The sequence below is a fragment of the Lolium perenne genome, chromosome 2, assembly GCF_019359855.2.
Source record: "Lolium perenne isolate Kyuss_39 chromosome 2, Kyuss_2.0, whole genome shotgun sequence".
In the NCBI taxonomy this organism is placed as follows: domain Eukaryota; kingdom Viridiplantae; phylum Streptophyta; class Magnoliopsida; order Poales; family Poaceae; genus Lolium; species Lolium perenne.
In genome coordinates, this window is record NC_067245.2 from 314,766,857 (window position 1) to 314,838,945 (window position 72,089).

The window sequence follows — 72,089 nt, forward strand, 5'->3', positions numbered from 1 at the left end:
ATTGGAGAAATAGAAAATTAAAAGAAAAAGAAAAGAAAATTACAAAGTATGAATCTGTTCTAAATACTACAATGTGAATATCAACTAATCTTGAACTTGATGATCTTCATCTTCACTTGATTATCATCTTGATTCCCTGCACACAACAAAGCAAAGCAACAATTATGCCAAGTGGCATTACCACTTGGCAGGTTAGAAAGAAAATGGCAACAGAGAGGATATGCTCACAGCTCTGCCGAGCTGATCTACTCACAGTCAAGTACCAAGCCAGGTACCAAGCACTTGGTACACACACGCCCAAATCAAGCCACTGTGCAAAGGCGCATGCTCAACGACACACAGGCCAGTGAGTCACCACAAGCTGCAGGCCTTGTTGTCGACCAGAGAGGAAGGAGAAGGCCACATAAAAGCCTCCACAGTAAACCCTAAGCCATATCCATCGACAGGCTACACTGGGTAAGTCCACCAGAAACCAAGAACTCTAGAACAGGAAGAACAACACTGCTGTTCAACCTGCTCACACCATCACAACATCAATTCAAGCACCACAGGCTTGCAAGGAGGAGCAGGGCAAGCATAAGCTCAACACTGAAGAAATCCTCTACACCAACAAACAATCTAGGAGCTGGAGTGAGGTATAAACCAAATCAACCTGAGCAAAACCAAGTTTTGCTCATAAATAAGCATACAATGCATCACAGGAGCACAGAAGGGTAGAATACCCTGTTTGTGTCATCATTTGGCTGCAAAGCTATTTGGTGCAAGCAAATTTGGGCATAGACCACTAGGCAACCATCCTATGGGAACAGCAGTTATGCAAATCAATGCATAACTGAAGAAATCCAGCAAAAGATGAAGTCACAGCTAGCCTAGCCACACACTTAGCACCTACAGCTACTTATGCCATCAGACTATAGACAAATTCTTGTCTATATACATTGTCAACATCAAAGGGTCACTGGAAGTCCAATATTGGATCAAGCCAGTGAACAGTTATCCCAATCCAGCAAGCAATCATAAATCATAGTAAGTCACAGAGAGGGGAGCAACCATGACAGCATCACAAGTGCTGCCAGGGCCACCTCAACCCTGAGCCAGCACAAGAACCACACATCATTATCCATTTAAGATTCAGTAGAGGGCTAGGGTACACAACTGAGTGTTGACATCCATCTAGCCCTAGCACATTTAATAGGATGATCACAACTGCAAAGCAGCTCACATCACTTATCCACTTCAGTAAAATTCAGGCAATACAGATAAGTGAACAAAACAAATAAATCAAAGCACCAGGGCTTTGCTGATGATCTAATGGATCATTGTAAGCAACAGCTACTGCTTAAGTAAGCACCAGCACACACCAGGACCACCCTGTGTGATACATACACATCACAGGTTAAATAGAAGTGAAGCACTGAACCAACACAGAAGCTTGCTAGAGCATGCCAGGGCATGCTAAGGCATCACTGGCATCAACACATGAATCATATAAGTAAACAGCCACAGCTAAGCAATAATTGAATCACAGATAATGATATAAACCATTTTTATGATTGTATCCAGAAGCATATCATCAAGGAATTGATGTATATGGATCATAATTAAGCAAGGCTGAGCCTACCATGAGCCAACAATCTCTAATCACCAACCAAGCAGCACTGGTACTTGCTAAATAGCAAGAATCACTCACAGCAGTGAGCCAGGGAAGCATACATGAACACATATGAGTGACTGGTAAGCATAATAACATGAACGGAAGCACAGAGCAAGAATCTAGCAAGAATGGCAAACACTGGCATGGCCAGGGCAACAATAGCCTAGGCCAGTAGAGGCAGTAGCATGAACAGCATGAGCAAAGACAAAGAAGAACAAGAAGACAAAGAAGAGGGTTGGCACAACGGCTAGCACAGCAAACCAAGCGGCGTAGCAGCAGCACAGCAGCACGAGCAGAACAGCAGCAGCATCACGGCATGGCCGCACCTCTACGAGGCACGGCAAGCCAGTGACCAAGCTAGACGGAGAAGAGGAAGGGAAGGAGTAGAACAGGCAAAGGAGAGAGAGCAGGAGGTGGCGCACATACCCGGGGCAAGCAGACGAGCAGATGCGGCCATGGCGGCCACGGCGGCGCGCGCCGAGTGCTCGGTAGCACCTGGCCAGGCCAGGCCATGCGCCGACAAGCGCCGCAGCGCCCCACACCACCGTGGCGAGGCCCACGGCGGCGCCACCGCGCCTGGAGCCCAGTGAACGGCGGGATCGAGCGATCCCGTAACCCTAGCACCAGAAGGGGTCGAGGCCGAGAGCAGCAGGTCGCCCGCGTCAGATCGACGCGGATGAAGATGACCGCCGTCGTGAGGCGCGTCGATTGCGCATCATGGCGGGGGCCAGTTCCGGCGGAGCTCGCCGGAATCAAGCGGCGACGGCGGTGGCGACGCGAGTCGCCAGAGCGGCTAGGGTTAGGGTTCAGTCGCGCGCGAGAAGGAGAGAGAGGAGTGGGGCTGGTCGAGCCGGACCGGGCCGGTCGGTTCGACCTAACCCACTGGGTTGCACCGACAGGTGGGCCCAGGGGCATTTTTGCCATTTCACAATTCAATTAAAATGCATAAACTTTGGAAAGGCACAATAAATACTTAATAGCTCTAAAAAAATAATTGAAAATATGAAAATAGATCAGCATAAAATTCTCTATCATAATAAAATACAAAGGGGAATTTTTGAAGACAATTAAGAATAAGTCTTCATTTGATGATTTAAATAATCATTTAAATCACACATATAATTTTCAAGAATAAAAATAAGTCCATTAATGCATTTGGACTTTAAAAACACCTTGACAACATTTCAAGGTTGTATATTACTTTAAATCAAGTATCCCCAAATTATTCTTAGTAATAACCTTCTACATGAAATAATAACGACATCGGAAGGGGGGAACAAACCCTAAAACTGGAATCATGCATAATTGCTTCTTTAACCATTGCCCTTATCGGACAATGATGCTATTTTTCAGAGACAGAGGACAAGGGTCAGTCCACACCATCCAACTGCAAAACTTTGCAGTGTTCAGGCACGTTCATCACTTGCTCATGTCATTTGAGTATTTCTATCAAATTACTTGCAAGGTATTATGGTTATCACTATTGCATAAAAATCAAAACCACTACTTTCATAACTATGAATATGACTATGTGGTGGGCAATGGAACCATGGATTGTGTTGATATAGTGGAGGTTCCATTGCACGGGTTTATATCCATCTAGGATTAAACAACAAATGTCGCCAGTGATTCTTGTGCCGTAATACCCGTGTTAACCATAAGATCCGGAGTGGGACGGAGTAGTCAAAAGTGTTTCCACCTCTTGTTCATCAACGGATGCGCTTTACCGTAGTACACTTGTAATCCAAGGGGGCAAGCTGGTGAGGCTGGGGAGTCCTAAGTCCCCACGGCATAGTCCGTAGTACACTTGTCGCCCGAAGGAGCAAGATGGTGAGGCTGGGGAGTCCTAAGTCCCCACGGTATTGCGGTCTATGATGGGTTGCAGCTACCGGCGAAGGAGTTTGGTTCGATCCTAGACTGTCGTCGTGGTCGGGGTCCACCCTGAAATATATGAGAATAATGGGACCGGCGAGGACCCAGGGTCGGGGCATGCAACAAAGGGTGGGTGTTCGAGGTAGCGGAGGAACATGATTGGCTAGACCTTATACCGGGCCTCACACCGAAGGAAGTGTGGACGGGAAAGCTGCCCGGTTGGCACCAAGGTTAAGATCTCTTATGGGTAAAGCAACACCCCTCTGCAGAGTGTAAAGAACTGTGACCTATCACTCCCTGTTCCGGGAAAAGGAACTGCGAACGCGGCCGGAAAGGAGCTCCATGAAGTTCTAGTAAACCGGTGAAGGCTGACGGACATAGCTCTTTGGAATAAAAGCAATCTCTTGAAGAAATGTTTATCAAAACTTGCATTGGTATTAGACTTTCTGGTCTAATATCGTAGCTAGTGCATTAAACACCTCTTATCTATAATGAACTTGTTGAGTACGCTCGTACTCATACCACTCTTAAATCCCATGCTTAGATTGTCTGAATCATCTGGAGGAGGACTACGACAACAATGAAGGAGCCGAGATCATCGGCTATGAAGAACCAGACCTCTCGGGAGGTATAGAAGGCGTAGACTACCTCATCGTCTATGGATCTGGGGAGGCTTCCGGAGGAGATCAAGCCTAGAGATATCCAGTAGTAGTAGTAACCGAGCAGCCCAAACTCTTAGTATTTAGCTGCTCGAGGAAATAAATGTATAACTTAATGAGACTCTTATATTGTAAGCTATGTTGGGTTCGCCTCGAACCCAGGAGTATTCCTCTTAGGACCCAAGAGGAGCTCCGAGATGACATGTGTATGATAGTTGTAATAATAAATGAATGAGTTATGGACCTGCTATGTTCTGTTGTACTACTCTGAGGGATGTAATATTTGCGGAATGGTACTTCGTGAATGTTATATCAATGACTAGCATACTACAACATGCAGTGGTATGCAGGGTCACCACATCACCCTCTGCGAATCCTTCCTCGGCGTCCAGCCTAACTGGGCGTTGTGGAAGCGCATTTTCTTTTGTCGCCGCAATGGCTCTCCCAATGTCGCCTATAACATAGGCAGCGTTGTTATCTGCGTTCGCCTCGATGTCGATTACTTCGATGTCAAATTCCCTGACTCAGTTCAAGGGTGGCGCAAGAAGTGGATGTACATCCATGAGGAGAACCATGGATGTGCTGAAGACAACATCCCTCCTTTTGACGGTGCCGAAAAAATCTATCGCCGCCGCTCCTGGGATGCAGAGGCTACCGAGGAAGAAAAAACGGCGATGGAGGCGCTGATGACTCGTATCCATGAACTGCAAAACACCCGCGGCAAAGAGCTGTCGGGTATCCATATCACGGCATATTTCCTTAGAATCAGAGTGCAGCCTCTACAGGCTCGCAAAAATCCCCTCTGGAGGTATGCTGGCGACAATGATGTGGATCGGTTGTCGGTGGATTTGACGGTCAAGGACTTAGAAAAACTTGTCCGGAAAATCTCCTCTCTAACCTCGAAAGATCCTGTCCCTTCTTCTTGTCGCGTAAAACCATATAGCGCCACCAATGCGCTTCCCAAGGTAACCTTTATCGGCTGGCTCATTTTTGTTTGCCATCCTTTACATAATTCTTTTGCTGACGCTTCCCTTTATTTTTGTATAGAACCATCCAGATCTTGTCTCGCTTCCTCCCCTTCCTGAAGGTGGAGAAGTCGAAGAACGAGCTGTTGTCACGGATGACAACCAAGATGCCCCTCCTTTTGAGAATGAACCCGCAGGTTCTCGAAAGTCTGCGGGATCTTCTGAAAAAGAGGCTGCCTCTGAGGCTACTACATCGGCACAGTCTCCTCCTCCTGCTGTTTCTCCAAAGAACAAAAGGAAAAGGGCTGATGTCGAAGATTCCGGCACCTCCAAAGCCGAAGAAGCTGCTCCTTCACATCAGAAGGCAGCTTTCGATCCGTACCTTGAAGCCCTCGTCAGTTCGTAAGTCACCTTTTGCTTTTTACTGTTTTGCTACGTGAAGATTATTGTCTAACTTGCTTCTTATACAGCCGCCATTTAATCATAGTGGCGACGAGGAAGAAATGCCAGCTTTTGATGCGACTGCTCGAATGAGTACGTCGCATACTCTAGTTGTTTCTGAAGTTCAAGTTGAAGGAGAAGAATCTTTGCCTCCTCAACAAAACACCGACGAACCTGCTCCTCCTGCGAGCCCCCTTGTCCCTTCACCAAAAAGGGCGAGGGTTGAAACAATCACAGAGCCTACCCTGCAATTGGGTAGCTCCTCGGCTCCTCTTCTGGATGATGTAAGTTCTTGTACGCTTTCTGATGCTGTCGATATTCTCACTGTTTGCTTCTTTGTGCTATCGCATTTTTGTCTCCTACCGACACTTTCTTTCTTTGTCTTTCTTTAACAGCCTTTAATTAAGGAGTTCATCCGCTTCGGTGCCCAATTCGTTGGGTACCGCGAGTATGCTAGCAAAACTGAAGGTACTGACTTCCTGCTTCTCTTTGCCCATGACTTCTTGCTCCTTTCTTGTCATAATTTTTAATTACTTTTGACTATTTTGGCAGAAAAACTTGCGGAGGCCAACAAACGCGCCGACACGCTTGCTCAGAAAATAGAGCAAAGTGAGGAGGCTCGTAAGAAGGCCGAATCTGATGCTAGTAAGGCTAAGGCAGAGGCTGACAAGGCCAAAGCAGAAGCTGCTGGTGTCGAAGAGCTTCAGAAGAGGCTTCATGACGCCGAGACTGCCTTGAGCGAGCATAAAACCGCACAAGCTGCTCGTGAAGAGGCGATTCTCAAGCGCTTGGATTCACAAAACCGTCGCTTTGTCAGTAAGTACTCGACCTATTTTGCATTCCTTGGACTTGCTCTTATTTACTTCTTTGCTGACCAACATAATTTTTCCTCGACAGGGAAAACAAACCAAGAATTTGAACTTGAAGATCCTGACAATGATCCCCTTCTCGACGCACTTTCCTTCCTTGAGTTTCACGGTACAGATGCCCGTGAAGGTATTGAGCAAGCCCAGGAAGGATTGTCGCGGCTCTACCCTTACTTCTTCCCGAAGAAAAAGGAACCTGCGACTTTCCTTGCTCTTGCCAATGACTTTAATCCGCCAGAAGATCTTGGACTGAAGCTGGGCCAAGAAAACATGAAGGTTGCTGTTGAAAGCACTGTCGCCCTGGTTGCTGACAGTCAACAAAGCATCGACTGGACCAAGGTTGGCAACACGCAGGAGATGGAAACTACGAAGTGGCGATCGCTGATCAAGGCTGCGAAGCCCAACACAAAGAAGATCCTTGCTTATCTTGGATTCAAGCCCACTCCTGCTCCTAGCTCGTCGAAGCCGGAGGTCTAGTAGAATGCCCTTATCCTTTTTTGTTTTTATTTCTACTGCTTCTTTTGATGTTGTCATCGTAGTAACTTTGGCGACAACCGTCGTAGTAATTCTTTTGAAAAACTCCCTCTGTAATATCTGTGTAAATGTCCTGAAGATCAATAGAATTCTATCTTGCGTGATCATTGATATTGAAATTTTCTTTTCCAGTTGATATTTGATAACTACTCCGCAAATCCTCATCATGCCGATACTTCTCCTGCTTCTTCCTTCTCGAAGAGAACACTTGTCGATGATAACCTTATCGAAGGTTCTTCGAGTAAACACTTGTCGCAAGATTTGCAAGAACTTCGCCAACAACTTCAATCCATGAAAAAGAAAACTCTTGCGATGATGGAGCAGTCTCGTAAAGCATCCGAAAGAGAAAAGATTGCCCTTAAACAAGCTAAAGAAGCCATAGCTGCCAAAGACGCTGCTATTTCGGAAGCTGAAAAAGCAACTGCTCGAGAAAATAATATGCTTGAGCTAATGACTGAAGCTAGTGTGGATATGTTAGGTATGTTTTTCAACCTAACACTGTCTCTGCTTTTTGCTGTACCCCCCTTTTTTTATTTTCTTGCTCTGTCGCTCAATAGGTTCTGTTCTCGACACTGCTGCTGAAGATGAAAGGGTGAATGTGAGAACGAACCTCCTTGTTAATCTTTCTCTTAACCATGGCTGCTTGTTCTGGGCCACTCCTGAACGAACCCAACAAATTGTCAGGTTCCAAGATCGCGCCTGTCAGGTTCGCGAATTTCTTAACTTCTGCACGAGGACCTTGACCCTTGTTTACAAGACTCTTTTCCCTCGAGATGAAGCTCCCGAAACTCTTCTTGGATTGATGGAGAAATTTCGAGATGCCCCTCGTATTCATAACTTTGTGCGAGCTCAATAGACTGCTGGAGCAAGATTCGCCATGATCATGATACATATTTGCCATCCCAAGTTGGACCTGACGAAGATTGTCGCTGACTGCTTGGCCAAAAAATCGCGACGAAAAAATCACATTGACGAAATCAATGATATGGTGACTCCTGTAGCCGAGGCGATGATGGATGAACTTCTTCGGATGGATTCTGAATTCTTCGTCAAGGGGACCTATGCTGAGCACAAGACAACCAAAGGTTTATCTATAGATAGTATATTAGGCCTTGACTGAGTTGTACTATATTGCGAAAAGTTATGTCTATATTTTTTGTCGAATTCTTTGTATTGATGAAGTTGTCTATATTGTAAAGTGCAATCTATATTGCGAAGCCCCCGAGCCTTTGGCTGGAGCTTATACTATTTTGTTATCTTGAAGAATTTATTTTTTGCGAGAATATATATATTTTGCTGTCGCGGGTTATGAGCCCCGAGCCTGTCGAAGAAAAAAGATGTATCTCATCACTATCTTTTATTATATTGCAGCACTGCGAGCCCGCCTCATTAAAAACCTTTCCAGCCCCACTCGGTGCCCTGAAAAGGAAAAGAGTGCGTCTGAAAACTCGCGAGCGTTTCAGTACATTGTATTTTTACAAAGGAGGACTATATTTCGACTCTAAGCGTAGAACAGCCTGAGCTGCGCCACGTTCCAGGGGTTTTTCTCGGGAACCCCCGTCTTCTTGTCCTTGATCCTGTATGCTCCTCCTTCAATTACTTACGTGACGACGTAAGGGCCCAGCCATGGTGACTCGAGCTTTTCAGTACTTTGCTGATTGAGCCGTAAGACCAAATCTCCGACCTAGAAAGATCTTGGCCGCAATCGTCGACTGTGGTAATTTTTCAGGTCCTGCTGGTATTTGGTGACCCGTGATAGTACTTCATCTCGAGCTTCATCGAGTGCATCTACGTCGTCCTCCAAAGCTTTTCTTGAAGTTTCCTCATCATACTCTGTCACTCTTGGGGAGTCATGCTCTATTTCAATTGGAAGTACTGCCTCAGCTCCGTGGACGAGGAAGAACGGAGTTTCTTGTGTCGCCGTATTTGGTGTTGTTCGGATACTCCACAAAACACTTGGCAATTCTTCTGGCCAGGTATGTCGAGCCTTTTCAAGCGGTCCTAGCAGGCGTTTTTTGATACCGTTGCAGATGATACCATTGGCTTTCTCGACTTGGCCGTTGGTTTGCGGGTGCCCAACTGACGCGAAGTGCAATTTGATGCCTACTTCTGCGCAGTATGCTTTGAACTCCTTGGACGTAAAGTTACTACCATTGTCTGTGACAATGCTGTGAGGTACTCCAAACCGAAAAACGATGCACTTCACAAATTTTATTGCTGACGCTACATCTGGTGAATTTATCGGCTTCGCTTCTATCCACTTGGTGAATTTATCAACAGCAACCAACATATAGTCATATACTCATATCTACCTGGCGAAGCTTTGTGCAACTTTCCCACCATATCGAGTCCCCATTGGGCAAAGGGCCAAGACAATGGTATTGGCATCAGCTCTGCTGCCGGAGAGTGTGGTTTTGCGGCGAACCTCTGGCACGCGTCGCATGTTCGCACTATCTCTTTTGCATCCTCGATTGTTGTCAACCAGTAGAATCCAGCCCGAAAAACCTTGGCGGCGATCGCTCGACTGCTCGCGTGATGACCACATATTCCCTCGTGTACGTCTTTTAAGATTATCCTTCCTTCTTCGGGTGTAACGCACCTTTGCAGGACGCCCGAAATACTTCGCTTGTACAACTCCCCTTTGACCACCGTGAAGGCTTTGGACCGTCGAATAACTCGCCTTGCTTCAACTGGATCGTCGGGTAGTTCGTTTCTCAGGATATATGATATGTACATTTGCATCCATGGAACTTCTACCATCATCACCAGCTCCTGGTCCTCTTCTTCATCTGGAGTTTCTTTGAGAGGCGCCGACGTTTTCTCCTCCTTCGTCTTTTTCTGCGCCTTCTTTGTCTTTGTGGATCTTTCAGCTATTTCCTCCCAAAACACGCCTGGCGGGATTGGAAGGCACTGCGACCCGATGTTTGCGAGAACGTCGGCTTCATCATTGCTCAGCCTACTGATGTGATTTACTTCGCATCCATCAAACAGCTTCTCAAGCTCGTTGTACACTTCCTTGTATGCCATCATGCTATCATTGACTGCGTCACATTGGTTCATAACCTGCTGAACTACCAATTGTGAGTCGCCAAAGATTTTTAGTCGAGTTGCACCGCAAGCTTTCGCCATCTTCATATTCTGCTTCATTGTTAGATGCGTTTGGGAACGTCATCCGTAGGACATATTTCAATTTGTCGCCTTCAGGTGATATGAGTATCACCCCTGCACCCGCTCCTTCTACTCTCTTGGATCCATCGAAGTTCATGGTCCAAGTTCTCGACAAATCCGGGGGTCCTGTATTTTGCAGCTCCATCCACTCTGCAATAAAATCTGGCAGAACTTGCGACTTGATTGCCTTTCTTTTTTCGTACGTGATGTCCCGAGGGGAAAGTTCTATTTCCCAAAGGGAGACACGCCCTGTAGCTTCTGGATTGTTCAATATGTTTGATAGAGGTGCTTCATTGACCACTATTATCGGGTGTGCCGAAAAATAATGGCGCAATTTTCTTGCTGTTGTGATCACTCCATATGCTAACTTCTAGTACTGCGGGTACCGCTGTTTGGAAGGCGATAAAACTTCACTGATGAAATATACCGGCCTTTGCACTCCATGGAGTTTTCCTTCTTCTTCTCTTTCAACAACTAGTACCGTGCTAACCACCTGAGGTGTGGCTGCGATGTATAACAGGAGAGGTTCCTTCTCTTTCGGGGCCACCAAGATTGGTGGTGTCGAAATTGTGCGCTTCAAATCCTCGAAGGCTCTATCGGCCTCTTCGTTCCACTGGAATTTCTCTCCTTGCTTGATTAAAGCGTAGAACGGTAGCGCTTTTTCTCCCAACCTGGCGACGAATCTACTTAAAGCTGCGACTCGCCCAGTTAGCTGATGTATTTCCTTCAACTTTGTTGGCTTCCTCATTGTTACGATAGCTTGGATTTTTTCGGGATTTGCTTCAATCCCTCTTGCTGAGACTAAAAACCCAAGAAGTTCTCCTGCAGGAACGCCAAAGGAACACTTCGTTGGGTTCAACTTGAGGCAGAATTTGTCGAGGTTGTCGAAGGTTTCCTTCAGATCCTCGATTAGCGTTGTCCCTTTCTTTGATGTTATGACGACATCATCGATGTACACTTGTACGTTTTTCCCAATCTATGTTGCCAAACACTTCTGCATCATCCTCTGGTATGTTGCTCCCGCGTTCTTCAAACCAAAAGGCATTGTTCTGTAGCAAAACACTCCGTAAGGTGTGATGAACGCTGTTTTGACCTCATCTTCTTCTTTCAATCTGATCTGGTTATAACCAGAATATGCATCCAGGAAGGAAAGACGTTCACATCCTGCCGTGGAGTCGATAATTTGATCGATCCTCGGGAGGGGAAAGTGATCCTTTGGACAATGTTTATTGAGACACGTAAAATCGACGCACATGCGAAGGACTTTAGTGTTTTTCTTCGGCACCAACACTGGATTTGCTACCCATGTGGCCTCTGTATGTAGCTACTTGATAAAACCAGCTTCTCTTAGTCGATCAATTTCTGACAGCATAGCTTTGCGATTTGGCTCCGAAAAACGCCGCAAAGGTTGTTTGATTGGTCTCGCTAGTGGATCCAAGTTTAGGTGGTGCTCGGCAAGTTCCCTGGGTACTCCTGGCATGTCAGCTGGACACCATGCGAAGATTTTACAGTTCTCACGGAGGAACTCGACGAGCGCGCTTTCCTATGCGAGGTCCATGTCCTTTGCAATGAACGTCGTCTTTTCGGGTCTGTCGGGTGAATCTGCACCTCCTTAGAATTTTTCTCAGTGTTGAAAGTTGATTCTTTGTTTGGCCTTCCTACATCTGGCAGCACATCATAGTCAGTCGTGAGTCTTGACGCCATGTATTCTGCTTGCATCCCGAAAGTTTCTGACAGTCGATGAAAATCCTTATCACACTTATCGGCTAACGCGAAGCTTCCTTTGACTGTGATTGCTCCCTTAGGCCCAGGCATCCTCCATAGCAGGTACGTGTAATGTGGTACCACCATAAACCTAGCATATGCTGGTCGTCCCAACAAAGCGTGGTATTGTGATGGGAAATCCACGACTTCGAATTTCAGCCTCCCTATTCTGTAATTTTCTCGGGTCCCAAATTGAACGTCGAGATTAATCTTCCCTAGCGGATAACTTGGCTTCTCCGGTGTGATACCGTGGAATCGTGTGTCCGTTGGTTTTAAGTTTGCTAGGGATATGTTCATCTTTCTTAATGTATCTGCATACATAAGGTTTAAGCTGCTGCCGCCATCTATGAACACTCGAGATACGTCGAATCCTGCAATTACTGCTGGTAAGATAAGTGATGATTGCCCTGGTCGAGGAACTTGCTGTGGATGATCCGCTATTGTGAAGCCAATATCTTGCCCTGACCAATTAAGATACTCGACTGTTGGTGGAGGCATTTTTTCTGCCATGAACACCTGTCGCGAGATTACTTTCTGAGCTCTATTGGATGGCCTGCCTTTCTGAATCATCGAGACCGCTCCATTCGAATTGGGATCAACATAAGGCGGTGGTGCAGGTGCTGCCGCAATTCTGAGCTGATGTCGATTATCGTCCGTAATTGCAGGAGGAGGTGGCAAGTGAATCTCACTCCTGGGTCCTTGAGGATTTCTGGGCGCTGTCTGAGCATTGGCATGCCCTGCCCACCTTAACATTGCCTGGAAATTTCGGCAATCCTTTTGCAAGTGTCCCGACTGTCTTTTTCCGTTGTTGTCAAGATAAAAATGCATCTGACATGGCCCGTTCATCATCTCCTCGGGAGACACGAAAGGCCTCTGAAACCTCGACCCAGTATTTTGCCTGTTGTTTCAAGAGTCATCTCTATTGTCGCTTTGCTGCTCATTGCTCCTCTGGTAATCATCTCTATTGTTTCCTCCCGCGTTTGCTCGGAAGCCAGCCGAAATTTGCCCAGATGCATCATAGCCCGAGTACTACCGAGGAAATCGTCGCCTATTTTGATAATTTCGGCCGTGGTCCTCCTCTGGTGATCTATGTCGTTTGTTGTGAACGGCATCTTCTCCATCTGCCCATCTATTTGCTATCTCCATCAATGCGGATACCGTCTTTGGGTTGGTTCTCCCCAAATCCTCAACAAAATCTCCTCGCCTGATTCCTGCGACAAACACATCTATCGCTCTCTTGTCAGATATATTCTCTGCCGAGTTTTTGATGATATTCCACCTTTGGATGTATTTTCTCATTGATTCGTCTGGCTTCTGTCGACACGCCCTCAATTCCTCTAGTGATGCGGGTTTTTTACAGGTGGACCGGAAATTCTTGACGAATATGTTCTCAAAGCTGTCCCAGCTGTCGATAGATCCTGGAGGAAGCTTCTTGATCCAAGATCGCGCGGCTCCACTTAAATGCACCTGAATGCTTTGCATGGCTGTTGCTCTGGTCCCTCCTGTGAGCTTCACCGTTTCGAGGTAATCAACTAGCCAATCCTATGGATCTTGCAGGCCGTCGAATTTCTTGAAGTTATCAGGCAACTTAAATCCCGAAGGGACTCGTGAAGCATGGCAAACCGCACATATCCTCGTCGTTTAATTCTGGGGAATGCCGATGTTCCCTTCTACTTTGTCGTGCTCTGTCCACCCGTGCTTGTGCTGCTGTATCTCTTGCTCCACTTGGTCCTTCGGGAGCTGCTATTGCTGCTGCCGCAGGACGTGGACTATTTTTGCCTTGCCGTTCCTTCGGGGGGTGTTGATGCAAACGCCGTTCCCATGGCTCCAACTCCTGCCATTGCCATGTTGTACAGTGCCTCCCTTGCATCTCCTGGAGGTGGCCTGGATGCAAGGATAAAAGCTTGTGTCGCCATATACCCAGCTTCTGGTATCTTGGGGATGATGTTCCCTGTCGTGTCTATCGACATAAAAGACATGTCGAGGTTTTGAACCAAGTGCTCTCTTTCTCCTTCAGGTATATGTTGCAACCTTGATCTTGCTCTGTTCCGAGCTTCCCTGTGGCTATCTCCCGAAGTTCCAGATTGTCGACTCAGCTCTACCCTTCGTCTGCTTGATGCAGAGGCTGCCTCCTTTCTTCTATTTAAAGCAGCTGTCTGTTTTTCCAATTCCCTTGCAACTCGTGCGAGCCTATATTGATATGCTTGCAACTCTGCTGGCGTGGCTGTTGTGGCATCCATAGCTCTTGCGGCTCTATCCCATGCTGCTTGCGGGAGTTGAACTCTATCGCGAGGCTCAGGTCCAACATATTTGTTGCCTAGACCTCGCCGCAAATCAGAGGGATCGACGTATGGATTTCCCAAATCATCGAAAGCCTCAGATGTTTCCTCTTGATCGCGGCTTGGCTCTCCAATGACATAAATCTGATGGTATTTTGTATTCAGATCTGCGCTGGGTTTGGTGACACCATCATAAAGATTGGTGAAGACCTTGCCCACTGTGATGGATTTGTCGATGAAGTTGAAGCTGTCGACACTGCTCGAGTCATCGCTTATATAGGAGTCCGCGGATGACTCGAAGGACATGTCGCTGAAGATCTTGGCGAGCTTTTTGCTTGCCCTGGTGCTGATGAAGCGTGGCGATGAAGTCTCCTCTTCGCCTGACTTGATTGACGATGTTGAGCTTGAAAAATCGGAATCGACCGCCGATAATCCCGACGAGATCGGAATTTCGAGACGATACGCTCCCTCTTTCTCGACGCGAAAGTGGAATCTTCCGAACGTCATCTCCATAGGCTCCTCCAGATACGCATATGCATCCAAACGGGAGGGCGGGTGAGGAACAAAATCGACAGGACCAGTTGCGATCTGTTTACCTCGATCCATCGCGTTGCTTGCAGTTGATGAAGTCGACGATCTTGAACGTGCCATCGAGATCAGATCCTTGACGCCTCTAATCCCCACAGACGGCGCCAATTGACAAGGGATTAACTTGTCAATGCCTACGAGTTGTAGACTAGGGTTTAGTTGGAAGTAGAGGGCAAGTAGATCTCGAAGGTTTCAGCCGAAAAGTACTCGACGATTATGAAAACTAGGGTTTGAGAAACAATGACTCGATGCTCTCTTTGTCCCTCGACTCCCCCTTATATAGGAGGTGGAGTCGAGGGATTCATATTGTACAAGTTACAGAGTCCGGGAGGGTTTCCAACCCATCCCGCAAGATTACAAACATCATCTCCTAATACAACTCTAGCTTTCCTTAATATCAACATGGGCTTCCGATTCTTCTTATTCTTCGGGTCGTGGGCCTTCAGTAAACCCCGGGTACTATCTTTGGCAGGCCCATTGGGGATGCCTATGTCAGTCACCAACGCTCCGTCGATGAGTTCTAACCGCCCCCCAAAGCGAAAACTGTCGCTCCTCCCAAAGGTACCTCATAAGAATCTTCCTATCAGACCTTACGATCTTACCAACGAGGAGACCGACGGGATCGCAAAGGAACATTATGAGGCGCAGAAGAGAAAGAAGAAACTCGAGCCCCCCCCCCCCCCCCCCAGTATACACCGACAAGCAGATAAAATATGCAAATTACTTTCTAACCCTGCCATCGCAATATGACTTGCACCATAAACCTGATGACTATGAACGCACAATGCAGAAGGCGAAATGGAGCAAATAAACTAGCAGTGCAAGTGGGAGAAAATCAAAGAAAAGTGCAAGCGAGAAAACAACAGACGTTCCCCAGCTCGGAGAACTGGCCAAACAATCAATCCCATCACTCAAGGTGTTATCCGGACAAGTCCCCCCTGGTGCAGTAGCAAAATATGGAAGTAGCAAAGAAGTGGGTGGTTGAATGGGGTATGAGTGTTGAAGATGTTATGGCTTCCCAAGACGAGTCGTTTCCCAAGGCTATTGTAGTACCAAAGCCTATATTTGTCATTGGGGAAGCTCTTGTCAGCAATGAGAGGTTGCAAGAACTGCCAACACATATGCATTACTTGCATGCATGGTACCTGACTGCCGCAAAGAATGGGAAAATAATGATCGTGCTCCGTGTCCTAGAGGAGTACTACGCCGGCCGATAGGAAGAGATCCATGTCGGGTTTGACGAACTCTTGCAGATGTACAATTTGGAAGCCCTCGACAAATCTCTCATGAGTTGATATTGTCCGTAAGTTGTTCAATTCGTTGTCTACATATAAGTTGTTCAGTTCATTGCATGTAATTATCCTCACTATATATATCCTTTTGTACTCTATTATGAAGATTGAAGATCCTGGTCTGTAAAAGAAAGGGCATCCTAAATGTCGTGTTCATTGACCTAGATAAAGTACATATATGTACGCTAACTATTATTCCCAAGGAGACGGAGGGAAACCTTCTAAGGTTTCTAAAGGATCAAAATTACTGTGACCATATATTGTTTCCTTACAACTTCAAGTGACGATCTAACTCAATTGTATCCATTCACTCACAAGTTTAACTGATGAGTTACTGACATATTTATATACATGTACAACTTCCACCGGATTCTTCTAGACATTCAAATTGATAATGGAAGAGTTGATGTCTATGACCCATTAACGAAAAATTTGGAAGACTTCCAAAGCATGCAAGACATGATCCAAAGGTAATTTCAATCATTCTCTTGCGCTATGTCGGTGCCTTTCGATGATTTTCTGAGATATCAAGTAATGAATAACTTAGCAATTCATTTTCCTTGCCGGGCAGAGTTTGGAAGCGGTTCAAGTCCGAGACTGCCGGTATCTCTCATGAGAAGTTGACATTTTGGAGTGCTCCGTTAAGTAGTACAAGATAGGGTCCTGCATCTCTTTACTACTATTTTAAATATAATTATGATGCATGCTATATTAGAATTTGGTTAAATTCTATTCTCTTAAAGTACGACCAGCAGCCACCGGGGAACAGCTATGTGGATACTTTGTTTGTGAGTTTATTCGCACGTTTACCTCTGAGCACAAAGATTTAAGATACAACGTAAGCAATACATTCACAACATTATTTTATTACCATCATTTTTATTATCATGATTGATATTCATATTGATCTCCTTTACTTATATAGTTCGACGCCATGCGAGGAGGTCCACACCAGAGGAACGCACAACTGCTGTTGCAGATGAGCTAGCAGGTTTTTAGGGAGGAAGCTATAGAGGAGAAAGGAAGATTTAGTGTAGCTAGGGACTATTACTGATGTCGGTTGCGTGTAATCGAATAGACGAGCTCTAGTCCCGGTAATGTTGGGATCTCCATGTAATTTTCTATATATATATATGCTCGATCGATATTGTAAGACAAGTTATCTTATATATTTATATGTACGAACCTATACGCGTAGAAATATACGAAAACTATGTTGAAATGAACTCCTAACACAACTCCTGCCGCGGCACATAAAGTGTCCAAATTCCTGCCGCGGCAGCCCTAACCCTAAACCCTAACACAACAAAACGAACTCCTGCCGCGACACAGAAAGTGTCCTAATTTCTGCCGCTGCAGAGACTATTTAGTCGCGGTCCGTGTTACGAGTCGGGACTACAGCTGTTGGCTCCAGCCCGCTCCGCGGCCACTACGTGGAGGAACATTGGTCCCGGCTGGTAGCAAGACCGGGACTAAAGGTTGCACCTCTAGTCCCGCTTATTTGGTCGCGGTTGGGGAATCGAGATTAAAGACCCTTACGGACCGGGACTGAATGTCCTGTCTCCACTAGTGTCTTAAAACGGGTAGCCGCTTTTCCCGGTAGTGCAAGCAGTGATGCATAATCAACATTAGTCATTGTGTAATTGTGTTATGTGAAGTACTCGACTCATGGAGAACTTGGGAACACGAAAAGAATGTAGCCGACATTCCCTGTTAAAATAATGAAAAGGAAAAAAATGTAGCCGCCATGGCTGAATTAAACGTTTCCAAGAAAAGAATGTGAAAGCAGTACCGAATACGTTCAATTTCTGCACACAGCAAACTCATGTGACAGCTCCAATCAGCTGATCGGTTCCACGTAGGAAATGCTACATGTTATTACAGGTCCAGCTCGCTCCTCGCAGACAAATGTGTATATAGATAATTACTCATCTCTTAATTACACACATTTATAGATAGAGATAATTAGTTATTTTAATACGATATAGTACATATATATCACGCATGAATGAATCGGCATGGAATCTAGGCAAGAATCTGGTTGAGTGGCTTGGTGGGCGCGGCCTCCTGCTGCAGCTGCTGCTTGAGCTGATCGGCCTTGGCCTGCTTCTTGCGCTTGGCGAGCTCGAGGTCGCGCGCCATCTTGCGGCGGTACATCTCGGTGAAGGTGATGGGCTCCTCCAGGATGGTGTCCTCCCCCTCCCTCACCGCCAGCGGCCACACCTTGGCGTCGGGCGCCGGGTTCTGGAACGTGGCGATGGACAGCCTGCTGCTCTCCCCGTTCACCACCGCCTGGTGGTCCGCGTTCTTAAACCTCCCGTTGCTCAAGTACTACACCACCACGACGAAACAGTTATTTTCAGTGTCGAATCAATTGGTGATCGATGATAGTAGCAAGAAAGAAGAGAGTACTGACGTGGCCGTGGTCGCCGAGGTTGACGACGAATGCGCCGGCGATGGGCTGTACGGTGATCCAGGTGTTGCCGCCGTCGCGGGTGGCCTGGAGTCCGCCGACCAGGTCCTGGAGGAGCAGGGTGATGGTGCCGGGGTCGGTGTGGCGCTTGAGGCCGAGGGTGAGGTCGGGCTGGGGGCACTTGGGGTAGAAGTTGACCACCACCTTCTGGTCCATGTCCACGCACGCCTTGGACAGGGCCTCCGTCTCCAGGCCCATGGCCTCCGAGAGCACCCCCAGCAGCTTGCAGGACAGCGCCATGAGCCGCTCGCTGTACTGCTCCACCACCGCGCGCCACCCCGCCGGCTTGTCCGGCCACCGCCCGTAGTCCCGCGCCTTGACCGGGTACGAGAAGTAGGTCACGATCTCCCGCCAGTCCTGGACCGTCTCGCCCTGCACGCGCGCACGGACGCAGCAGTTAGCTTCTAACTGATCTCTTTCTTCGTGGCATGCATCTGCATGGTGTACCTACCTGGAGGTGGCTGGAGACGATGAATCCGCCCTTCTTGCCGCCGGACATGTCGTAGCGGAGCTTGTCCTCGGCGGGGAGCGCGAAGAAGTCGCGCGAGAGCCTGGCCATCTCGGCAATGAGCGCGGCGTCGACGCCGTGGTCGACGACCTGGAAGATGCCCCACCCCTCGCACGCCGCCGCCACGCGGTCCCGGATCTCGGTCCTCCGCGCGTCGTCGATGCCGTGGAGCGAGATGACGGGCACCTCGTCGCTGAAGCGGTCGTGCGCCACCTTGGGCCGCTCGTCCTCGTCCCGCACGAAGGACGGCCGCAGCGTGGCCTCCCCCGTCGGCAGGAAGGGCGCTCTCTCCACCACCGGCGCCATCCTCCGATCCGATCGACCCGTGAAGTGCAGGGTGTGTCGTCGGTGCGTTGGAGTCGTTTGTCTGGTTCGTCCGAGTGCTGAGCCGTGGATTGTTGTGGTCTGTGGGACGTTGGATGCACGCGGCCGGTATATATATTGGAGGGGCTCGGAAGTTTGAGCGGAAGACGCGACGTGTAGCTAGCTCGCGCGCGCAGCTAACTCGCACCGGCCATGATATGCGTGGTTGTGGTCTTTGCGTGCGCATCTACTTGCTGCCAAAGGGAGTCGCCCTCCGCTACTCTGGTTAGTTGCGCAACTACCCGGCCGCATCCATGAGGGCTACGTGGTTCCACTCACCTCATCTCCAAAGTACAGCTGGGCATGGGCAGCCTGGCCCGGCCCGGAAATCCCGGGCCACGCTGGGTCGGGCTTGCATGTCGGGCCGGGTTCGGGCCTGATTTTGGATCCCAAACGTCAGGCCGGGCTCGGGCTTGCAGAAAACGTGATTCTAGCTTAGTTCGGGTCGGGGCAGGCTTTTCTCTATTCGGACCGGGTTTGGGCCCGATACGTAAGCCCGAAGGTTAGGCCGGGCTCGGGCCTGGGAATTTAGATTCGGACTTTTTCGGGCCCGGCCCGAGGAATACTCAGGTGTACTTCAAAGGAGCCGTTGTATCGCGGCGCTAAAACAGTTTTTTAGAGCAACTCTAACAGAGTCCGTAAATCTGTTATCACCAGATTTTGGCCAAATCAGGAGGTGGGCCGTAAGAGAGATGGGCTTGGAAGATTACACGTAGAAGATCTCTGAAGCGGCCTTGCACGAGGGGTTTGGGCTGGATTGCCCGTGTATCTTTAATTATGGTAGATTGTATCTTAGATTAAAAGTTAGAGTTTGTATCGTGCACGGTGTGGATTATTTCCACGTTAGAAAGTCCCCTGGACTATAAATATGTATCTAGGGTTTATGGAATAAACAACAAACGTTCAACCAAACAAATCAATCTCGGCGCATCGCCAACTCCTTCGTCTCGAGGGTTTCTATCGGTAAGCGACATGCTGCCTAGATCGCATCTTGCGATCTAGGCAGCACAAGCTCCACGTTGTTCATGCGTTGCTCGTACTAAAGCCTTGTTGATGGCGAGCAACGTAGTTATCATAGATATGTTAGGGTTAGCATAGTTCTTCGCGTAACATGCTATCGTAGTGCAACCCTTGCATGTCTAGCCGCCCTCACACCTATCTTAGGTGTGGGGGCGGCACCCCGCTTGATCGTTATTTAGTAGATCTGATCCGTTACGATTGCTCCTTGTTCTACAAGGATTAGTTTAATATCTGCAATAGTTAGGCCTTACAAAGGGGGGAGGATCCAGCGGCACGTAGGGTGTCGTTCGCTAGTCCTAAACAGGATGTTCCGGGGATCAACTTCGTGTTGGTTTTTAGGCCTTGTTTAGGATCGGCTTACGATCACCGTGCGTGGCCGCGAGGCCCAACCTGGAGTAGGATGATCCGATTATGCGGTGAAAACCCTAAATCGTCGTAGATCTAATTAGCTTTATCTTGATCAAGCAGGACCACCATATATTCGTGCACCCCGTACGAATCATGGGTGGATCGGCTCCTTGAGCCGATTCACAGGATAACCTGAGAGCCGATCGAGGCTCGTATTTAATGTTTACGTGTATGCCATGCAGGAAACTAAGCGAGGCATCTCCATCACCTTCCTGACCAGGTATAGGTCAGGTGGCACGCCCTTGCATCAGCATCGGACGTGTGACCAGAAGGCTTTGCGGGCCGTCGCTCGGAGGGACCTCGGCCAGCCGCAGCCCTAGGTTGTTCCCGGCTCTACGGTGTTGCCCGTCGCTGCCCGCCGGTGGGTTTCTGACGACAACACATTCTGGCACGCCCGGTGGGACAAGCTTCTACATCAACCACATCGCCATCTACATCCGAGATGGCGGACGGCACGCCAGTCACCTACGAGGAGCTGCCCGACGAGCTCAAGAAGAGGTATGACGAGATCAAAGTCACCCTCGAAGCCGACCTCATCGGCTCTTTTCAGAGAACCCGTTCACATGGCATCAGATGGAAGGGGTTCTCACCGCAAGGTGCACTCGATGGGATAGACCTCTCTGCCCCGTCGGAGGAACGCACCAGGTCCCTGCGGCAGGAGATCAACTACTTGGTGGCTCACTCGCTACACCGCCACTCTGAGAACCTGGTCAACACGTTGGAGCGTGTCGCTCTTCGCGTGATCCAGGAGATCATGAGGCACCAGTACTCGCCGTCAGGACCAGCTCTCGGGACGCATCAAGGAGAGTTGCCACTCCAGTCCCGTCCACCGCTGCCATATGCGTTGGCAGCACCAGAAGTGCCGGCTACACCGGCATTCGTCGTCTACAAGATCGGTGGTGACCCTAGTGACTACCAGTTCTTGCCCGAGGCGCCTAAGGAGATCCCTCACGGGTACACGTGCACGTATGTGCCAGATTGTGGCAACTGGGCACTCACAAACCAGGCCACAACATCAGGGACTTCTGGGAAAACAGGAGGGACGTCAGCGACAGAGCTTGAGAAGCAGACGTGGCTAACTAAGTACGCCACCCCGACGAACCCCCAGAGCTCAGCTCCCGTAGTTGGCTCGGGAGCTGGAAAAGCAAACATGGCTGGCTAAGTACGCCACCCCGGCGAATCTTCAGAATTCAACTCCCGCAGCCAAAGACAATGGATCGATCGCACCATATCGAGAGACCACCCGGCATGGTGCCGAAAAGGAGGGCAATCGGCTATTCCAAGCCGTACCCCGACGACTACGAGATGATCCCGCTACCACCCAAATATCGGCTCCCTGATTTCTCCAAATTCAGTGGATCAGATGGTTCCAGCTCCATCGAGCACGTCGGCCGATATTTGGCGCAACTAGGACCGGCTTCAGTGTCGGATCAACTACGCGTGAGGCTCTTCTCACAGTCCCTCACGGGATCGGCTTTCGGATGGTATACCTCTTTGCCACCAGACTCCATCCGGACTTGGAAGCAGTTGGAAGAGCAGTTCCATATGCAGTACCATTCAGAGGCTTCCGAGTCTGGCATTGCCGATCTAGCACAATTGCGTCGAAGCGCTGAGAACCGTGATGAGAATACATCCGGCGCTTCGGGAATCTTAGGAACCGATGTTATTCGGTTCGTATAATCGAAAAAGAAGCGATCGAGTTGGCGTAGCAGGCCTTGCAACACAGCTCAAGGACATGGCCTCCCAAGCAGATTATCCCTCACTGGCGCACATGGTTCAGAAACTATCGGCATATGAACAGCGCCACCCGGACCTGTACCAAGACAAGTTCAAGCGTGCAGTAGTCCTGGTCGATGCAGAGGAAGACGGAGTTCATGCGGGAGACCAAGAGGTAGCAGTGGCCAAGACTGAGCAAATCTTCGACCTCCTGCTCAAGGAGAAACAGTTGACGATTCCTGAAGGTCTCAAATTCCCCACGGTGCAAGAGCTGAACGGAAAGCCATACTGCAAATGGCACAACTCGCTATCCCATGCCACCAACGACTGCAGGGTATGGCGTCAGCACATCCAAGCGGCGATAGAAAAAGGGCGTCTAATTTTCAACCAGTACGCCATGAAGGTCGACACCCAGCCCTTTCCCGCCGTTAACATGGTGGAGTGCACTTACCCTGAAGGTTGCCTGCCAGGATCCTCGTTCAGCATCAACATGGTAGGACCTGGGCACCACTCTGGCAAAGATGGAGACGAGGGCAGCTGCTCTCGTAGCAAGGACACAGAGGAGGCCGCTCCACGCGATCGGCTCCATCATGATGGCAAGCGCTATGTCACAGGGGGAGAGGTGAAGAACATAAGATATCAGCGACCCCTCTCTGATCACCTCCTCAACAAGTATGTAAGTCAGTATGACCAACGCCGACGGTCCAGCTATGATGATGAAGGAGATCGTCTGGCTAGAGAAGCCAGAAGATATCGTCGGCATGATCATGAGGAGGAGGAGCACGAGCGCCGTGCCATAGAAAAATCAAGGGAGCAAGATGACAACGCCAGGCATTGGGACTGCCCCTTCTTCAGACACTGCTGGGATTCAGGAATGAGCCGATTGCCCACAATCGGCAATTGCCCAGAATGCAACCAGAAGAAGAAGGAGGCAGCCAACGTGTCTGTGTTCAAGCGCTTAGGGCCTCTCCCGCCACGCAGCAAACGCGCCGAGTCCCTCGTTTGGGCAGATCTCGAGGATTCCGAAGACGAGGGCAAGAAGAAGAAGAAGACAGTACCACCGTCCAAGGTGGTGCTCGACGGCCTCAGCCGTTCACAAAAGCGCAGGATTCAGCGATTGCGCGGCCTGGAGGAAGCCGAAAGGTTATACCTGCATACTTTAAGGAAGGCACGACCTGATCTGGCTGCAAAGGTTCAGCGAACCCTGGATGAAGAGGGTCGTCCACGGAAAATGGAGTGGCGCCCCAAGCAAAGGAAAGCCGATGATGAAACATCGGCTGGCACAAACATGGTGCTCGTCCTTCCGACGGAGCTTAGTGCTCCACGATTCTACGATGCACTCAAGGTGGACGATGCAGGCGCATCAAGTCGAGAGGTTGGGCTGGTTTTATCCAGCCTGACCGAGTAGCAAGATTAAACCAATGAGCAAACGGGGTGAGGCTGATCCTTGTGACCGGCCCCAAAAATTATGAAGGAACCATTACGTAACCTTCACTAACGCTCCACTGGAGATGGAGGCCGAGTCCAGCACTCGGCCAAAATTATCTTCACCACGTGTTCTGCTTGTGTTCAGCATTGATCCACGGGGCAGCGGCCACGTCGGTAGATGAAAGTCAGCACGAATCCTTACGGAGCTGACGTGCAAGTGCAGTGCCCTGGCTAACCATAGAAGCCGATATCTGCAGTCATTTGGCAGATTCGGCTCGGGGGGCATACAGTCAGATGAACATGTGCAGATAAGCGTGTGTAAACATGCGTGCAGTGAAACATTGGGGGCCGATTAAGAAAAATCGGCCAAATAAAAAAAATTGCGCAAGAAGCGAAGCCGATGCGCAGCCATCGACTCTAGTACAGTTACACAAGACCAAGACCTACCGGCTATATGCTCAAAGTTTACATTAACACCGACGTTCGCAGAAGAAAGCTGATCAGCGACCCGTGCATCCTCGCCGGTATTCTCGCCTTGATTAAGGCTCGGGGCGATTAACTTGGTAGATGCTTCCGATTTGGGAGCCGATTGGAGTCACATCGACTGGCCCTGCATTATGATCTTCTCTGAAGTAGTAAGGTGTTGCGGAGGAGGACTACTGAAGCTATGGAGAGGAATCGGGAAAAGAGGCCGTTGGCTTTTACAGGTTTTGGACCGTCCTGAAAGGGACTGGATTCTCAAAATAGCCGATGAGTAGTCATCGGCTAAGGGATTGCGGAAAATTATGGTCAAATCGCAGTCTGAAATTGGGAAGTGCTTGACCAACGGGCTAATCGGCATGTGAGTCCGGCTTCACGGGCGTCCAAAAGAGAAGAAATCCGATACGTTGCTATCGGTCTTGGCATAACAAAGGAAGGAATGAAATTGGAGTAATTGAAGGATGAATTGAAAGAACAATTTCATTAATTCAAAGGAGCGGCTTTACAAGAAAGAGCCGATGGCTCTCAAAAGAGGGATCCGGTGCCTAGTGCAATCGCTACTACTAGTCCTATTCTACTAGTCGTCGCTGTCCTCGTCATCACCGCCGTCGATGTCGTCGGCGCTGCTCCCAGGAAGCTCCTCGTCGCTGCTGCCCCAGCCTTTGGTCGGAGCTTCATCTTCCTCGTCATCATCATCATCCTCGCTGTCCGCCCAAGAGCAGAAGCGTTTCGTCGGCGGGTACCCAGCGGAAGAGGAAGATTCATCTTCCTCCTCCTCTTCTCCTTCTTCGTCGTCATCTTCGTCTTCGCTGTCCGCCCACATGCGGGAGCGCTTCTTCGGCAGGAGCTTGGCGGAGGGGGATGCCTTGGCCTTCGCTACTTCTCCTTTTTTCTTCTCATTGTCGGAGGAGAGGGGGTTCACCTCGGAGTGAAGGTCGTCCTCGTTCTTCCTCTTCGGCGAGGATTGGAGGGGGAGGCCTGAGAGGGAAGAGGAAGAGGAAGACATTGCTACAGGAGGAGGGGGTTTTTTTGGTGCCGATAGCTAGAACAGAGGAAGGTGATGAAGAGGGCTAATCGATCGGCACAGTTAAATAATGGGAAGCCTGGTGGAAATTTAATGCCATTACAGTTTCCGAGGAGATGACGCCAGAGCTATCGAATTTTGCAGAGAAGCTGAGAAGACAGGGCATAATGATAACGGATACTGCAACGGCTCTGCTCTGCCACGACATGACCCTTCAGAGGAAAAACACAGTGGTTTTGGAATTATCATTGCCAAAACCAGGGGGGCATGTGTTATCACCAGATTTTGGCCAAATCAGGAGGTGGGCCGTAAGAGAGATGGGCTTGGAAGATTACACGTAGAAGATCTCTGAAGCGGCCTTGCACGAGGGGTTTGGGCTGGATTGCCCGTGTATCTTTAATTATGGTAGATTGTATCTTAGATTAAAAGTTAGAGTTTGTATCGTGCACGGTGGGGATTATTCCCACGTTAGAAAGTCCCCTGGACTATAAATATGTATCTAGGGTTTATGGAATAAACAACAAACGTTCAACCAAACAAATCAATCTCGGTGCATCGCCAACTCCTTCGTCTCGAGGGTTTCTATCGGTAAGCGACATGCTGCCTAGATCGCATCTTGCGATCTAGGCAGCACAAGCTCCACGTTGTTCATGCGTTGCTCAGATCCGAAGCCTTGTTGATGGCGAGCAACGTAGTTATCATAGATATGTTAGGGTTAGCATAGTTCTTCGCGTAACATGCTATCGTAGTGCAACCCTTGCATGTCTAGCCGCCCTCACACCTATCTTAGGTGTGGGGGCGGCACCCCGCTTGATCGTTATTTAGTAGATCTGATCCGTTACGATTGCTCCTTGTTCTACAAGGATTAGTTTAATATCTGCAATAGTTAGGCCTTACAAAGGGGGGGAGGATCCAGCGGCACGTAGGGTGTCGTTCGCTAGTCCTAAACAGGATGTTCCGGGGATCAACTTCGTGTTGGTTTTTAGGCCTTGTTTAGGATCGGCTTACGATCACCGTGCGTGGCCACGAGGCCCAACCTGGAGTAGGATGATCCGATTATGCGGTGAAAACCCTAAATCGTCGTAGATCTAATTAGCTTTATCTTGATCAAGCAGGACCACCATATATTCGTGCACCCCGTACGAATCATGGGTGGATCGGCTCCTTGAGCCGATTCACAGGATAACCTGAGAGCCGATCGAGGCTCGTATTTAATGTTTACGTGTATGCCATGCAGGAAACTAAGCGAGGCATCTCCATCACCTTCCTGACCAGGTATAGGTCAGGTGGCACGCCCTTGCATCAGCATCGGACGTGTGACCAGAAGGCTTTGCGGGCCGTCGCTCGGAGGGACCTCAGCCAGCCGCAGCTCTAGGTTGTTCCCGGCTCTACGGTGTTGCCCGTCGCTGCCCGCCGGTGGATTTCTGACGACAACAAAATCACCTTAGAACTGTATTTTTACGGTAATTTACGGATTCAGGTTGAAACTGATGCAGAATAAAGACTGAACTCATAGCCCGGTCCAAAAAATATTTTCAGGCCGGGACCAAAAAATTTCACACTCGATCTCTATTAATATAAACTGAATGGCGGTTTACAGGCCCAAAACTGAACGGATTTCTCACCACTCCTTCAGTGCTGCCGTCCGTATAACCGCCTACAGCTGCCGATTTCTGGCTGCTTTGCTAAAATTGTGCACCGTCGATCAAACATCCTGTCAGTCTGCTTCAATTACAACCATGTCTATGTTAATTCCCGACGAATCTTCTCGATATAGACTAATTCCAGCGAGCGGCGCGGTGCACGCAAGCAGCATAGCGAATGCATACACATGCACATTCTGGCGAGAGCGAGACTGCATGCGAGCTAATCTTACATGTGAGCTAACTAGCTAGGTAGCTGGGTGGTGCTACTGTTCCGATTAAGCTTGCTAGCTAGGTGGCAGCATGTGCTGGGGTGCGGGCGGTGGGCTCTTAGGGAAGGCCTAGCTAGGGGCGCGAGCAGCGGCCGCGCGGGGAGATCTTAGCAGCGGCGCGGACAATTCTTGTGAAGAAAATGATGACTTTTCGAATATTATATTTTTCAGTTTTAGTTTATAGAGTATGTTTTGCGTCAGCCATTTTGCGATCCGTAAACACGTTTTGGGAAGATTGAACTCGAGTTTTCCAGTTTACACTTTTACAGACTCTGTAGAGATGCTCTTAGCGTCGGTTTCTCCTCCACCAAAAGTGCAAAAAAATGCGCGTCAAAAATGGCTAAAATTGTCCCCACCAGGCGCGCTAAAATGCATCGCTGCAAACTCGATTTTGCAAAGAAATGTCACATAACAAGATCTAGAAAATAGGATAAAACTAGTTTAGATACAATAGAAAATAGAGATAGTTCATATTTTACAAATTAGTGCAAATAAAAATAAACCTAATCTAAAAGCTCGACATCGGACGAGTTCGGTGTCGTGGTCAACACCGGAGTCGACAAGAACTGATCAGCTCAACGGGGGTCGTTGTCGGAGATCATCTGTGGACAAGCCATCTGCGCCTCGATGAAGGCCCGCATTGCAGCCTTGTTGGCCCGGAGGCGGTCCTCCTTCTTCGAACTCTTCTTCCTGGCCTTCTATGCCGCCTTGCGGTTGTAGAACGGTGTGCGTGGGCTCCCTGCTACAAATTAGCAGTTATTTTAGCGCGCAACCCACTAAGAGCATCTCCACCGGTGCCCCCAAATAGGTGCCGACAGGGGCGTCAGTACAGCGCATGGGGGATGTGGTTCGTTAGTATCTTTTGTGCAGAAATTTGGTGCCGGTGCCCCCAATCGAAGCCCTTTGCACAGGCATCCTTTCGGGAGTGCCGACATTTTTATAGAGCTCCTTAACATGCCGGCGCTTTTTGGGGAGCGCCGGTGTGAGCGCTTTCTCTCACTAGGATCCCAATAAAGCTATTGGGAGCTCTATTGGGAGCGCTGGTGGAGCATCTCCAGTCGCATCCCCCAAACCGTCCCCCAAAAGAATTTGGGCGCGCCGGACCAAAAAACGTTCCCAGCCGCATCCCCCAAAGCCTATTTTTGTCCTGCGTGCCCCGATACGGTGTCCGGCGCCCCGAGCCCGTCCCCGCCCCACAGGGGACGCTCCGGGCACGCCGGACACAATGAAAAGCCAGGCGAGGCATGGCGAGACCGACGTGTCAGCGGCACATTCAAGTTTGGACCTAACCGTCGCCTACCTCGGGACGGAAGTTATTCGCGCGCAGTGACACACGACCGAAGCGTCGCAGCTTTGCCTTAATGGTGATGGAGGGGAAGGCGAGACGTCTCGTCGGTGTTGTGCAGCCTTCACGCGTCGCCGGCGTTCGCACGCCACCGCGCGTTCCCGTGCTTTCTTCCCGCCGCTTCTGGCCTTCGCTTTCTTCCGATGTCGGCGTCTATAAAATCCTCCCCCCCCCCCCAACTCAATGGCAACCACCACAGCCGCCGGCACCCCCTCTCCGCCACAAGCACATCCCTCGTCGCTCGAACACCACTGCGCAATGATGAACCGCCCCGGTGCCGGCAAGTTCCCTCCACCGTCGTCTCCTCCACCACCTCCACCACCGGAAGCACCGCAGTTTGACATCGACGCCACCGTGGAGGAAGTGTCGCGGTGGTGCCGGTCTTAGTGGGTTCGTGCAGAGCGGTGACATCATCTGGCGGCAATGGAGCAGCGGGGGTATCAGCATCGGGAGGAGGCGGCGCTGGCGGACAGCATTGTGGCGTTGGACGCCACCACGCAGGACGAGGCGCGGCGGCGTCGGACGGAGGATATGGCCGAGCGGTGGTGTGCAGAGCAGCAGCGCCAGCGCATGGAGCGGGAGCTCCAGTACCATCAATGGTGGGAGGTGATCGAGGAGCAGCGGCGGGAAGCGGTGGAGCGTCAACAGCGACAGACGGCAGAGGAGCGTGAGCAGCGAGAGGCGGCCTGGGGTGTGAGGGCGGATGCGTTGGCGGCGCAACTTGAGGCGCAAATGTAGGAGGAAGGGGAGGAGGAGGGGGAGGAGGAGGAGGAGGAGGAGGAGGCGGAAGAGGAGGCGGGGCGGAGGAGGACGACGACGACGACCACGACTTCGAGGGGTCCGACGACGACGGGCCGCACTCGGACGAGGCGGCGGATCAGCAACGAGCGCTCGGCAAGTCCTTCGAGCTAGAGAAGAATCTCCAGGACGACGCGCAGATTCGTCGCGCCGTCGAGCTCTCCCTCCAGGCGGCGCAGCAGGGGAGGGCAGGCGACGACGCAATGCTGGAGCAACGGCGTCTGGTCACCGCCCTACGCATGGAGAGGCGGCGCGCGCAGCAGGAGCTGCGGCGGAGGGGTGGCGACGACGGGGCAGGACCGTCGAACGCACCGCCGGACGGTCAGTAGGCTAGGGTTTAGATGAAATCTAGCCGTTTTTCATTCAAACTTTGTAATATATAATCAAATTTGAATGAAACCTTTTATTTTCATGCACTAATATTCATTTGGGGTGGGAGTTTAGGGGGCGCGGCTGGGGAACGACGTTCCCCAAACGCGATACGAACAAAACACATCTTCTAAACGTACAATTCAGCGCCCTTTAGAAGACGGTTTGGGGGGACACGATTGAAGATGGTCTAAGCGTCTTTGTTGGAGTTGCTCTTAGGATCCGGTACATGACACAGGCTGACAACTTTTGAGTCCGCGGAGGGAACAATTTCAAGACGAACCAACGTGACTGGCGTCCATGCATGTTCACAACGAGTGATGTTACAACTTACAACTCTTAATTACAAACAAACAAAATTAAGATCGCCGCCGTCGGAAGGTGCCCAGCCGCCAGCCACTTTGCTTGCGGCCGTCCATTTGTCGTCGGTGTGCCGTCGGTCGACCTCTTGGATCTGGCGTCGGTGGCGCCGCGTTGGTCTCCGTTGCCGGAAGATCTAGCGAGGGGTTTGGTGCCTTGAACGGTTGGCGACGGCCTCGCGCGCGCGGCCGCTTGTTCCACCAACCAGTCCAAACCCAATCCGCGCGCCGGTCTCGCTCGCGCTGGACGGACGGTGTCCACAACCCTCGTGGAACGTGTGATCCCCCACTTTTTAGAACTGTGCAGTGATCATTGCGATTGAGATGTGAAGATCTTATTTACTTCTAGAAGTCGTTTGAAAGCCAGATTTTTTTTTCATTTATAGCATTTTGAAATGAATACATGTATTATTTTATTTACATTGTAATTTCCTAAATGGATATTTGTTTGGTTGCTACAGAAATTGCAAATGACAGTAGAATTCCATATTAAATTTATAAATGGCTTCCATGGTGAAACGTGAATCACGTGTCTCAGCTCAGAATCGATTATGTGGCAACCAAATAGCCACCTATGAAATTCCAAAATGAATTATAGAATTTCAGACCCAAATGTTGGATACCAAATGACTTCGTAGCGTATTTTAAAGGATCGGAGGAAATTATTATGCTGAATCCCAGAAAATTCCGAGTAGCACGTTTACTTCTTCGGGTTTGGTCAGGATAATCTCGAGATATCCTCACAATCCTCCATGTTTCTGTCTAGATTAAAAGCTCTCCCTCGTACTGGTGTATTTTTGGTAAAGAGTATTTTAAGGAATTGTAAGCACTAAATCCCCTCCAAACCAAAACTTCTTGGGAGGTGAACTACCAGAGAAGTAATAACAAGGCCTAATGCAACATCTTTTAGATATATTAAAACGGACTAAATAACAGCATTTCTTGTCCACCAGATTCTGCATCGATGATCGACAAGACGAGAAGAACAGCATAAGACGAGGAGAACAGCACGAGTTTACCGGTGGAACAATTGCTCGGCGAATTCGCAACTGCTCTGTGGTGAGATAGTAAGCCAACAGCCGTCAGACGGGAAATGGAAACAGCCCCGCGCACGCACACACACACGACACAAGCTGGAACGATCTCACCAAAACTGCTAGTACATGCGAGAACCACTTTAAAACACATACTGTATTTTGCTGGCACAGCCGCACCCTATATCGCTACAAATTTTTAGATGCCGTTCAAAATGAAATGGTACAACACGGGAGAACCAAAAAAAACTTGTTTTTGGTGCTTCTCAGGTTACATCTTCAGATCACAACATTCCGATCCCGTTGCCGCCAAGAGCAATGGCTGGTAAAATGGCAAACCATGCTACAGCTTCAAGACCATATAACTTCCTTGCGGTGCCTTGCTGAAATTAGGAATTAGATTCATGTATCTTTTTGGCTGAGATTCTAACGGTATATGATCAAAAGGACCAATGCTCGCTCGCCAGCAGTATCTAAAATGTTGATTGTATTCATACTTCCAGACCAGCAGTATCTAACATGCTGAATGTTTTCATACTTCTAGACCAGCAGCATCTAGAATGTTGAATGGGTTCATACTTCCTGGCCAGCAGTATCTATTAAGTTCTGTAGAAAGGATGCCTTGGCAGAAGAATCGGTCAAAAAGTCACCCAAAACTGCAATTGTTGCTGTACTACTCCTGATTTTCTCTATCCCCCTTGATATCATGCAAATGTGGTTGGCCTCTACAACAACTATGGCTCCACGGTGTGAAACTGAATAAACTGCTTCAGCTATCTGTCTTGTCATCCTTTCCTGAACTTGAAGCTTGCACCCATAGAAATGAACCAGTGCCTGAAAATGGGAGCGATCAATGACTTCGCCGTCTCCGCTGCCATAATAACCAATGTGCACTACTCCATAGAATGGCAGGAGGTGGTGCTCGCACTGGGCGCAAAATGGCAGATGCAGCTCAGAACTGATTGCTCGATGATCAGTAGCGTCTTCATCTGGTCTCTCATATACACTGGCAATGTTAAGTGTAAAACCATTCAGCTTCACATCGAGATTACATGCTCTGAACCTCATCAGCCATTGCACATAACGCTGCGGACTGCCTAGAAGTTCTTTCCTGAGGGGGTCTTCTCCAAGGGATAGGAGCATTGCGCTAACAGCAGAAACCATATTAGAGGGAGTGGATCCAGATTTTGGTGAAATTGCACCATTAGTCGTGATCTTCTTGCCATGGCCATTGCAGAGTGGAACCTCCTGAGGCCTCAAGGGGCACCATGGCAGAATAGCAGAATGGCTGTCCACCTCCATGTCTATGCCTCTAAGCTTAAGAAGAGCCACAAAGTCATTCCAAAAAGAGCTGCTCTCACCCTCAAAAACTCCAGAGCGAGATGAATGTGATGTTCCAATCAAACCTTGAGAACTCTTGCATTTCAAGTTCTCTGGCAACGGTATGTGCCAGCACTGTAGAGCAACAGCCACCCCTGCAGGTTGTATGCTAGCATGCAATGCACCGCAGACTTCATTAGCTAATCTTTGAGGGTTTTGAAACCTCTTGGCGAAGACGTCAGCTACTCTTGAAAGCTTGCTTAAACCAACAACCCTTCCACCTGATGGCACATACCCAACATGGCATTGTATGCTGAATGGAAGCAAGCATGACTCACAGTATGAAAAAAGATCGATGTCACGGACAACAACTTGCCCTCCAGTTCCTCCAGCAGAACCAGTCCTTTTGTCAACACCAACCTCAGGGAACAGAGCACCCTGCACAATGTCTTTTACTTTCTGTTTGTAACCTGCAAAAATATTTTTAGCTATTCGTCAATTAAAGCTCAAAAAGCAAGTGCATTGCAGTTTTAAAATAATATAAAGAGTAACAACCTTGAATATCATCACTGCAAAGAATAGTCAGCGCATAATAAAGCTTTGTTTGGACAGACTGGGATGGAGTCAGATCCCAGCAAGGCCTAAAGTAGAATATATATAGTTAAATGTTGTTAATCATGAGGGTAAAAGTTTCTATCCTCGCATACTAATACCACGACAAGCTTCTACACATGACCTAAAAATTATCCAAGACTTTACATAGACATATTTCAAGAGTAAAACCAGGTCAGGTCAGGGCAACACTCTGCATATGCTCATCACTGTCATATTCAGATAAATTTAGATGGTTCAATATAAAACTGGCATGCCATCCGTAACATGTTAAAAATGTAAGCAGAAAACAGAGATTTATTACTTCCTCCGTCCCATGAAACATGTCTTAATTTTGTCTAAATTTGGATGCATCTAGTGTCTAGATACATCCAAATTTAGACAAAGCTAAGACATGTTTCATGGGATAGAGGGAGTTTAAAACAAGACAAGATTCATCACCTGCATACTAAGGAGAACAGTAAATGACATCTGGATGATTAAATAGAATGACTTTGTTCAATTTGATTAAAATATATACTACAAAAACTGGAATCGTAGAAACACAAGTGTGAGTAAAAGTTTTGCGTTCCAACTATGCACAACACCGTAGCTAGTAGCTCACTAGCCCTGCCCTTGATTTGATTATTAAAAGTTGCATTGTTACCCTGATACTGGGGCAGGAATAATTCTTCTTTTGTGGGTTAACAATAAGAATAGATCCAAACTGTTGTATTTCTTTGTGAAACAGATGCGCTATACCAAACTATGGATAGCAATAATATAAATACTACTACACAAAATCAGCAGCAATCCTCTTTATCATCTGATGTAACATTAAAGTAGAAAGATATGGTTTTCATTGTTTGATTGAAATTGCTGAATAACCACGATAGACAATTAATTAATTTCAATTATTTCTATGGGGCCGATTGCTCTTTCATCTGTAGCCAAAAGGATCCTCCAAGATACCAAATTGCTCATGACCTTTATCTAGGTTCTCAAACAAGTCATTTCTAAGCTGCCATAGATCTCTGTCCAAGCAATGTTAGAAGCAATCAATTTTTTCATTTGAGGTCTATAAGTTCCCGGTTATATTCATGCAGTAAAGGAAATATCAAGGTAAGATGGTCAACTCCAAAGACTCGTGACATGACAAGTTAAGAATAAACCTAAGTTGTGTAAGATATAAGTAGATTGATTTATTTAAATAAAAAGGGAGTTAGGCGGATTCACACACCAGTTGATTGAAGAAAACGACAAGTCAATAACTAACAGCTCGTTAGAAAACATATTTTTTTGTACTACCCATTAATTAGGACCGCCCTTTCTAGTCGTATAGCGAAGTCGAGATGCAGCTGTCACACTAAGACTGGCAAGAGACACCCCAGGATCATTGCGGCCAATCCACTCGGAGTCCTCTATGTAAAGTCCTGCTACATGGTTATTGGACACAACACCTAAGTTGGATAGATGGTCAATCACTGAAATTCTTTTCAACGTGTGGGTGAGCAACAAAAAACATGTGCTCACTCCACCAGCCGAACAGCAATGATCATGACTGACGAGCAAACCATTCACAGCAAAGTACCACCTTAAACCTTCCATTAAATGAGCTAGTCAGACTCACAAAATGGAACATTCTGGGAACAACTGTTCTCAGTAACTCCCTAGCCCAACTCTTGATTTCCGGAATACGAAATGCATCGATACCTTTATACTGGGGCAGGGGTGGTTCTTCTTTTTGCAAGTTAACACAATTAAAATTGTAATCAAAACAGACACTTCTCTTCCTAAGCAAATCATAATAATAGAAACAAGTGATAACCACAAAGGGTGGCAACAATATAGTAGTTGTATAGAACATCTCCAGCAATCCTCTCATCAAAAGTAACATAAAAGTAGAAAAGCATGGTTTCATTTTTTAAACTGAAACTGCCGAATAACCACAATAGACAAATATTTTCTTTCAAATATTTCTAATGGTGTCACTTGCTCTTTCATCTGTAGCCAAAAGGGCCCACCAAGAAACCAAAGTGAACTTAGTTTTGAATTGCTCATAAGCTTTATCTAGATTCCAAAGGACTCAGAACTGCATTCATGCCATTTCTCAGCTGGCATGAATCTGCCCAAGCGATGTTGAAGTGACACATTCAAAGATTCTTTCTGAGAATTCTATAGGTTGGGTTATTCCTCATACGGCAAAGAAAATACTGCAGTGTTTGTCCCCGAAACAACGTGGAGCGCCCTTTCTAGACCTATTGCAAAGTCGCAATTCAGCCGTCACACTGAGACTGGCAACGGCCATCGTAGGTCCATTGTCGCCAAAACAATCAAAACCCTCCATAAGTGATGGTGGATGGACAGTACACCTAAGTTGGATAGGTAGTCAATCAGTGAAGTTTTTTCAAAGCGTGGGCTATCAATATATAATAAAGCATATGCACACACCACCAGCTATAACAGCAACAATCCCGAGTGATGAGCAAACCATTCACAGCGTAGTACACCACCTTAAACCCTCCATTAAGTGAGGTGGTCAGACTTACGAAATGGAATATTCGGGGTGGTAAACAAGTGAAGTTTTTTGAAAGCGTTGTCTATCAATATTAAAGCATATGCACACTCCACCAGCTATAACAGCAACGATCCCGACTGATGAGCAAACCATTCACGGCGTAGTACACCACCTTAAACCCTCCATTAAGCGAGGCGGTCTGACCTACGAAATGGAATATTCAATGAACAACTTTTGGGCAATTTCGAGTTTCAGACCTATCGCCCTGAGATCCAAGCTATTAATATACTGAAATTCCCGACGGCGTCGCTCTCCCCTACCACTACCAGGACAAGGCTCAGCGTGCTGGACAAATCTCTGGTGTCTAGATAGCGTTGGAGCAAGGCAGCTTACAGATCACAGATCAAAAAGGGCGCCAAGCGAAGGCAACTGTTTTTGGAATCAGGAACGGATCCAGGGGTGGGCTCCGGGGACAGGATAAGGATGCGGGTATATACCTCGGGTGCCTTCGCTTGGCACCAGCATTGCATCCTGAGTTTTAACGTTTAGCGACAGAACATGCAGTGTTTGTCCCCGAAACAACGTGTACCGCCCTTTCTAGCCGTATAGGAGTGTCGCAACACAACTGACACACTCGGGCCATCATAGGTCCATGGCCGCCAAAGCAATGAAAACCCTCTTTGTAAGGTCCTGGTACATGGTGGATGGAAACGACACCTAAGTTGGATAGGTGGTCAATCTGTGAAGTTTTATCAAAGCGTGGGATATCAGTAGAAAGCATATGCACACACCACCAACTATAACAGCAACGATCCCAACTGAGGAGCAAAGCATTCACAGCGTAGTACACCACCTTAAACCCTCCATTAAGCGCGGTGGTGAGACTTACGAAATTGAATATTCAGGGTGATCAATCAGTGAAGTTTTTTCAAAGTGTGGGCTATCAAATCCAGCTATAACAGCAACGAACGATCCCGAGTGAGGAGCAAACGATTCGCAGCAATAGTACCACCCTCCATTAAGTGAGTTGTCCAGACCTAGGAAATGGAATATTCGGGGAACAACTGTACTGTTTCAGACCTCTCGTGCTGATATCCAAGTTAACATACTCAAATTCCTCACGGCGTGGAGCACGAGACTAATCTCCGGTTCTCTACATAGCGCTGCGCTGGGTGCAGATTCCAGATCACAGATCAAAAAGGGCGCCAAGCATCCACGGAACGAAGGCAACCAACCGTGTTTGGAATCAGGAACGGATCCCGGGACGGGATAAGGATGCGGGTGTGTAAATATACCTCTTGTTCCGTCGCGGAAGGCCTTGGCGACGCGCTTTGGCGTCCTGCGCAGCCCCTCCCTTCGTTCGTCCTCGCCGAGCCCCACGAGCAGCGCGCGCACCGCCGCCTCCATGGCATCTCCCGGGGCCTCGCCAACAATCTCGAGGAGATCCTCGTGCTCGTCCTCCTCGTCGCACCCGCAGGCGGCGACTGCGGCGAGGTGCGCCTCCTCGAGGGCTCCCATGGCGGCAGGTGTGCGCCCGGCCCACTATCTGTCTATAATTAGGCGGCGCGTCAGAGGGTAGAGAGGTGGGGGAGGGATAGGGGCTGCTGCTGCGGCGGTGGTGGTGGTGGTGGAGAAGTAGTGGTGAGGGAGTGGGGAGATGTGCCGTGTGTGGATCCGGCGCCGCCGCCCCTCTCCGCCTCCCGACGACGGACGCCTCCTCCTTGGATTTTTCCCACTCTGCCCGAAAACGGGCCTCCGGGGATATATACGTGCGACGGGCCCAGCGTCAGCGGGACAGTTACGTGGCTGGGGTCGCTGTCACGCGTGGTCGAGATGGGGGTTGGTCGTTTGGTGCGGCGGGGGTGGGTGGCCGGAGCCGCGTGCGTCCCTGGCCGTCGGATGTGTGACCTACGGCCCAGATCGTCTGGATCTGGTGGGAGGAGAAAGCCGTGTTCGTTTCCCTCAAAAAGCTACTACCGGATCTAGGGACACCTACTTGGACCTGTGTCGAATGGCTACGCACACACTTCAACCAGCCAAACGAGAAGATGGAAAGGGAGAGGTCGCGTGACTTTGAATCACACATTTCCTCCTGCCCTGCCATCACTCTTTTTTCTCTCCAAAAGAGCAACTTTCTGTTACGATGAGATTCGCTGCCAATTGCGACTAGTTGACCCGTTGCGTTTTTTGTTGCAAGGAGCAAGAAAAAATAAGCTGCTCCAACGTCTGGCATATATATCACCCAAGGTGCTCTAGCCACCGTTCCTCGGGTCTTCTGTCCGACGCTGACTGGGCCGGGAGCGCCCAAGACCAACAATCAAGGCGGCTAACCACATATCAGGTTACAATAGGGTAGCAAAAGGCTATGGTTATGATCTCGTTGAGAGGCTAGGTTTCTAAAGACCTAGCTTTAGGCTTGTGGTGAATCTATCTGTTGTAATTGTGTCTCTCGGCAGACCCTCTCCTGGCCCTTATATTGCAGGCCAGGTCTCGAGAGTTCTGTCCGGGCACGACTAGGTTACAAAGAGTTCTACTTCTGATCTTTCCTCGTTTAATGTCTTCTTACCTTGTTCGTCAAGAATCCTACTTCGGGTGAATCTCCTCCTCTGGAACCGATGTTGTGGCCCACCTTGGTTGTTGGGCAATCTTCATGGGCCCCTCATTGGGCTGTAGGAGGTAGCGTAATGTTGGTTACCCAAGGGTAATACCCACATCAGTAGCCCCCGAGCGACTGGCCGAAGTACAACTTTGGGCGGGGACTAAAATTGTATTCTGGTGAATGTCCGTAGCTGCCGAAAAGACTTGATCTTTTTTTTACCATTTTGAAGTTGAAAACATATTTTTATCGGGTGTGCGTCCACCGCTCCCGATGGGAGTAGCCCCCGAGTCTAGGCACGAATACTTGCGACCGTGGGCAGACTCAAGTTGTACTACTCGAAGATTCTGCTGCCGATGTTTTCTTCAAGTTATCGTAATCATCTGATATCTTTTATATATCGGGTCCTTCAAAACTTCGAGTGAAGTCATGTAAGATGATAGTACGTAAGGGATTGGAGTAACGTGCTGGAATTTGGGGCATTTGACCTTTGGCCCATGGCCCATTATTAAATTCTAAAACTCACATGGCCCATTCCAAAAATCAGTGGCAGCACTAGTGGGGGCTAAAGTTTAGTCCCACATTGCTAGTTGGGAGAGAGTTGGAGTGGTATATAAGGTGGGTTGTTCTAGTCCTAGTAAGTGAGTGAGAAGAGAGAGAGCCCTCGCGCACTCCTCCTCCGCCGCCCGCCTCGCCTCGCCATGCCACGCCACGCCGCAGGTTGCGGGAATCTTGCCGAGCCGAGCTTATCTTTTTGCTGTTTGGGAAATTAATTGTGTAATCAATTTTGAGTCATTAACAGACGCGTTACTTAGCCGTTTTGCCTACCGATTTTCTGGATCGTGGTTGTGCCGACTCGGAAGTGGGCTGCGCCCCACAACCTTCCCGAACCGCACTATATAAGACCCTGCGCAACCCTAGCCGCCGTGATTTTAGACGCATACGCGACTCCCTGTTTCCAGTTCTTTGTGCCGCCGCCTTCGTCTTCCTCATCCCGTCTGTCGGCGTGCATCGACTGCCAGGACAGTAGGCCTCCGGAACCCTGCCTCTCGTGAACATGTACGGGTGAGGGGCAATTTTGTTTTTGGGGAGCGCTCCGGCGCGACTACTGGCATCACGACGTCGTCATCGGACGACGAGTTCCTCCACACCGACAACTTCTTCCCAGACCTCAGCGACTTCTTCGACAACCTCAACATGGGCGACAACGATGCTGCTGCGAAGTATGTGATCTTGTCGTTTCTCTTTCAGTTTCTGTTAGAGTTTCTTCTTCTAGTTTCTGTGGTAGATGCGATCGGTTTGTCTTGTTTACATGTGATCTGTTCATCTACCTTACTAGTCTGCACGATTAGTTTATCTGTTATTTTCATAGTCATGATTTTTCAATTACTTGTACGGATTATTTCATATGGATATTTGCTTACATATTCAACAATCCAAAAACCTGATTTTAGGCAAATCAATTCAAGCAGCGTTGTTGCCGCTACTCGACCCCCCCCCCCCCCCCCTCTTTGATGGTATGCATTGCAAGAGGTGGCGCACAAAGACAGTTCTATGGTTACAAACCTAGGCTGTTTTAGCGCCACAGATGCTAGACCTGAGGGGTCTCTTTCTGCAGAGGAGCGGGAAAGTTTGAGAAGGTCGACGCCATGTCTAAGGCGGCCTTATTCAACATTCTTGGGGACAACATTGTTCACCCGTACATGGCTTTCGACCATGGTAAAGATGTGTGGGATGCGCTCGAGGCCAAATTTGGGGTCTCGGACGCTGGCACTAAACTGTATGTTATGGAGCAATACTATGACTACAGGATGACTGATGAGCGCTCCGTGGTTGAGCAGGCTCATGAGATTCAGTCCCTTGCCGAAGAACTCGAGCAGTTTAAGTGTACCTTACCGGACAAATTTGTGGCCGGTGGCATTATTGCCAAGCTTCCTCCTTCGTGGAGGAACTTTGCTACTTCTCTGAAAGATAAGAGACAAGAGTTTTCCGTTTCGGATCTCATTGGCTCGCTTCATGTGGAAGAGAAGGCGAGAGCAAAGAACACACGCGCTCGTAGTTTTGAGGGAGGTTCTAGTGCCAATGTGGTACAGAAGAAGAACTTCCAATCTCACAAGTCTGAGAATAAGAAAAATGGAAAAGGCAAGTTTGACGAGAAGAACAAAGCTTCCAATTCAACCAACTTCAAGAGGAAGTCTCCTTATAAGAAGAAAGGGAACTGCCATGTTTGTGGCGCTCCTAGACATTGGGCTCCTGATTGCCCAGAACACCATGATCGGCGTGGGAACAGCGGCAAGTCCGCAAATGTTGTTATTGGCGTTGATACTGAGATGAAGGACGTTGGGTACGGTATTTCTCCTACTGTCCTTTCAGTATGTAATTCTCCTGATTGGTGGATAGACACCGGAGCCAATACACATGTATGTTTTGATGTCTCTATGTTTTCTTCTTATCAGGTCACAAGGACTTCCTCCGTGCTGATGGGAAACGGCTCACGTGCTTCTATTCGTGGGTTGGTACGGTGGATCTGAAGTTTACTTCGGGAAAGACCATCCAGCTGAAGAATGTGCAGCACATTCGCTCCATTAATAAGAATCTCGTTAGCAGATCGCTTTTATGTCGAGATGGTTTTAAGTTGGTTTTTGAGTCCAATAAAGTTGTAATTTCCAAGTTTGGACAATTTGTTGGAAAGGGTTATGTGTGCGGAGGCTTGTTCCGCTTATCTTTGTCAGACTTATGTACTCAAATTGTTAATCATGTTTGCAATGATAGTGAGTCCGATATTTGGCATTCACGACTTTGTCATATTAATTTTGGGTGCATGACGCGGCTAGCGAATATGAATATAATTCTAAAATTTGCTATTGTCAAGGAATCCAAGTGCCAAGTATGTGTGCAAGCTAAGCAACCACGTAAGTCTCATAAGACTGCGGAGGTAAGAGACTTAGCACCGCTGGAGCTTATACATTCAGATCTTTGTGAAACGAATGGTGAATTGACAAAAGGAGGGAAAAGATACTTCATGACTTTAATTGATGACTCTACTCGATATTGTTATGTGTACCTCCTGAAATCTAAAGATGAAGCTCTTAATCACTTCAAAATCTTTAAAGCTGAAGCAGAAAACCAACTTGATCAAAAGATCAAGCGGCTAAAGTCTGATCGTGGTGGAGAGTATTTTTCCAATGAGTTTGATTCCTTTTGTGCGGAACATGGTATTATCCATGAGAGGACGCCTCTCTACTCACCTCAGTCAAATGGGGTGGCCGAAAGAAAGAACCGTACTCTAACTGATTTGGTTAAAGCCATGTTAGATACATCGGGTCTATCCAAGGCATGGTGGGGGGAGGCGATATTGACTGCATGTCATGTCCTAAACCGTGACCCCACAAAGAACAAAACCATTACCCCTTTTAAGGAATGGGAAAGGAAAAGGTTGAAACTCTCTTACCTACGAACTTGGGGCTGTTTGGCGAAAGTAAATGTGTCGATACCCAAGAAGCGCAAGCTTGGACCAAAAACCGTGGATTGTGTCCTTCTGGGATATGCATTTCATAGAATTGGCTACAGATTTTTTATAGTAAAATCCGAGGTATCCGACATGCATGTTGGTACAATTATGGAGTCGAATGATGCGACTTTCTTTGAGGACATCTTTCCTATGAAAGAAACGTCTAGCTCATCAATTCAGGAGATGCCCAGTTCATCTACTCAGGAATTATTTCCTGAACCTACCATGGCTATAGAACACTTTGATAATCCTGTGGAGGATGACAATGAAGCTCCCAAAAGGAGCAAGAGACAGAGGACTGCAAAGTCCTTTGGACATGATTTCAGTGTGTACCTCGTGGATGACACTCCCACTTCTATTTCAGAAGCCTATGCATCTCTGGATGCTGACTACTGGAAGGAAGCTGTCCGTGGCGAGATGGATTCCATCTTAACCAATGGAACTTGGGAAATTACTTATCGTCCTTATGGGTGCAAACCTGTAGGATGTAAATGGGTGTTCAAGAAAAAGCTTAGGCCTGATGGTACTATTGAAAAGTACAAGGCACGTCTTGTGGCCAAGGGTTATACCCAGAAAGAAGGTGAAGATTTCTTTGATACATACTCACCTGTTGCCAAACTGACCACCATTCGAGTGCTACTATCCTTGGCTGCCTCACATGGTCTTCTTGTTCATCAAATGGATGTTAAGATAGCTTTCCTAAATGGAGAGCTCGATGAGGAAATTTATATGGAGCAGTGATACGTCTCAAACGTAACTATAATTTCTTATGTTCCATGCTACTTTTATGATGATACTCACATGTTTTATACACATTATATGTCATTATTATGCATTTTCCGGCACTAACCTATTAACGAGATGCCGAAGAGCCAGTTGTTGTTTTCTGCTGTTTTTGGTTTCAGAAATCCTAGTAAGGAAATATTCTCGGAATTGGACGAAATCAACGCCCAGGGTCCTATTTTTCCACAAAGCTTCCAGAACACCGGGGGAGAAATGAAGTGGGGCCACGAGGCGCCGACACAGCAGGGCCGCGCGGCCAGGGCTGGGGCCGCGCCGCCCTGGCGTGTGGGGCCCTCGTGAGGCCCCCTGACCTACCCCTTCGCCTACTTAAGCCTTCGTCGAAGATAGTTCCAGTACCGAGAGCCACGATACGGAAAACCTTCCAGAGACGCCGCCGCCGCCAATCCCATCTCGGGGGATTCAGGAGATCGCCTCTGGCACCCTACCGGAGAGGGGAATCATCTCCCGGAGGACTCTACACCGCCATGGTCGCCTCCGGATTGATGTGTGAGTAGTTCACCCCTGGACTATGGGTCCATAGCAGTAGCTAGATGGTCGTCTTCTCCCCATTGTGCTATCATTGTCTGATCTTGTGAGCTGCCTAACATGATCAAGATCATCTATCTGTAAAGCTACATGTGCGTTTGTTGGGATCCGATGAATAATGAATACTATGCTATGTTGATTATCAATCTATTATCTATGTGTTGTTTATGATCTTGCATGCTCTCCGTTGCTAGTAGAGGCTCTGGCCAAGTCATTGCTTGTAACTCCAAGAGGGGGTACTTATGCTCGATAGTGGGTTCATGCCTCCATTAAATCTGGGGGAGTGACAGCAACCTCTAAGGTTGTGGATGTGCTGTTGCCACTAGGGATAAAACATCAATTCTATATCTAAGGATGTATTTGTTAATTACATTACGCACCATACTTAATGCAATTGTCTGTTGTTTGCAACTTAATACTGGAGGGGGTTCGGATGATAACCTGAAGGTGGACTTTTTAGGCATAGATGCATGCTGGATAGCGGTCTATGTACTTTGTCGTAATGCCCAATTAAATCTCACACTACTCATCATATCATGTATGTGCATTGTTATGCTCTCTTTATTTGTCAATTGCCCAACTGTAATTTGTTTACCCAATATGCTATTTCTTATGGGAGAAACACCACTAGTGAACTGTGGACCCCGGTCCATTCTTTTACATCGAAAACAATCTACTGCAATACTTGTTCCACTGTTTTCTGCAAACATCATCTTCCACACTATACATCTAATCCTTTGTTACAGCAAGCCGGTGAGATTGACAACCTCACTGTTAAGTTGGGGCAAAGTACTTGGATTGTGTTGTGCAGGTTCCACGATTGGCGCCGGAATCCCTGGCGTTGCGCCGCACTACACTCCGCCGCCGTCAACCTTCAACGTGCTTCTTGGCTCCTACTGATTCGATAAACCTTGGTTTCTTACTGAGGGAAAACTTGCTGCTGTACCCATCATACCTTCCTCTTGGGGTTCCCAACAGACGAGTGCTTTACCATCACAAGGAAGCTACTACGCCCACGTCAACTGTGCGCAAGCAAGCAGCCTGATGGATTTGTAGTAGATGTTCAAGAAGGAAAGGTGTGTAAGTTGTTGAAGTCTTTGTATGGGCTTAAGCAAGCGCCTAAGCAGTGGCATGAGAAGTTTGAAAGAACTTTAACCGTTGAAGGCTTTGTTGTAAACGAAGATAACAAGTGTGTATACTATCGCCATGGTGGGGGCGTGGGAGTTATTCTTTGTCTCTATGTCGATGACATATTGATATTTGGGACCAACCTTACTGTGATTAAGGAGGTCAAGGAGTTTCTATCTCGTCGTTTTGAGATGAAGGACTTGGGAGTAGCTGATGTGATCTTAAACATCAAGCTGCTGAAGGATGACGATGGTGGGATTACATTGCTTCAGTCCCACTATGTGGAAAAGATCCTGGGTCGCTTCGGGTATAGCGACTGCAATTCTTCTCCAACGCCTTATGATCCTAGTGTGATAATTCGTAAGAATAAAAGAATTGCTAGAGATCAATTGCGATATTCGCAAATCATTGGCTCGCTTATGTATTTAGCCAGCGCCACGAGGCCTGACATCTCCTTTGTTGTAAGTAAACTCAGCCGCTTTGTGTCTAGACCTGGAGATGTTGATTGGCATGTTCTTGAGAGATTTCTGCGCTATTTGAAAGGCACTGCGAGTTATGGCATTCACTATACTGGGTATCCAAGGGTACTTGAGGGTTATAGTGATGCAAATTGGATATCTGACGCCGATGAGACTAAGGCCACAAGTGGTTATTTGTTTACACTTGGAGGTGGCGCTGTTTCCTGGAAGTCTTGCAAGCAGACCATCATTACGAGGTCAACTATGGAAGCAGAACTCACAGCAATAGACACAACCACTATTGAAGCAGAGTGGCTTCGTGAGCTCTTTATGGACTTACCTGTGGTTGAGAAACCAATACCTGCTATTCCTATGAACTGTAATAATCAAACTGTGATCGTCAAAGTAAACAGTTCTAAGGATAATATGAAGTCATCAAGGCATGTGAAGAGGAGACTGAAAACTGTCAGGAAAATGAGAAACTCTGGAGTTATAGCATTGGATTATATCCATACGTCTAGAAACCTGGCAGACCCCTTCACAAAGGGACTATCATGAAATGTGATAGAAAATGCATCGAGGGAGATGGGTATGAGACCCACACTATAAGATGCCCACGGTGGTAACCCACTCTATGTGATCGGAGATCCCGTGAATTAGAGCTGGGAGACAAGCTGTTGGTCAGCTGGGAGGAGAGTATATATCCCTATAGCAATTTACCACTCTGTAAGATGCAATACTCTCCTAATCTGCATGGCGGGTTGCTAATTATCTTAATGTGTTCTAAGTGGCTTATTTTAGCAGAGATGTTGTCCTGCAGAACATCTTTTGAAGAACACACCTATATGAGTCTGATTGTTAAACAGCGCAATCTATGAGAGTTGGGTGCTCTCTAGTAAACTCATGAAAAGGCCCTGGAGTATGACGTATAAGCTCCAAACCGCTAGGAAGCCTCGCTGCAACCTAGTATCAGTCTAGGCTTTGTATGAAGCTAGTGCGCAGAAAACTTGTAGTTCAAGGCATAGTCCACTATCCAAGTTGCAATCTAGTGTAATATGAAGCTTTAAGTGGAAGTTCAACTTAACAGTCTCCACGACATACCGGTATATAAAACAATGTTCTGGAAACTTATTGATGAGATGTGCCAATGAGAGTTTGTGGGGGATTGCTGGAATTTGGGGCATTTGACCTTTGGCCCATGGCCCATTATCAAATTCTGAAACTCACATGACCCATTCCAAAAATCAGTGGCAGCACTAGTGGGGGCTAAAGTTTAGTCCCACATTGCTAGTTGGGAGAGAGTTGGAGTGGTATATAAGGTGGGTTGTTCTAGTCCTAGTAAGTGAGTGAGAAGAGAGAGAGCCCTCGCACACTCCTCCTCCTCCGCCGCCCGCCTCGCCTCGGCACGCCACGCCTTGCCTCGTCACGACGCGCCGCGGGTTGCGGGAATCTCGCCGAGATGAGCTTATCTTTTTGCTGTTTGGGAAATTAATTGTGTAGTCAATTTTGAGTCATTAACGGACGCGTTACTCAGCCATTTTGCCTTCCAGTTTTTCTGGATCGTGGTTGTGCCGACTCGTACGTGGGCTGCGCCCCACGACCTTCCCGAACCGCACTATATAAGACCCTGCGCAACCCTAGCCGCCGTGATTTTAGACACATACGCGACTACCTGTTTCCAGTTCTTTGCGCCGCCGCCTTCGTCTTTCTCATCCCGTCCGTCAGCGTGCACCGACTGCCGGGACATTACCTCCGGAACCGTGCCTCTCGTGAACCTGTACGGGTGAGGGGCAATCGGGTTTTTGGGGAGTGTTCCGGCGCGACTACTGGCATCACGACGTCGTCATCGGACGACGAGTTCCTCCACACCGACAACTTCTTCCCAGACCTCAGCGACTTCTTCGACAACCTCAACATGGGCGACAATGACGCTGCTGCGAAGTATGTGATCTTGTCGTTTCTCTTTCAGTTTCTGTTAGAGTTTCTTCTTCTAGTTTCTGTGGTAGATGCGATAGGTTTGTCTTGTTTACATGTGATCTGTTCATCTACCTTACTAGTCTGCACGATTAGTTTATCTGTTATTTTCATAGTCATGATTTTTCAATTACTTGTACGGATTATTTCATATGGATATTTGCTTATATATTCAACAATCCAAAAACCTGATTTTAGGAAAATCAATTCAAGCAGCGTTGATGCCGCTACTCGACCTCCCCTCTTTGATGGTATGCATTACAAGAGGTGGCGCACAAAGGCGGTTCTATGGTTTACAAACCTAGGCTGTTTTAGCGCCACAGATGCTAGACCTGAGGGGCCTCTTTCTGCAGAGGAGCAGGAAAAGTTTGAGAAGGTCGACGCCATGTTTAAGGCGGCCTTGTTCAGCATTCTTGGGGGCAACATTGTTGACCCGTACATGCCTTTCGACCATGGTAAAGATGTGTGGGATGCGCTCGAGGCCAAATTTGGGGTCTCGGACGCTGGCACTAAACTGTATGTTATGGAGCAATACTATGACTACAGGATGACTGATGAGCGCTCCGTGGTTGAGCAGGCTCATGAGATTCAGTCCCTTGCCGAAGAACTCGAGCAGTTTAAGTGTACCTGTGGCATTATTGCCAAGCTTCCTCCTTCGTGGAGGAACTTTGCTACTTCTCTGAAACATAAGAGACAAGAGTTTTCCGTTTCGGATCTCATTGGCTCGCTTCATGTGGAAGAGAAGGCGAGAGCGAAGGACACACGCGCTCGTAGTTTTGAGGGAGGTTCTAGTGCCAATGTGGTACAGAAGAAGAACTTCCAATCTCACAAGTCTAAGAATAAGAAAAATGGAAAAGGCAAGTTTGACGAGAAGAACAAAGCCTCCAATCCAACCAACTTCAAGAGGAAGTCTCCTTATAAGAAGAAAGGGAACTGCCATGTTTGTGGCGCTCCTGGACATTGGGCTCCTGATTGCCCAGAACGCCATGATCGGCGTGGGAACAGCGGCAAGTCCGCAAATGTTGTTATTGGCGTTGATACTGAGATGAAGGACGTTGTTATTGGCATTGATACTGAGATGAAGGCAGTGACAACATCTCAATCACCCTCCAGGAGTGGAATGAGCCAAAGAAGGCACGTGTTGGTTTTACTTTTGTCGACAAGAGAATGAAAAAGGATTCTTGGATAAAACTTATTGAACATTTCGTTCTACCTCCGGAATACAACAAACACGATGAAGAGGGTAACGTGATTCCGGGTGGACGTGAGAGGAGAAGGCTAGTCAAAGAGTTCGCTCTTAAGAAGATGGGCGAAGCATTCCGGAACTTCAAGAAAAATTTAGCCCGTGACTATGTCTCGAAGAAGACGACTCCGGATATCAAAGGACAGTATGAGAAACTGAAAGATTTGTGGCCCGAATTTGTGAAGCAAAAGGAATCGGAGCATGCCAAGGCCATATCGGAAAAAATAAGGCAAATATGGCTATAAAAAGAGTACAATCATATTATGGGGCCAGGAGGATACGACACTTCAGAGCCTAAGTTGGCGAAGATGGAGAACAACCTGAGGAAGTGAGGAATCCCTCTAGGTACAGAGGGATGGGACCCAAGAGCCAAAAGATGGTGGTACGGGCATGGGGGATCGCTAGACCCGGAGACAGGGAGGTGTGTTCACCGGAAGAAAGTGTTTACTCCCACCGCCACCCTTATTGCCGCAATGGCCGCAGCTCAAGCAGGAAGATCAAGGTCAACAGAGAGTATGACCCGCTGACAATAGCCCTCGGGAATCCTGAACACCCAGGAGGTGTACGAGGCAAAGGTGCCATTCCGTGGAAAGAAGGGTTTCCCCAGGACAGTGACCTGTATAGTTACACAAGCCGTAAGAGAAAGACGGACCGGGATACATATCGTCTGGGGAGGATGGAAAGAGAACTATTTGAGGTGAAGCAGATGGTACGTGGAGCACTATCAAAACACAAACCGGAAGGGCCGCATGAAGATCATGCAGCGGATGTCGGAAGCCAGCAGCGGATAAGCAGCGTGGCTTCCACGGAGGCCCCGGCTAATGCTAATGCACCCTTGGCCCCGGCTGGTGCTAATGCACGGACGATCGATGGTACACCGGAGCCTCGCTACCCCGTGGACGATGTACATGACAGTATGAAAGAATGTGAGCTGTATCAGCCAATAAGGAACATTTCCTGGAAGGTGGCGATCGGCACCGCTTTATCTTGTAAACCTGGAGCTCCACCACGGCAATCCCATTCCAGCTGGCTATACTCGTGTCACGGTGGATGACGTAGTCAAAGGGTATGAGGACCTGGAGATTGACTATGCTACACCTGAAGGGGCTGTGAGACTTGGAGATGTCAAGCGCCAAATAATTCTATGGCAAAAGAAGGACATCAAGCTTCCAGGCTCGGCGCCAAGGCCACCAACCCCGAGGAATCACCCAACAAGTCCACCCCCTCCGGTGGTGGTGGTCCACCTACACCTCCTTCATGTCAGCCGACGCTGCCCCCCAATCCACCTCCGGCGGGTAAGCAAACACCGCCCCCCAGTCCACCTCCGGCGGGTACGCCACCACCCAGTCCACCGCCGGTGAAGAAGCAGAAGCAGGGGGTTACGAAGGACAGCAAGGCAACTGTAATATCCCAGGTTTAGAGGCAATAAAATGAGAGAACACGAAAGTGTGCATTGCATTCATGCATAGAAAATCCGGGGAATTTTCGCGCTTTCAAATAAAACTTACCACAGTAACTGAAGTTTCACTTGACTTGCTGGAATTGAAGTAGATCATCAAGTCAAGCGCTATAAACTTCACTGTGATCTTTGCTAAAACCTTGTTTTGGGTAGAGATGATTTGATCTATGGTTTAGATCAAATGGAATTAGATTTACAACAACATATTCTTTAAGAATCAAACCCTAACTTATTAATACTTAAAAGTTAGCAACTACTTTTGTGTGTAATTTAATTCACTTATAAATAAGGCAAACCACAAGGTCTAAAGTGCATAAAAGCCACACACTCTTATTTAAATCATAACGTATTAAATACATGGAATATCATAAAACTAAATCCATTTACATTACGAATTATAGTCCAAACTATTTGAATAAAACTAACTATGAGTATTTTGAAACTCATATGATCATGCCTTGGTGAACTCAAACCCAACTATCTAAAATTGAGGAATAACCTTCAACCTTGACCTTTGGACCAATATTATAATATAAATCCAATCAAATGTGATATAGTGACTCATCAACAATAATGAAACCATCCACAAGATATTTAGTACCAAATGCCACTTGGCTATCCAAAAATAAATCATATGAGAGGATAATCATCATACCACATGGGATGAAAATATCTACGTGACTTGCTTTCCAAGCTATGCCACCTCATGCTCAGAGGATTGCTATGGATGAGGGCATGACAACCAAGCACCTTACTCATCAAACCAACACAAGAGTCACCACCTATGTGTCATGATACTAGAGCTTGCCCAAGCCTATAAATAGAGCCACACCCTCCATCCATTTAGTCATCTTGTAGCATGATACAAGGAAACACACACATAGAACCACTCAATACATTAGCTAGGATCAAGATGAAGAAGCTAGGAGGTGGAGGCATACCACAAGATGCAGGTTTATTAGATTTCCTGAAGAACAAGCTACAGAAGATTGCAAGGTAGAATCCCTAGGCAAACCATATATTTAGAGGATCATATCATCACCTCTTATGTAAGAATCTAGGATGAGTGTGATGAGAGGAATATTAAAGAGGGATTAGTGAGGAATGAGTGGATCTTGTCTAATGCATGATTATACCTTGTAGATATAGATGATAAGTTAAACCCATATGATTAATAGATCTCATCTACCACATAAAATAATAAGTATATCACTAGTAGTTAACCCAAACCAATCCTCATGCCTTGTATGGAGGAGTAATGTCCTTAAACCTAAACCTTGTTTATCCAAACACTAGAGTAACCCTAGCTACCCAATAAAACATAATCAAAGCCTATGCCCATATCCTAATACTAGTTGTATATCACTTAGGTGATCACCACTAAAACCCTAAACCACATTTGCAATTCCAATCCAAGTACTACTTTGGATTATAAGTAGAACCCTACCATGCCTCATGCCTATTTTATACTTCAATTAGTGAAGCATCACCAAAACCCTAAACCTTTCACCTAGGAATCACTACACATAAAATATTAAACCCTACCTTTCCATCCTAGTGGACCAAATGAAGTAGTGTTTTATAAAATTAAACCATCATTTAGCAAATGCATTGCTAATTATGAGCATAGGATCCATCTAAATTAATTCAAGCTAAAGTTTACTAAAACCAGATTAGTGATTATAGAACTTTCTTGACCATCTTCTTAAACCCTAAAAACCATTATTCACATAAAATCATGAACCAATCCCATTTCCTTTACCATTTGCTAAACCCTAGCCATAATTAAAATATGTAAACAATCCCTATTACTAAGTACTAGTAAAACCTAATCATGAGTTTATCATGCAGAGGTTATAAATTTTCAAACCATTGGAATATATTTGGTTTCTAAATAAAAGTAATTGAGACAAACACTTAACCAATATCAACTTGAAATATTGAATACCTTTCACAACAACACAAATTTAATCAAAGGTTACATATTTGTTTGAACAAAACAACACAATGAGTATCCTTATCAAATGGTTTTGATGTTCACATAATTTAGGACCTGCAAAAACAAAATAGAATTCAAATTTGAATTCAAACAACAAAATAGAAAACATAAAATATAAAACAAAAATTTGAAAAGGAAAAGAGAGGGAAACTTACCTGTACCGCAGCAGCCCAAGACCAACCCAGTAGCAGCCAACTCCACAGCCCAGTCCAGCCCACGGCCACTTACCGTTTCGTCGCTGGCACAAAACAAGACGAGAGCGTCGTCTTCCTCCACGGCGTCGACAGCGCAGCGAGGAACGGCGACCACGTCCTCGGAGCCGATAAGGATGCCCCGGACGCCGCTGAAGCTTCTAGAACTTCCCCCTATATCTCTCGCGTCCGTCTTATCCCTTTTGCATCCAGATTCGTGCCTTGATGCACCTCACAGTCGCCGTCGCATCTCGGCCATTGCCGCCGGTGGAATGACGAGATGGACCTCGCCGTGTCCAATAAATAGGTCCAGCAGCTCCGCCGTAGAACCCTAATCCTTCACCGCCCATCCAATTCTTCCCAGATCCTTTATATTCCTCGATTTCTTCCTTGACCGCTCGCCGGTGTTGATCATGGCGCCGATGACTGAGGCCACCCCGGAGCTCACCGTGAGGTCTGGGAGAAGCGCCTGGATGTGTAGTGCATCCTGGCATAGCCGTGCATCCAGGGGAGCCGTGTGGGGGGCAAATTTCGTCGATCCCTTCCGCAGCACCTCGCCGGGAATGGCGAATCCCAGCTCGCCTCTGTCCACAATCCACCTCGGCGACCATCTGAGAAGCTTTACAGTATGATTGCGCATCGATTGAGCCCTCTATTCCTTCTCGGCATTGTCTGTAGCTCCGTTTAGCCACTTCGCCGGAGAGCACCGCCGCGGAACATGGTCGTCGGCGTAGCTCCGGTGAGTCCCCGCACAAACCATCACCACCAGTAGCTTTGTTTTGTCGTTCTCGTTCGATTGGTACTAACCACGCGTCCCAGGGAACCCTAAATCGGCGGCGCCACCGTGCTCTGGCCGCCGGTGTTTAAACGCCGGTGAGGTCAAAGGCCACGGTCTATTTTGACCAGACCCTTCCGATGTGGCACCTGACGTGTAACTTGGTCCCACTCGTCAGTGTCTGGGACTAGAAGTGAACCGGTACGTTTAGTGTTTTCGTTTTAATTTCAAATTCCAGAAAAATGCTCAAACTTTGTAAAATCATAGAAAAATCATCTCAACTCAGAAAAATATAAATATTATATCAAAATGCTCACAAAAATAAACTCTATTCAAATAAAATATAAAATAAAAATGTGTGTCAAAATGAAATTCAATTATTTTAAAGCTAATTAATTATGCTTTTCCATTTACTTAAAACACAACATGAATCCAATAATTGGTTAAGTTTAAAAATTAACTTTGCTATACAGTAACTAAGTAAAATGTTAGGATTAATATTCTTTATCATGTTTTCATTCACTTAAACATTAGTGGTAATTAATAAACCCTAATTTGAAAATTGTTATTTTCTACTTTCTTAAATAATTACAAATTCTTGTGAAAACTGATAAAATGTCAAACCATTGCTGATTTTGTTTCAAAGCAATTAGTAACCACACCTATATTGCCAATTATCATTTTAAGAGTTGTACCATAATTTAGAAACCCTAGTTCTAATATAAGTAAGACCTTGAACCCATTATCTTATGTGTTCATCATAAATTGTTTCAATTCTAAAAACCCTAGGGGTTTAGCCCATGTAATCATATCCACTTCAACTTTACATGTAGAACCTTAATAAACAACCAATGAGTGCATACTCATGATCCACTAAACTAAAACTAGGTGCAATTCACATGAGACCATCATATTTCATGTCTTTATTTTTTTGGTTAACACCTATATGATCCACTAGTGCCACCTAGATGAAAACCCTAGCTTGTTAATTAGCGTAGTGCCATTGATCACCAATCCATGATACCACACCATTAGGATTAACCTCAACCATCAAACCCTAGTAGAACCATAGTGATGAACCCTAATACCAATCTTGTAGTAATGCATATTATATGCTCCTATTCAACTAAACCCTACTTAGAAAGTAATAATCCACTTAGCATAGAAACTATTAGTGATTACTTAGTGAAGCAAATATGAAGCCATAGTAAACCCTAACTCATAGCAACACCTTGATAATCATCCTTTGATATGATGCTTAGGAGAAACCATAAGTAATAAACCTGCCAAAGCTTGCTACTTATAGACCCATCCAACTTAAGAACCCAACTAGTTCCTATTAGAGAACTAAATGAATCCAATAGTAAACCCTAGAAAACCATAGCTCCTATGTATAGTAGTTCATATTCTTATTTAACCTATTCTTCAAAAGTTATTCTTTTGAAGTACAAATGTCAATTAAACCCTAGAAGCCCTAATCCTTCTTTGAAATACTCATTATTTCTTAAACAACATGTTCTTCAAAAGTTATTCTTTTGAAGTATAATACAAGTAATCATCAACCATGTTCTGTAGAACTTAAAATTGACAACTGTCCTTACATATTATTCCACCACTATTCTTTATGTGTATAATTGTTATGATGTCTTATATCACTTGGATATGATGCTAATATAAACAAACCCTAATAAGAATCTTGCTTGAGAACCATTCTAAAAAAGTGCAACAAACCCTAAAGAAATCTTTACAACTCATACATCCTAAATCATCGAGGTTAGATTACGCTCGGGACGATTGCATCTCATACTATGCATTATAGCATTATTGCCAGTTCTTTAAACATTGTCCTTACTGGACGATGATGGTATTTCAGCATTTGGAGTTCTCACGTATCGAAGCTTTTGCCTGCATAATCTTGCAGTCAAGAAAGGCAAGTTCATCGCTTGCTCATGTCATTTGATTATTTGTATCAAACTATATGCAAAGTACTATACTTATCACTCATGCATTGAAAAACAAAGTATTATTTTACAATTATGAATATGACTATGTGGTGGGCAATGGAACCATGGTATGTGTTGATATGGTGGAGGTTCCATTGCATGGGTTATATCACCCTAGGATTAATTACCAATGCCGTCCAGTGATTCTAGCGCCGTACAAACCGCGTTGACCATGAGATCTATAATGGCTCTGGGGAAGCCAGCCGTATCTTTTCCCTTCTGCACGCCAACGGATTGGTAGAGCCGGTGGGGTGTTGGAGGCACTGCCGCAATAGGTTGGGATATCCTTTTAAATCCCCATCCATTAGTGATGATAAGCTCTACGATCTATGATGGATTGTCCGGAGTACACCGTGAGTAAAGCCGTATTATCGGGAGAAGCCTACTGGGGGTGTACGGTCGGACAAAAGGGTGGGTTTGCAGTCGCGGAGAAGGCGGTGTGGGCTTGGATCTTACACCTGGCCTCACACCAAAGGAAGTGTGGATGGGAAAGCTTCACCTGGTTGGCAACAAGGATAAGGTCTCTTATGGGAAAAGTAACGCACCTCTGCAGAGGATACTGAATTGTGACTGTCACTCCCTGTTCCGGGAAGGGAACTGCGAACGCGGCAGGAAAGGAACTCCACGAAGTTCTAGTCAACCTGTGAAGACTGACGGGCATAGTTTTCAGAATAAAATAAACCTTTTGAAGAAATATTTATGAAAACTTGCATTGGCCTATGACTTTCTGGTCTATGGCTGTAGCTAGTGCATGATACACATATTTTCTAATATGAACTTGCTGAGTACGCTCGTACTCATTCTATCCCATTTGAACCCCCTTCTTAGATCAAAGCACCGAAGGAGAAACTACCATGGAAATCGAAGACAGAGGAGTCAACTGCAACAAGATGAGGAATCCAATCAAAGGAGTCAATGGAGTCAACTTCTGCATCAGCTATTATGGAAACCTAGACTAGTAATAGAAGGGAACCTTTCCCTAATCCTAGCACCTAAGTAGCTAGATTTCTTTAGCAAGCCAAGTAGCTCTTAAACTTGGGTTAGCAATAAGATAGACTACGAGTCGTTCTTCTGGAGCTTTATTTGAAGTTTTACCTCACTGTAAAGTAGGAGGTTGTGTTGATCTTATGTAAACAGCTCGTGTGTACTTCTATAGACATACCTTGGACTCGCATATGTTTCTGTTGTACCACTCTGAGAGATGTAATATGAGTGGAACGGTGTTTCACTTGTGTTATGTCAACGACTTGTGTACTACACCATGCAGTGGTACGCTGGGTCATCACAGCTGGTATCAGAGCAAATGCTTTGACCCTAGGATTAAAACCCTTTAAAGGAGACCTATAGGTTTGGTAGTGTCTATAGGAAGTGTGTTAGCTAAGTTAACTATGCTAAACCAACCAATCTTTTGACTGGAGATGGGTATTCACTTGAGAATAATCCTGACACACTTGAGTCAATCTTTCTTATCTGTTTCCTTAAGTAAAGTTAGTGAGATATCTTGCTTCATTCTAAATAATTAGAACACCATTGAAGCTTAAGATAATGGGTGGTAGTAGACCACAGTTGGTATACAATACATGGTTGTCCAAAGAGAGGATACAACCATAAGGAAGATATCCTATTGGAAGAAGTATACCAATACAAGTATGGTTAAGTAAGAGTCGTTTAAAAAGTCAAATGACCGATGTTAAGTAAGGGAGATAAGTTATATAAGGTAGTATATGTCTATGATGAGTCAATCATGGGAGGTAAGGAAGAGTGATAGGAGTTATATAAGTTTGCCTTTCATGGTAGAGTTGGTAATCATATATGATTCACTTGAGAGTCATGATGTGATGGAGTAGAACATCATAAGTACGATAACAGAAGTATGATAAGGAGTAGGATTTAGGGAATAGTTCGAAAGCTTAGGCCTTAAAATCCTAATAACTGTACCAAGTATGTTAGAACCATAGTCCTTAATTCAAAGAAGGCTTATTTAGAGCATATCACACAGAGAAATCCTAGAGTTATAGGTGGTATATTCTAAACAATCATGTGTTTAGAGTAGACATGTTAGAACTAATTGTATTATAGGAAGTAGTCCTCAATAGCACATATAGATGGTATACTATTTTGTTAGTACTTCCAAAGAAAACTAGGTTAACTTCAACTATCCCAGGCCATTTTGTTTCAAGTTTGTCTCCTTGCAAATGTGCAATTAAGATAAATGTTGAGACAAATAGTAGAAATTCACGTATTCGTGCTAAGTATCACGACCTAAACCTATCTTATGTGGTGTTATATATTGCACATCCACGCCTGATGTTTAGGGATGTCTTACCCAACTATTATATTCAGGCATATAAGGATGTGTATTATAAGCACAAAACTGAATCTTCTTGGATTTTATTGGATTTTCATTGATTGACTAGATCCATACATGAAGTTTGACTTTGATATGCAAATGCATGTTGCAATATCAAGCTCTTACTTGATGTCATAGGTCTAGAGGGTAAAGGTATTCGTGTGAGGAAGTGATGAATTCTGAAGATTTTGAAGACACAATGAAGGTTCATTAGAAGAAGGAAGTAAAGTGTGGGAAGCAAACACAACAATCTAAAGGTAGGACAAGTCAAAACTCACTTTTATCCTTAATTAAGGAGTACTTCAACATGGAAGTATCATGAAAGTGAGAAAAATAGTGAATATGGAGCAGTAGAAGTTGAGCCATATTCATTATGGAAGAAGGGATTGCAAGTAGAGTCATTTACAATACTATCTTCATAGTATCTACAAGTGGTTATCTTGCAAAACAAACCCTAGAAGAAGGAAAATAGACAAGTGAAGTCACAGCTGGTATAATCAGACCGCAGCTGATATAGGATAATCATGAAGAGAAAGTATGTGAAGTGAGGTATATCGTAACTAAAACTATAAAAGTAGCCACAGCTATTAGGTAGATGTTGACTAGAACCATAACATAGCCACAGCTGGTATCCAATAAGCCACATCTTGTGTTAGATAGTCTGCAGCTGGTAACAGATAGTCCACAGCTTAATCATTCTTTCACTTTAAAGGAAAGAGGGATTCCGCAGCTGATATCCCGTAGCTGGTAAATAGTTAATAGGAGGATTCACAATGGATATCCACAATTGTGTGGATACACCACAAAGAATTCTTCGTGAGACTCTAGAAAGGTACAAACTCTAAATCAGACATAGACCGATTACTTAACCTTGGAGTTTAATGATTAAAATAAAGGAAGTTGGAAGATCATTAGTAAACTCCAAGGGGGAGAGGAAGGCTGAAGGAGAAGTATTAAGATATTATTTGTAGTGTGATAGTTAAAGAAGAAGGTCTGAACTGAGAGGAAGTCCGATCTTATTTTTATAAGGTTGTTGGGAACTACCCATATAAAAGTACTCTCAGGGGGTTGTCAGACCAGAAGCCGAGGTTCATAGCTCGAGGAAGTAAGGGTTAAACCTTAACTTGAGTGGGTAATTGTAATTACTCCAAAACCAAGAGAACACAAGTAAGTCTAAGATAAGGAAGTTGGAAGAAGTAGATGTCGTAGGACAATCAAAGCCTAAGAAAACAAAAGACTGAAGGGTTTGACCATACCAAAACTAATGATTATTAGAAATATTCCTTTCATGGAACCTAAAGAAACCAAAAGGAAGATAACTAGCATAAACTAGAAGCCATGATTGGATGGACTAAATGAGTCTAATCCATTCATAGGACTAAACAACCAGGACCATGCCTATTGTAAATACCTTACCAAGTACCATTACTTTCGTTATGGTAGTAAGGGAAAACAATAACCTACCTTAAATGAATCTTTTAGAATTAAGGTTTGGACACCGCAGCTGGTACACCATAGTGGCATATTACATCGCAGCTGGGTTACCGCAGCTGGTAGAACCAAGTTTTGAGTATCAAATAGGAAGATGTCACCACAACGATTAGTAAAGTCCATTAACACAATAAGATGTCCTAATCCAAGAACCTTTGGAGAGTAAGCCTATAAGCTTAGAGTGTTGAAAGAAATCATAGAAAGGAAGAAAGTATCAGTGCCAGACATCAGAAGACTCCAGGAAGAATCTGGAAAAGGGATATATTCAATTATATCTAATGAGATCACTAGGGAGTTTGAAAGGATTGTGATCTGTTCAAGTCAGTTCCACATTCCGAAACATGAGAGCGTTTGAACTTCGGGACGAAGTTCAGTTTAAGGGGGAGAGGTTGTAATATCCCAGGTTTAGAGGCAATAAAATGAGAGAACACGAAAGTGTGCATTGCATTCATGCATAGAAAATCCGGGGAATTTTCGCGCTTTCAAATAAAACTTACCACAGTAACTGAAGTTTCACTTGACTTGCTGGAATTGAAGTAGATCATCAAGTCAAGCGCTATAAACTTCACTGTGATCTTTGCTAAAACCTTGTTTTGGGTAGAGATGATTTGATCTATGGTTTAGATCAAATGGAATTAGATTTACAACAACATATTCTTTAAGAATCAAACCCTAACTTATTAATACTTAAAAGTTAGCAACTACTTTTGTGTGTAATTTAATTCACTTATAAATAAGGCAAACCACAAGGTCTAAAGTGCATAAAAGCCACACACTCTTATTTAAATCATAACTTATTAAATACATGGAATATCATAAAACTAAATCTATTTACATTACGAATTATAGTCCAAACTATTTGAATAAAACTAACTATGAGTATTTTGAAACTCATATGATCATGCCTTGGTGAACTCAAACCCAACTATCCAAAATTGAGGAATAACCTTCAACCTTGACCTTTGGACCAATATTATAATATAAATCCAATCAAATGTGATATAGTGACTCATCAACAATAATGAAACCATCCACAAGATATTTAGTAGCAAATGCCACTTGGCTATCCAAAAATAAATCATATGAGAGGATAATCATCATACCACATGGGATGAAAATATCTACATGACTTGCTTTCCAAGCTATGCCACCTCATGCTCAGAGGATTGCTATGGATGAGGGAATGACAACCAAGCACCTTACTCATCAAACCAACACAAGAGTCACCACCTATGTGTCATGATACTAGAGCTTGCCCAAGCCTATAAATAGAGCCACACCCTCCATCCATTCAGTCATCTTGTAGCATGATACAAGGAAACACACACATAGAACCACTCAATACATTAGCTAGGATCAAGATGAAGAAGCTAGGAGGTGGAGGCATACCACAAGATGCAGGTTTATTAGATTTCCTGAAGAACAAGCTACAGAAGATTGCAAGGTAGAATCCCTAGGCAAACCATATATTTAGAGGATCATATCATCACCTCTTATGTAAGAATCTAGGATGAGTGTGATGAGAGGAATATTAAAGAGGGATTAGTGAGGAATGAGTGGATCTTGTCTAATGCATGATTATACCTTGTAGATATAGATGATAAGTTAAACCCATATGATTAATAGATCTCATCTACCACATAAAATAATAAGTATATCACTAGTAGTTAACCCAAACCAATCCTCATGCCTTGTATGGAGGAGTAATGTTCTTAAACCTAAACCTTGTTTATCCAAACACTAGAGTAACCCTAGCTACCCAATAAAACATAATCAAAGCCTATGCCCATATCCTAATACTAGTTGTATATCACATAGGTGATCACCACTAAAACCCTAAACCACATTTGCAATTCCAATCCAAGTACTACTTTGGATTATAAGTAGAACCCTACCATGCCTGATGCCTATTTTATACTTCACTTAGTGAAGCATCACCAAAACCCTAAACCTTTCACCTAGGAATCACTACACATAAAATATTAAACCCTACCTTTCCATCCTAGTGGACCAAATGAAGTAGTGTTTTATAAAATTAAACCATCATTTAGCAAATGCATTGCTAATTATGAGCATAGGATCCATCTAAATTAATTCAAGCTAAAGTTTACTAAAACCAGATTAGTGATTATAGAACTTTCTTGACCATCTTCTTAAACCCTAAAAACCATTATTCACATAAAATCATGAACCAATCCCATTTCCTTTACCATTTGCTAAACCCTAGCCATAATTAAAATATGTAAACAATCCCTATTACTAAGTACTAGTAAAACCTAATCATGAGTTTATCATGCAGAGGTTATAAATTTTCAAACCATTGGAATATATTTGGTTTCTAAATAAAAGTAATTGAGACAAACACTTAACCAATATCAACTTGAAATATTGAATACCTTTCACAACAACACAAATTTAATCAAAGGTTACATATTTGTTTGAACAAAACAACACATTGAGTATCCTTATCAAATGGTTTTGATGTTCACATAATTTAGGACCTGCAAAAACAAAATAGAATTCAAATTTGAATTCAAACAACAAAATAGAAAACATAAAATATAAAACAAAAATTTGAAAAGGAAAAGAGAGGGAAACTTACCTGTACCGCAGCAGCCCAAGACCAACCCAGTAGCAGCCCAACTCCACGGCCCAGTCCAGCCCACGGCCACTTACCGTTTCGTCGCTGGCACAAAACAAGATGAGGGCGTCGTCTTCCTCCACGGCGTCGACAGCGCAGCGAGGAACGGCGACCACATCCTCGAAGCCGATAAGGATGCCCCGGACGCCGCTGAAGCTTCTAGAACTTCCCCCTATATCTCTCGCGTCCGTCTTATCCCTTTTGCATCCAGATTCGTGCCTTGATGCACCTCACAGTCGCCGTCGCATCTCGGCCATTGCCGCCGGTGGAATGATGAGATGGACCTCGCCGTGTCCAATAAATAGGTCCAGCAGCTCCGCCGTAGAACCCTAATCCTTCACCGCCCATCCAATTCTTCCCAGATCCTTTATATTCCTCGATTTCTTCCTTGACTGCTCGCCGGTGTTGATCATGGCGCCGATGACTGAGGCCACCCCGGAGCTCACCGTGAGGTCTGGGAGAAGCGCCTGGATGTGTAGTGCATCCTGGCATAGCCGTGCATCCAGGGGAGCCGTGTGGGGGGCAAATTTCGTCGATCCCTTCCGCAGCACCTCGCCGGGAATGGCGAATCCCAGCTCGCCTCCGTCCACAATCCACCTCGGCGACCATCTGAGAAGCTTTACGGTATGATTGCGCATCGATTGAGCCCTCTATTCCTTCTCGGCATTGTCTGTAGCTCCGCTTAGCCACTTCGCCGGAGAGCACCGCCGCGGGACATGGTCGCCGGCGTAGCTCCGGTGAGTCCCCGCACAAACCATCACCACCAGTAGCTTTGTTTTGTCGTTCTCGTTCGATTGGTACTAACCACGCGTCCCGGGGAACCCTAAATCGGGGGTGCCACCGTGCTCTGGCCGCCGGTGTTTAAACGCCGGTGAGGTCAAAGGCCACGGTCTATTTTGACCAGACCCTTCCGACGTGGCACCTGACGTGTAACTTGGTCCCACTCGTCAGTGTCTGGGACTAGAAGTGAACCGGTACGTTTAGTGTTTTCGTTTTAATTTCAAATTCCAGAAAAATGCTGAAACTTTGTAAAATCATAGAAAAATCATCTCAACTCAGAAAAATATAAATATTATATCAAAATGCTCACAAAAATAAACTCTATTCAAATAAAATATAAAATAAAAATGTGTGTCAAAATGAAATTCAATTATTTTAAAGCTAATTAATTATGCTTTTCCATTTACTTAAAACACAACATGAATCCAATAATTGGTTAAGTTTAAAAATTAACTTTGCTATACAGTAACTAAGTAAAATGTTAGGATTAATATTCTTTATCATGTTTTCATTCACTTAAACATTAGTGGTAATTAATAAACCCTAATTTGAAAATTGTTATTTTCTACTTTCTTAAATAATTACAAATTCTTGTGAAAACTAATAAAATGTCAAACCATTGCTGATTTTGTTTCAAAGCAATTAGTAACCACACCTATATTGCCAATTATCATTTTAAGAGTTGTACCATAATTTAGAAACCCTAGTTCTAATATAAGTAAGACCTTGAACCCATTATCTTATGTGTTCATCATAAATTGTTTCAATTCTAAAAACCCTAGGGGTTTAGCCCATGTAATCATATCCACTTCAACTTTACATGTAGAACCTTAATAAACAACCAATGAGTGCATACTCATGATCCACTAAACTAAAACTAGGTGCAATTCACATGAGACCATCATATTTCATGTCTTTATTTTTTTGGTTAACACCTATATGATCCACTAGTGCCACCTAGATGAAAACCCTAGCTTGTTAATTAGCGTAGTGCCATTGATCACCAATCCATGATACCACACCATTAGGATTAACCTCAACCATCAAACCCTAGTAGAACCATAGTGATGAACCCTAATACCAATCTTGTAGTAATGCATATTATATGCTCCTATTCAACTAAACCCTACTTAGAAAGTAATAATCCACTTAGCATAGAAACTATTAGTGATTACTTAGTGAAGCAAATATGAAGCCATAGTAAACCCTAACTCATAGCAACACCTTGATAATCATCCTTTGATATGATGCTTAGGAGAAACCATAAGTAATAAACCTGCCAAAGCTTGCTACTTATAGACCCATCCAACTTAAGAACCCAACTAGTTCCTATTAGAGAACTAAATGAATCCAACAGTAAACCCTAGAAAACCATAGCTCCTATGTATAGTAGTTCATATTCTTATTTAACCTATTCTTCAAAAGTTATTCTTTTGAAGTACAAATGTCAATTAAACCCTAGAAGCCCTAATCCTTCTTTGAAATACTCATTATTTCTTAAACAACATGTTCTTCAAAAGTTATTCTTTTGAAGTATAATACAAGTAATCATCAACCATGTTCTGTAGAACTTAAAATTGACAACTGTCCTTACATATTATTCCACCACTATTCTTTATGTGTATAATTGTTATGATGTCTTATATCACTTGGATATGATGCTAATATAAACAAACCCTAATAAGAATCTTGTTTGAGAACCATTCTAAAAAAGTGCAACAAACCCTAAAGAAATCTTTACAACTCATACATCCTAAATCATCGAGGTTAGATTACGCTCGGGACGATTGCATCTCATACTATGCATTATAGCATTATTGCCAGTTCTTTAAACATTGTCCTTACTGGACGATGATGGTATTTCAGCATTTGGAGTTCTCACGTATCGAAGCTTTTGCCTGCATAATCTTGCAGTCAAGAAAGGCAAGTTCATCGCTTGCTCATGTCATTTGATTATTTGTATCAAACTATATGCAAAGTACTATACTTATCACTCATGCCTTGAAAAGCAAAGTATTATTTTACAATTATGAATATGACTATGTGGTGGGCAATGGAACCATGGTATGTGTTGATATGGTGGAGGTTCCATTGCATGGGTTATATCACCCTAGGATTAATTACCAATGCCGTCCAGTGATTCTAGCGCCGTACAAACCGCGTTGACCATGAGATCTATAATGGCTCTGGGGAAGCCAGCCGTATCTTTTCCCTTCTGCACGCCAACGGATTGGTAGAGCCGGTGGGGTGTTGGAGGCACTGCCGCAATAGGTTGGGATATCCTTTTAAATCCCCATCCATTAGTGATGATAAGCTCTACGATCTATGATGGATTGTCCGGAGTACACCGTGAGTAAAGCCGTATTATCGGGAGAAGTCTACTGGGGGTGTACGGTCGGACAAAAGGGTGGGTTTGCAGTCGCGGAGAAGGCGGTGTGGGCTTGGATCTTACACCTGGCCTCACACCAAAGGAAGTGTGGATGGGAAAGCTTGCACCTGGTTGGCAACAAGGATAAGGTCTCTTATGGGAAAAGTAACGCACCTCTGCAGAGGATACTGAATTGTGACTGTCACTCCCTGTTCCGGGAAGGGAACTGCGAACGCGGCAGGAAAGGAACTCCACGAAGTTCTAGTCAACCTGTGAAGACTGACGGGCATAGTTTTCAGAATAAAATAAACCTTTTGAAGAAATATTTATGAAAACTTGCATTGGCCTATGACTTTCTGGTCTATGGCTGTAGCTAGTGCATGATACACATATTTCCTAATATGAACTTGCTGAGTACGCTCGTACTCATTCTATCCCATTTGAACCCCCTTCTTAGATCAAAGCACCGAAGGAGAAACTACCATGGAAATCGAAGACAGAGGAGTCAACTGCAACAAGATGAGGAATCCAATCAAAGGAGTCAATGGAGTCAACTTCTGCATCAGCTATTATGGAAGCCTAGACTAGTAATAGAAGGGAACCTTTCCCTAATCCTAGCACCTAAGTAGCTAGATTTCTTTAGCAAGCCAAGTAGCTCTTAAACTTGGGTTAGCAATAAGATATACTACGAGTCGTTCTTCTGGAGCTTTATTTGAAGTTTTACCTCACTGTAAAGTAGGAGATTGTGTTGATCTTATGTAAACAGCTCGTGTGTACTTCTATAGACATACCTTGGACTCGCATATGTTTCTGTTGTACCACTCTGAGAGATGTAATATGAGTGGAACGGTGTTTCACTTGTGTTATGTCAACGACTTGTGTACTACACCATGCAGTGGTACGCTGGGTCATCACAGCTGGTATCAGAGCAAATGCTTTGACCCTAGGATTAAAACCCTTTAAAGGAGACCTATAGGTTTGGTAGTGTCTATAGGAAGTGTGTTAGCTAAGTTAACTATGCTAAACCAACCAATCTTTTGACTGGAGATGGGTATTCACTTGAGAATAATCCTGACACACTTGAGTCAATCTTTCTTATCTGTTTCCTTAAGTAAAGTTAGTGAGATATCTTGCTTCATTCTAAATAATTAGAACACCATTGAAGCTTAAGATAATGGGTGGTAGTGGACCACAGTTGGTATACAATACATGGTAGTCCAAAGAGAGGATACAACCATAAGGAAGATATCCTATTGGAAGAAGTATACCAATACAAGTATGGTTAAGTAAGAGTCGTTTAAAAAGTCAAATGACCGATGTTAAGTAAGGGAGATAAGTTATATAAGGTAGTATATGTCTATGATGAGTCAATCATGGGAGGTAAGGAAGAGTGATAGGAGTTATATAAGTTTGCCTTTCATGGTAGAGTTGGTAATCATATATGATTCACTTGAGAGTCATGATGTGATGGAGTAGAACATCATAAGTACGATAACAGAAGTATGATAAGGAGTAGGATTTAGGGAATAGTTCGAAAGCTTAGGCCTTAAAATCCTAATAACTGTACCAAGTATGTTAGAACCATAGTCCTTAATTCAAAGAAGGCTTATTTAGAGCATATCACATAGAGAAATCCTAGAGTTATAGGTGGTATATTCTAAACAATCATGTGTTTAGAGTAGACATGTTAGAACTAATTGTATTATTGGAAGTAGTCCTCAATAGCACATATAGATGGTATACTATTTTGTTAGTACTTCCAAAGAAAACTAGGTTAACTTCAACTATCCCAGGCCATTTTGTTTCAAGTTTGTCTCCTTGCAAATGTGCAATTAAGATAAATGTTGAGACAAATAGTAGAAATTCACGTATTCGTGCTAAGTATTGTTGTCCACAACTGGCGCGAGGTTGACGTGGGAGGTTTGATGGCGATTGACGGGCTTGATGGAGTGTTTTCCCCGGCAACGGCGCCAGAAAATAGCTTGATGTCTACGCCCCCTCCTTTTCCTGTAGACAGTGTTGGGCCTCCAAGAGCAGAGGTTTGTAGAACAGCAGCAAGTTTTCCCTTAAGTGGATCACCCAAGGTTTATCGAACTCAGGGAGGAAGAGGTCAAAGATATCCCTCTCATGCAACCCTGCAACCACAAAGCAAGAAGTCTCTTGTGTCCCCAACACACCTAATAGGTGTACTAGTTCGGCGAAGAGATAGTGAAATACAGGTGGTATGAATAAATAGTAGCAGTAGCAACGGCACCAGAAAAGTGCTTTTCCCAGGATAGTAAACAAGCAGTAGTAACGCAGCAGTAGTAACGTGATACGTCTCCGACGTATCGATAATTTCTTATGTTCCATGCCACATTATTGATGTTATCTACAGGTTTTATGCACACTTTATGTCATATTCGTGCATTTTCTGGAACTAACCTATTAACAAGATGCCGAAGTGCCAGTTGCTGTTTTCTGCTATTTTTGGTTTCAGAAATCCTAGTAACGAAATATTCTCGGAATTGGACGAAATCAAAGCCCAGGGGCCTATTTTTCCACGAAGCTTCCAGAAGTCCGAAGGAGAGACGAAGAGGGGCCACGGGGTGGCCAAACCCTAGGGCGGCGCGGCCCCACCTCTGGCCGCGCGGCCCTATGGTGTGGGCCCCCCGTGCCGCCTCTTGACCTGCCCTTCCGCCTACAAATAGCCTCCGTGACGAAACCCCCAGAACAGAAGGCCACGATACGGAAAACCTTACTGAGACGCCGCCACCGCCGATCCCATCTCGGGGGATCCAGGAGATCGCCTCCGGCACCCTGCCGGAGAGGGGATTCATCTCCCGGAGGACTCTACACCGCCATGGTCGCCTCCGGAGTGATGAGTGAGTAGTCTACCCCTGGACTATGGGTCCATAGCAGTAGCTAGATGGTTGTCTTCTCCCCATTGTGCTATCATTGTTGGATCTTGTGAGCTGCCTAACATGATCAAGATCATCTATCTGTAATTCTATATGTTGCGTTTGTTGGGATCCGATGAATAGAGAATACTTGTTATGTTGATTATCAAAGTTATATCTACGTGTTGTTTATGATCTTGCATGCTTTCCGTTACTAGTAGATGCTCTGGCCAAGTAGATGCTTGTAACTCCAAGAGGGAGTACTTATGCTCGATAGTGGGTTCATGCTCGCATTGACACAGGACGGATGTGAGAAAGTTCTAAGGTTGTGTTGTGCTGTTGCCACTAGGGATAAAACATTGATGCTATGTCTAAGGATGTAGTTGTTGATTACATTACGCACCATACTTAATGCAATTGTCTGTTGCTTTGCAACTTAATACTGGAGGGGGTTCGGATGATAACCTGAAGGTGGACTTTTTAGGCATAGATGCAGTTGGATGGCGGTCTATGTACTTTGTCGTAATGCCCAATTAAATCTCACTATACTCATCATGATATGTATGTGCATGGTCATGCTCTCTTTATTTGTCAATTGCCCAACTGTAATTTGTTCACCCAACATGCTGTTCGTCTTATGGGAGAGACACCTCTAGTGAACTGTGGACCCCGGTCCAATTCTCTTTACTGAAATACAATCATCGCAATACTTGTTCTACTGTTTTCTGCAAACAATCATCTTCCACACAATACGGTTAATCCTTTGTTACAGCAAGCCGGTGAGATTGACAACCTCACTGTTTCGTTGGGGCAAAGTACTTTGGTTGTGTTGTGCAGGTTCCACGTTGGCGCCGGAATCCCTGGTGTTGCGCCGCACTACATCCCGCCGCCATCAACCTTCAACGTGCTTCTTGGCTCCTACTGGTTCGATAAACCTTGGTTTCTTACTGAGGGAAAACCTGCTGCTATACGACATCATACCTTCCTCTTGGGGTTCCCAACGAACGTGTGAGTTACACGCCATCAAGCAGTTTTTCTGGCGCCGTTGCCGGGGAGATCAAGACACGCTGCAAGGGGAGTCTCCACATCGCAATCTCTTTACTTTGTTTTTGTCTTGCTTTATTTTATTTACTACTTTGTTTGCTGCACTATATCAAAATACAAAAAAAAATTAGTTGCTAGTTTTACTTTATTTACTGTCTTGTTTGCTATATCAAAAACATAAAAAAATTAGTTACTTGCATTTACTGTATCTAGTTTGCTTTATTTACTGTTGCTAAAATGGCCAACGCTGAAAATACTAAGTTGTGTGACTTCACAACCACAAATAATAATGATTTCTTATGCACACCTATTGCTCCACCTGCTACTACAGCAGAATTCTTTGAAATTAAACCTGCTTTCTTGAATCTTGTTATGCGAGAGCAATTTTCTCGTGTTAGTTCGATGATGCTGCTGCCCATCTTAATAATTTTGTTGAACTATGTGAAATGCAAAAATATAAAGATGTAGATGGTGATATTATTAAACTAAAATTGTTCCCTTTCTCATTAAGAGGAAGAGCTAAAGATTGGTTGCTATCTCTGCCTAAGAATAGTATTGATTCATGGACTAAATGCAAGGATGCTTTTATTGGTAGATATTATCCCCCTGCTAAAATTATATCTTTGAGGAGTAGCATAATGAATTTTAAACAATTAGATACTGAACATGTTGCTCAAGCTTGGGAAAGAATGAAATCTCTGGTTAAAAATTGCCCAACTCATGGACTGACTACTTGGATGATCATCCAAACCTTCTATGCAGGACTAAATTTTTCTTCGCGGAACCTATTGGATTCAGCTGCTGGAGGTACCTTTATGTCCATCACTCTTGGTGAAGCAACAAAGCTTCATGATAATATGATGATCAACTACTCTGAATGGCACACGGAAAGAGCTCCCCAAGGTAAGAAGGTAAATTCTGTCGAAGAAACCTCTTCCTTGAGTGATAAGATTGATGCTATTATGTTTATGCTTGTGAATGATAGGACTAATATTGATCCTAATAATGTTCCATTAGCTTCATTGGTTGCACAAGAAGAACATGTTGATGTGAACTTCATTAAAAACAGTAATTTCAACAACAATGCTTACCGGAACAATTCTAGTAACAACTATAGGCCATATCCTTATAATAATGGCAACGGCTATGGTAATTCTTATGGGAATTCTTACAACAATAATAGGAGTTCACCCCCTGGACTTGAAGCCATGCTTAAAGAATTTATTAGTACGCAGACTGCTTTTAACAAATCTGTTGAAGAAAAGCTTGGGAAAATTGATATACTTGCTTCTAAAGTCGATAGTCTTGCCGCTGATGTTGATCTTTTGAAATCAAAAGTTTTGCCTAATGAGAATCATCATAATAAGATTGTTACTACAGCAAATGCCATTCAAGTTAGAATTAATGAGAATATAAGATTAATGGCTGAACTGCGTGCTAGGTGGGATAGAGAAGAAAATGAAAAACTAGCTAAAGAGAAGAATATAGCTAAAGTTTGGACTATTACCACCACTAGTAATGCTAATGCTACACATGTTGATGCACCTCCTACTAATACTAATAAAAGAATTGGTGTTAGCAATGTTTCCACTTCTAATGCAAAGCGCGAGAAACCGCACGAAATCGCTAAAGCTGAAATCGCTCGTGATAAAGCTGCTGAAATTTTTTCCAACATTGGGGATGATGATCCCATTGCTTTAGATTATAATGGTTTGAATTTTGATGATTGCCACATCTCTGAAGTTATAAAGTTCTTGCAAAAACTTGCTAAAAGTCCTAATGCTAGTGCTATAAATTTGGCTTTCACACATCATATTACAAATGCTCTCATAAAAGCTAGAGAAGAGAAATTAGAGCGTGAAGCCTCTATTCCTAAAAAGCTAGAGGATGGTTGGGAGCCCATCATTAAGATGAAGGTTAAAGATTTTGACTGTAATGCTTTATGTGATCTTGGTGCAAGTATTTCTGTTATGCCTAAGAAAATTTATGATATGCTTGACTTGCCACCGCTGAAAAATTGTTATTTGGATGTTAATCTTGCTGATTATTCTACAAAGAAACCTTTGGGTAAAGTTGATAATGTTCGTATTACCGTTAACAATAACCTTGTCCCCGTTGATTTTGTTGTCTTGGATATTGAATACAATGCATCTTGTCCCATTATATTGGGAAGACCTTTTCTTCGAACTGTTGGTGCTATCATTGATATGAAGGAAGGTAATATAAAATATCAATTTCCTCTCAAGAAAGGTATGGAACACTTCCCTAGAAAGAGAATGAAGTACCCTTTTGATTCTATTATGAGAACAAATTATGATGTTGACACTTCGTCCCTTGATAATACTTGATACACACTTTCTGCGCCTAGCTGAAAGGCGTTAAAGAAAAGCGCTTATGGGAGACAACCCATGTTTTTACCTACAGTACTTTGTTTTTATTTTGTGTCTTGGAAGTTGTTTACTACTGTAGCAACCTCTCCTTATCTTAGTTTTGTGTTTTGTTGTGCCAAGTTAAGCCGTTGATAGAAAAGTAAGTACTAGATTTGGATTACTGCGCAGTTCCAGATTTCTTTGCTGTCACGAATCTGGGCAAAATCCCTCTGTAGGTAACTCGGAAAATTATGCCAATTTACGTGAGTGATCCTCAGATATGTACGCAACTTTTATTCAATTTGAGCATTTTCATTTGAGCAAGTCTGGTGCCATTTTAAAATTCGTCAATACGAACTGTTCTGTTTTGACAGATTCTGCCTTTTATTTCGCATTGCCTCTTTTGCTATGTTGGATGAATTTCTTTGATCCACTAATGTCCAGTAGCATTATGCAATGTCCAGAAGTGTTAAGAATGATTGTGTCACCTCTGAATATGTCAATTTATATTGTGCACTAACCCTCTAATGAGTTGTTTCGAGTTTGGTGTGGAGGAAGTTTTCAAGGATCAAGAGAGGAGTATGATGCAACATGATCAAGGAGAGTGAAAGCTATAAGCTTGGGGATGCCCCGGTGGTTCACCCCTGCATATATTAAGAAGACTCAAGCGTCTAAGCTTGGGGATGCCCAAGGCATCCCCTTCTTCATCGACAACATTATCAGGTTCCTCCCCTGAAACTATATTTTTATTCCATCACATCTTATGTGCTTTTTCTTGGAGCGTCGGTTTGTTTTTATTTTTTGTTTTGTTTGAATAAAATGGATCCTAGCATTCACTTTATGGGAGAGAGACACGCCCCGCTGTAGCATATGGACAAGTATGTCCTTGGTTTCTACTCATAGTATTCATGGCGAAGTTTCTCCTTCGTTAAATTGTTATATGGTTGGAATTGAAAAATGATACATGTAGTAATTGCTATAAATGTCTTGGGTAATGTGATACTTGGCAATTGTTGTGCTCATGATTAAGCTCTTGCATCATATGCTTTGCACCCATTAATGAAGAAATACATAGAGCATGCTAAAATTTGGTTTGCATATTTGGTTTCTCTAAGGTCTAGATAATTTCTAGTATTGAGTTTGAACAACAAGGAAGACAATGTAGATTCTTATAATGTTTACAATATGTCTTTTATGTGAGTTTTGCTGCACCGGTTCATCCTTGTGTTTGTTTCAAATAAACCTTGCTAGCCTAAACCTTGTATCGAGAGGGAATACTTCTCATGCATCCAAAATACTTGAGCCAACCACTATGCCATTTGTGTCCACCATACCTACCTACTACATGGTATTTTCCGCCATTCCAAAGTAAATTGCTTGAGTGCTACCTTTAAAATTCCATTCTTCACCTTTGCAATATATAGCTCATGGGACAAATAGCTTAAAAAACTATTGTGGTATTGAATATGTAATAATGCACTTTATCTCTTATTAAGTTGCTTGTTGTGCGATAACCATGTTCACTGGGGACGCCATCAACTATTCATTGTTGAATTTCATGTGAGTTGCTATGCATGTCCGTCTTGTTTGAAGTAAGAGCGATCTACCACCTTATGGTTAAGCATGCATATGTTAGAGAAGAACATTGGGCCGCTAACTAAAGCCATGATCCATGGTGGAAGTTTCAGTTTTGGACATATATCCTCAATCTCAAATGAGAAAATTATTAATTGTTGTTACATGCTTATGC

At 45.3% G+C, this 72,089-nt stretch overlaps 2 protein-coding genes across 2 annotated transcripts; both read right to left on the reverse strand.

Annotated features, from left to right (window-relative positions):
• Window positions 1-17,862: 17,862 nt before the first annotated feature.
• On the reverse strand, window positions 17,863-19,485 carry LOC127336783 (naringenin,2-oxoglutarate 3-dioxygenase). The gene is made up of 3 exons (XM_051363625.2): window positions 19,007-19,485; window positions 18,499-18,927; window positions 17,863-18,413 (listed from the first exon to the last, which is right to left on the reverse strand). The coding sequence occupies exons 1-3, from the start codon at window positions 19,367-19,369 to the stop codon at window positions 18,108-18,110; spliced, it is 1,098 nt and encodes a 365-aa protein (XP_051219585.1). The 5' UTR covers window positions 19,370-19,485; the 3' UTR covers window positions 17,863-18,107.
• Window positions 19,486-31,430: 11,945 nt separating this feature from the next.
• Window positions 31,431-37,300, reverse strand: LOC127336782 (GTP cyclohydrolase 1). The gene is made up of 2 exons (XM_051363624.1): window positions 37,047-37,300; window positions 31,431-33,112 (listed from the first exon to the last, which is right to left on the reverse strand). Exons 1-2 carry the CDS (start codon window positions 37,267-37,269, stop codon window positions 31,896-31,898), a joined length of 1,440 nt encoding a protein of 479 aa, XP_051219584.1. The 5' UTR covers window positions 37,270-37,300; the 3' UTR covers window positions 31,431-31,895.
• Between the last annotated feature and the right edge of the window lie 34,789 nt (window positions 37,301-72,089).

Bases quoted from the DNA above. Each gene is read 5' to 3' on its own strand.
- LOC127336782 (XM_051363624.1), bottom strand. From the start codon at position 37,269: ATGGGAGCCCTCGAGGAGGCGCACCTCGCCGCAGTCGCCGCCTGCGGG. The intron at 33,113-37,046 runs GTATATTTACAC...ATATTTTTGCAG, and splicing joins CTTCCGCGACGGAACAAGAG to GTTACAAACAGAAAGTAAAA.
- LOC127336783 (XM_051363625.2), bottom strand. From the start codon at position 19,369: ATGGCGCCGGTGGTGGAGAGAGCGCCCTTCCTGCCGACGGGGGAGGCC. The intron at 18,928-19,006 runs GTAGGTACACCA...GCGCGCGTGCAG, and splicing joins TCGTCTCCAGCCACCTCCAG to GGCGAGACGGTCCAGGACTG. The intron at 18,414-18,498 runs GTCAGTACTCTC...GTGGTGGTGTAG, and splicing joins ACCTCGGCGACCACGGCCAC to TACTTGAGCAACGGGAGGTT.